Source organism: Lygodium microphyllum, chromosome 10, assembly GCF_053477565.2.
Source record: "Lygodium microphyllum isolate KBCC chromosome 10, Lygodium_microphyllum_v1.1.10, whole genome shotgun sequence".
NCBI lineage: Eukaryota > Viridiplantae > Streptophyta > Polypodiopsida > Schizaeales > Lygodiaceae > Lygodium > Lygodium microphyllum.
In genome coordinates, this window is record NC_141144.1 from 61112631 (window position 1) to 61184719 (window position 72089).

General features: G+C 39.3%; 1 protein-coding gene across 2 annotated transcripts; it reads left to right on the plus strand.

Annotated features, from left to right (window-relative positions):
• The first annotated feature begins 7627 nt into the window (after positions 1 to 7627).
• Positions 7628 to 42057, plus strand: LOC148030066 (PX domain-containing protein EREL1-like). Of its 2 annotated transcripts, XM_087686346.1 has the most exons (12): positions 7628 to 7935; positions 8031 to 8159; positions 21228 to 21326; positions 21424 to 21516; positions 22713 to 22830; positions 23208 to 23683; positions 23770 to 23934; positions 24031 to 24273; positions 38426 to 38632; positions 40965 to 41227; positions 41359 to 41543; positions 41644 to 42057. In XM_087686346.1, the coding sequence occupies exons 1-11, from the start codon at positions 7843 to 7845 to the stop codon at positions 41366 to 41368; spliced, it is 1896 nt and encodes a 631-aa protein (XP_087542472.1). In that variant the 5' UTR covers positions 7628 to 7842; the 3' UTR covers positions 41369 to 41543; positions 41644 to 42057. The 2 variants fall into 2 exon arrangements, with proteins under 2 accessions (XP_087542472.1, XP_087542471.1); XM_087686345.1 differs by having other exon boundaries at positions 40965 to 41543; positions 41644 to 42052.
• The last annotated feature ends 30032 nt before the right edge of the window (positions 42058 to 72089 follow it).

A 72089-nucleotide genomic window follows, 5' to 3' on the forward strand; every position in this document is an offset into this window, starting at 1 on the left:
AGAATGTCTCAAAAGAGTGACCATCATTTACGTCGATTATTTGTGAATTAATGACTTACTTGGGGAGCATGAAAGCATAGATTGATGAGCTTACTAAGGCAAAGGACACCACAATGTCAAGTTTGGATATCATGTAACGCCTAGAAGGATCGTCCAAAAGCACCCATGAACCACCTATAGGAGGATAGAATGCATCAAGCAGGTTGCAAGCTTTGAAACAATTATGTGATGAGTTCCAAAGAGACAAGGATAAAGCCATAGTAGCTAGATAGGGCCTACAAAAAAAGATTAGATGAAACTCAATAAGCCTATAGAAAGTTTTTGGTTGAATTAGAAGAGCAAGTAACAAACCTCCAATCACAATTCGAGGAAAATAACTCAAAGTTGTAGAGGAGATCTTGAGATCTAATAGAAAGATGAGGCACTCAAAGTGAAGGAGCAAGATATAGACAAGCTGTGCAAGCAAATTCTAGGCATGAACCAGAGACTTCTCTTGACTTGAACAAGGAGAAAGCTAAGACAATATTGTATGAAACATAGACATTGCAACATCAACAAGCACAAGGCCAATGGAAGGCTCCTTATGTATAGTTACAATAAATGCTCTATGAAAGCTTAACAAGAGATGTGGGCTAGATAGAGAGTGAAACACAAAAAATTATATGAAACATCTTTGATGAAGCTCTCTAATGACCTAGGTGTGATGCTATACAATGAAAGCCATCAGAAAGTGCAACTAGAGGCTTACAAGTTTGTCATGGCTAAGCAGCATGAGCTTTTCAAGGAAGCACCGTCAATGACCCGTACCCTACACATTGATGGACCTTGGGGAGCTCACGGCTCAATTAGAGTTGATCTAAAACACCTTGGCAAGCACTGAGAGAATAAAAAATATTTCCCTAATGAATGAAGAGATGACTAAGGAGCATTTACTTTGTCATCTCAAGAAGAAAGGTTATGAGGAGCATGAGCTAAAAGTTGCATGTTTCATATAGCCTGGCACACCAATGTTAACTACTTCTCTCATCTTAGAGCCATCCACTATCATGGCACCCCCTATGGATATATCTAAGCTACTGGATTTTGATATAGGGAAGTCTAAAGAACACTCTATAGAAGAAGAGGAAGATCCAAAACTAAAGGAGGCCTACTCAACCATGATGCATGAGAGCTCAATTGTGAAGAAGGTAATAGAACACCCCCTCCCCATGAGCTTCTCCCATAGGAAGAGGAAGAGAACCCAAAAGAAATAGTGTAGAGATACAAAGAAAAGTAAGAGTCTAGCTCTTCCATAATGTCTAGCTTTAAGGTCAATGAAGAGTAGATTCACAAGGTGACTTTCTTTGTGCACAATACAGTCACTCATATGAACAACTAAAAATATTAGCATGAAGTGGTTAGATCCCTTAGATGTCGAGGCCTATCAAAAATTCTCTAGAGTTTAAGGAATTAGTAAAAGATACCTAAATTTGACACCTATAGAACTACATCCAGATCTACCAGAATGGTGTTATCCCATTCTAGAAGGCAACAAGAGGACTTGCGAAACCTTCATTTACTTGCGAAAAAGAAGAGCAAGTAGATCCACTCTTTAGCTCCTACCCAAGGAGACATGGCTAGGAGTACTAGGAGTACTAGGAGAAAGAGCATAGTAGGCATAAGTTTCCAAAGATCCTTAACATTAGAGCAAACCATCCAACAAGACCTACTTGTTCCAACCCACTTACATAGTGTCTTCCTTTAGCCAATTTGTAAAAGAATTCACCAACTACCTTGAGCCTTCCTTGATCACCATCTTTGACTCATCATCAAGGTCCTACAACAACTAGTAACACCTTATGAAGATGGATTGCCACCACTCTTTTTTGATATTAATGTTGGAATTGATGGAGTGTTGATGGTTCGCCTACACCTCCAAGCCCTACTACCACCAACTTTTTATACCCAATTACTAAAGGACATGGTGGATAGCAAGTTCGCTATGTACATACATCATTTTTAGTCAAAGTCATCACTATAGTTGTGTGAGTCAAAGAACATTCTTGGCAAGGGATGTCTTCAATGGATGGTCAAGCCACTCCTTAAGTGATTTGTTTCTCCTCATTCATCACTTATACCTTGTTATGTATTGTATAAAAAAACGAGAGAGAAAAGAAAAATAAAAAATAAAAGAAAGAAAAAGAAAAGAAAACTACACCCTCGTTGCATTTGGGCCAACACCCTAGCCCCCTTCTCTACATCAAAACCTTAGGGCACATCAAGGGCATGAGACCTCGGGCTTTCTTACATGATGTGTCACAATGAGAATAGCATAGTACCACAATCTCTCACTAATTGGGTCCTCGAGTATGGGACACACTTTAAGCTTACTTGGTGTTGCATTTGTATGCACATAAACCACTACACAAGGTAGGCACACCCCCTGTAGGAAGGGCACAAGTGTCTTAGTAGGTACAATGGAGCTCCTCAAGACACATCAACATCGACGGCCTACAACCATCATGATCCCTCTAGCATTGGCCACCACCACTACTCCTTTCCTCTTTAAGACAACCTACCTAGTTATCAAGTTCCATTGAGCACTATCTTGAGCCCACTTCATGCTTCTTCTTTCACAACACACAATCCTTCCCTACCAAAATTCATAATCAGACATCTTGGAGCCTTTCGTCAATAGTAGCACTATATCTTTGACATAAGTGCCATGGGACTAGCACTCATTTAGGAGGGGGGATAATGCTAATTCCAAGCAAAAAAGAGATAAAAAAGGCCCATAAATTTCGAACGGTTTTGTAACAAGTTATGCTATTATTTTATTGAGAGCCTTATGGAAGTTACAACAACTAGTGATACCTTGAAGTTGTCAATTGAATTAGTCAATTTCTTGTTCAAAACTCAGCTCTAGAGGCATGAAGAAAAGCCATGACCAATCAAAAAGGTGAAAACCCTAACCCTAACCCTAAACTTCTTGTATAAAAGGGATGAGAACTAATGGAAAAGGCTATGCATGTGTTTGTAAACTTTGTGTACTTGCTTTCTTGCTTCCCATTGAGAGAGAAAGAGAGGGAGGGAGGGAGGGATGGAGAAAGAGAGTGAGGGACTAAGTAAATGAAGCTCTTCCATTTTCTCTTGAAGCTCTCTCTTGCCATATTCATGCTTTCTCTCATGCATGTGGAGGCCATAGAGGGTTGAGAATTGAAGGGCACTCATTTGGATCATGGCGTCTTGTCATGTGCTACTATCATGCTTGATGGAATGCCAAGCAAGCTCACTACAAGCAGATCATCGTGTTCATAGATTGTGCAAGTCGTTGGGTGAGAGTTAGTCTAAGTGCTTCATAGGTTAAGACTCTTGAAATAATAGGAGTGTGTCCATCGGTCTCAACATTGAACTTGTGTAGCGCAATAGTAATCATGAATATGAATAGCATAACCAATGCACTCTTATAGTGTGACATCATCAACAAGATGATCAACAAAAATGTAATGATTAGGAGGCTATACATAACGTTGTTTGCTATAATCTACTGGCATCCATACTAGAAACATTGCTAAGGCTGGCAAAATCTTAAAGAACTTGACCAATATTATTGATGCATGGGGCCTATGAGTAAATTTTTAAGGAAACACAATGATAACAAACCAAGCAAGTCAAAGTATGAATGATTGAGGTAATCACTTGTGAAGTTAATCCTTAGTATATTTAGAAAGATTGCATGGTTGGGTATGCCATCTTTTTCCACACTCGATTCCATCAAATTGTGAATATTTACATCCTCCCCATCGCTAAAAGTGAAGACCATTCTTTTGTAGACCTCAAACCTTATAATAGTTCAGTAACATAACTTGACACGTGAACACACTAGCACTTTCATTACTTTCCTAAAGCCCCTCTCATAAAAGCTTCTACTTATACCACATGGCACACAACTCGCCTACACGCACTCATGACCTCACCCACCCGCGATCGACTCCCGTCTATCAGACCTTGCCTGCGCGCACAAGAAAATGCCACCATGTGCCTATTGATTATAATATCTATAAATAATAAATAACATATTGTGTATTATGTAAATATAATGATGTTTAATAATATAGATATTATATAATCATGTATAGTTATATATATAATATATATTATGTGTCATATATGTAATAAACATATGTATAATATCTTTATAAGACATTAATTATCTCACACACACACACACACACACACACACACACACACACATTACATTAATAATATTATCTGTGTGTGTGTGTTCCCCCACCAAGCTTAACTCCCCATCCAAAAATACTAATCTCCTTAAGTTTTGATTTGCTCTCTCTCTTGTGCCACCAAAACTCAAGTCATGATCCCCTAACCCTCAAAATGCCAAACCAATCTCGAACCCTAGCTCTCCCAAAAATGTTAATCCCTCCCTCGGACCTTACTATCCCATCCAACTACCCTAGCTTTCTTCCCCCATTAATTCTAACCCCTTAGCCCTCAAATGCTAGACCCCTTGACTTGACATTTTGTATGAACTATAATCACATACCAAATACTTAATGCTCCCCCCTCTAAATAAATATAGAACATATAAAATGTAATGATGGTATTCAATCATTCTCATAGTATAAACATCTAAGTCAACAAACATATTGCAATATCCTAGAGAATTGTTGATAAATTTACCAATGTCTATGGTCTTGTTTCTAATAGATGATGGTGGCTGAGAGAGAGAGAGAGAGAGAGAGAGAGAGAGAGAGAGAGAGAGAGAGAGAGAGAGAGAGAGAGAGAGAGAGAGAGAGAGAGAGAGAGAGAGAGAGAGAGAGAGAGAGAGAGAGAGAGAGAGAGAGAGAGAGAGAGAGAGAGTGTGTGTGTGTGTGTGTGTGTGTGTGTGTGTGTGTGTGGAGGAAGAAAAAGAAGTAACTCTCTATATAATTTATGGGTTATCAAATTCATGTAATGTTGCAGGTTCAATGTGTGTAGATAATAAGCATTGCATGACAGGCTCAATGTGAATACAAATCACCATTAAATGTGTTTGTCTTTGAGAAACTTTGAAAAACAACCATAATGGTTCTCTAGAGATATAGTCAAGGCTTGATCTTGTTGATATTGATCTTCCGCTCCCTCTATATCAGTGAGTGTCACATCCTCATATATTACATTTTCATGCATTCAACGTTGCATTATGAACCATCTTGCCACATGAAATATGTGCCTTCAAACCTTGGTACGAAGCACTAACAAATAATAAAGATGAACTACCTACTTCTTTTAAAAATAGTACATAAGACAAATTTTGAGAACTTGTGAAGACTATTTGCTCTATTCAAGGCTAGCATAGTCCAATAAAATGAGAAAAAAGAACCATAATAGCTAACCATACATGCCTATTTAGGCGAAATCACCATCTAAAACCTTACAAAACAACATGGCATATACTAAGCAATGCATCCACTTATAGATAGGTGGGGAAAATGTATCAATTAGGAAATATATGCTATAATAAAATGCTTTGCAAGCACACAAACATACTACACTACAAAGGGCAAACCCACAACCAAAATGCACATGTTTTTTAACAATAGATAATGTATTATTCTCTTGACATTCTTTGGAATATAGTGTGTGCAACGTTAGTGAACGAGATCATCAACAAAGTAGATGTAGAATCTAACATGGAGTTAGTTGACATTCTTTGGAATATAGTGTGTGCAACATTAGTGAACGAGATCATCAACAAAATAGACATAGAATCTAACATGGAGTTAGTTGATGGAAAATGCTTGATCAACATAAAGATCAATGTCTCTCATACACATTAGGGATTTAACAATACACATACAACATTGTGTTGTCAAACCTTGAAGCCCTCACAAATGATGAAGCAATGAAAATAATGGAGAACTTGAAAGTAAGCATACAATGACAAATACCACAGCAAAAAAATAATGCAGCATCACAATAAGCAAATATACAACCAATGCTTTGCCCAATGACCTAGACCTATTCTTGGATCAACTTGAATACCATCAACACATGGATTTGCATTTAACATTGCACAATTATTCTAACATATTGACATTGTAAATTACACAATCACGAACCCTTTCTTTGTCCCATGTAGAATAGGAGGACACTTTGGTGTTGCAAGTTACCCACGAAGAGCATAAGAACGAGAAACATGAGAACCATATGTGTGCAGCCTACTCCATCAGATGTAGAAGAAACACGTCAAAGTACACACGCATCACAAACAACCACAAAAAGAAAGGTTTTGGCCCATAATGGAGCTCAATTGCCAATTATGTGAAAATATGTTTAGAGCTACACACCAATTGAGGAAAAAATAAATGTGATGTTGTGCTATCTTCTTTAAAAGATGATAATTAATACAAAAACAATATTTACTTGTATATTCTTTAACTAAGTGTGGTTTGGCTATCCAAGGGCTTTTTGATAGTTGCATTACCCTTTTTCTAAAATCTCTAAATAAAAATTTGAGTTTTTTTTTTTTGGTGACCATCTATGTTGTTGTGCTATCTTAATCAATGGATGGCTCAATGTGTTGATATGATGTTTAATTGGAGCATAAGTTGTAGAAGATGCGGTAGAGAGAGTTGCTCTTGAGTTGCTTTGTAGTGTTTCTCAAGTAAGCCAATATCATTTACCATTGTATTAAATGATGAGATATTTGAAGTAACTGTCAGCTTTTGATTGGTAACTATTTTTCTTTAAGAAGTAGAAATATTTTGTTATTGAAGTGGAAACCACCACTAGTTTGAGGTAGCATTTTGTTATTAAAGTAGTTAGAGGAATTGAAACCAGCACTAGCAACAATAGAAATGAATAAGAGAGCAAGCATACATTTGAGGTACCATTTTATTATTGTAGTTAGAGGAATTGAAACTACCACTAGCAAACATAGAAACGAACAAGAGAGCAAGCACACATTTGTAGACTACAATGCAAGTATAACATTTTGAAAGGCCATCCAGGTCCTTATAAAAACTATATTTGTGAAAAGCAAAGGGGCATGCGAACTAGATTGCTGTAATGGTGAGTAGAAGAAGATACATTTTGTTGTAGTAGGAAGATCGCTGTCGTTAAGAACTAAAGAGAACTTGATGTATGTTTCTATTAGTGGATTACTACAATAAGGGATAGCACCCTAGTTTTGTAAATATTTTAATAAATATAAAGCCTTGTCTCTTGAGAAAAAGAACACACAACAAAATATTAGTTGGACTTGTTGTCTTTAAGAAAGCAAGGAGGATTTGTATTCTAATTGTACACGAAGAATGTAGAAGAAGAAGATGAAGAGCAAAAGAAACAAGGCCCTGTTTTGTGCGCGAAGATGTAGAACGAGATGCATTAAAATGTTGAGTGAACATGTTAGAATGTATGTGTGAAAGCCCTCTTATGACTTTGGAGAGAGTAAATATTGATTTCTTTAGTGCAAAAGAAAAAATAATGGAAGCAACCCAGATTTTGTTTTTTTAAATGCTTAACCATGTTTAATCAGGAAGATGATTAGAGATTATAAAATTTCAATACTTAATCATGATTAATATTTTTCCTTTGTTTTTTAAAATCATGATTAACATTTTTCTTTTCCTTATCAATCATGATTAATTCGGAGGATGACTAGAGCGGAGAAACGCCAGGTTGGTATTGTACTCCTGCAGATGCTCCTCCATAATCAGTCGCCATGGATGCCTCCTTCCCAGCAGAAAGGGAGAGAGTGACCCCTGCCTCTATAGATACATAGATCCATTAGTCACCCAAATCTCATCAGGACCCATATTCTTCTGTACTGCTTTGTGTCTTTGGGCTTCCGTTGGCACCATGCTGGAAGAGAGCCATCGCGTATCATCCAGATACGATGGCTCCTCGCCCCTGCCTCTCGGAATGGAAGCTAGCCCTGCACCTGCCAGATGGGTAAGCTCTCCTTTCCTCGAATGAAAAGCAACAGAATTCATGAAATTCCTTAAACGTGCCATGGGTTTTTTAATTGCTCTGTTCTGTTATCGCAGACTGGAGCTGACACCATCTGGCCGCACGATCCACACGCCGGTTGGAGGTATTGTGTCATGATCCCCTCCTGGATCGTGCTTCCTGAAGATAAACTGGCCGCCAATGGCCATGACCCAAATTCAGTTGTGGTAAGTCAGATCAGTCCCCTTGAGGATCAGTTGTTTCAATCTCAATTCTGGAGGTTTTTGACTTTTAGGGGTTTCGATTCAGGAAGTATACTTGGCCAAGCTGATTTCTCATTGTGCGTGATTTATGCGGATTGGTAGTGTAATTTGTGTGAATGGATAGTGTTTGTGAGAAATAATGTGCGTGATACATGTGGTATTTGTGAGATTCGGTGCGCATATTTGTGCAAAAAGCACAAGGCAGGTCTATGGACATGGTGGTGTGTATGGCATCATTTTATATAAAGCCTGCTCTATTGGCAAGCTATTTTGCACATCAAGGCTTCACATGCGAGTCCACACTTTATAAAGTCAGCAATGTTTTGAGTTGACTTTGGTCTGATCCAGAGGGTGAGGATGGACAAGCCAGGAATTGAAAATGAGCTTTTTTGGATATGCTTTTTTTGAAGGTCATATAGATGACATGTAAAGTTTTCTGGATCCGATTCAGTATGTTTGGCATAGACGCTGGTTTCCCTCCTGACCATCGATGGTGATTATGTATGATGGTCAGATCAATAGGCAGAAGACATATAGATTAGTTTTTTCTGTTGAGGATTTGCAACATTGATGCAGTTGTGACCAGCTGCTTCAAACATTGGTTGAACTCATTCCAGAGAATTGGTGGTCCAATGTGCTTTTTCTTGCGTTGCAGATCCTTGTACGAACAAGAGGAGGTCTTAGCAATCTCCAATAGCCAAGCATATCTGTGAAATCTAAGGTCGTTTTACTTGTCATACAAAACAAAGAATAGGCCCTTTGGGCAGTCCACCTCTTAGGGCTGATTTCAATGTCATCAACTAATATTATATGGTGAAAACACCATAATTGTAATGCACATGGGCACTGTCCACATACAAGTGCCGCAACATGATGATGGCACGGCGGGCTATTAATGCTGATTGGGGGTGCAGTTGAGCACAAGAGCTCATGATATAAGTGGATGCAATGCACATGGAGGTGGTGATGCTGCAGCAAGAGCTTGCCCTTCTTCACAGCTAGATGAATCCCTCTTGATTGTCAGTCTCCAAGCTTTGAGGGGAGGTTGCCACATGAGGAAATCACACTGATAACATGTGAGTTAATACAAATGAGTTAGCTTTGATACCATGTGAAGAAATGATTGGGTTTGTAGGGAAAATATAGTGAATATACAATAATGACTAACACAATGACCTAAGACAAAAAAGCAATGAAGAAAGAAAGGATGAAGAATGAATGCTGCATGAAAACTCAAATGGAGGTGAGATACGATGATGCTCAATGAATGGAGGGCTGTTGAACAGCCAGTGTCTCTCATGGGAATGGACTGAAGGGAGAGTGTTGTCCTTTGGAATGTATCCTGAGTGCAGCAAACACAACGCTTGATGTTGGATACTGATGTAGAATGAGTCAAGGAAGCCAAGCTACAGAAAAAGCTGAATACACAGCAGTCTCTGGAGAGGACGAGGGATGCAGGTGCCAAACACAGCAAAGTGGAGATGGCAATAAGTGTGGACGATTGAACAATAGTAGGATTGAGGCTGGAAGCTGAAAACATAGCAGCCCAGGTGGCTGTAACAGCAAATGCAGCATAGTCACTGCCTTGATGATAGAGTTTGGAGGAAGGAGTGATGGGAAAAAGTAAAATGCAGTAGAATAATGGCTGGGGATGAGATGGGAAGGCTGACAAGGGGTGTAGGATATCAAAAGACAGTAGGGCAGCAGTTGAAAGAAGAGAGAGAATATGGTGAAGATGATACTGACAGCAAGAAGTGGTTGAAGAGATGAGTGTGGCAATGCCCCATGAATCCCTTTTAGAGTTTTCCGAGTCAGTTTCCTATAAAATCTTCTAGGATCTTATCTTTAGGGTTTGTATTTCACATTTTGGGACTGTAGGAGAATTGAGAGAGAGATTATGTGAGGCCCAATTTCTTAGACCCAAAGCTACAACCAATAGTATCGAACAAGCCCAAACTCTCCCCTTCATTTCTTTTTGTTTTGTTCTTTTGTTATTCAAAAGTTCCCACCCCAAAGAGACTAGGGCATCAGACCATGGGTGCCACAATGTGCTGCCCTAGCCTAACTTAGCCTAGGAGGCCTAAAGGGAGATTAGCCAAAAGATCTACATAGATTGGTCTAGAGAAGGATTAGCATAGGTTAGCCTAAAGGGCTAAAGTGGACTAGCCCAAGGGTCCTAAATCTAGCTTCGGATCCTAAGAAAATGGCCTAAAGGGGAATTTCAAAGTTTGAAGAAATTACATAAGCTATAAGGCTTTGACCGAGGGGGTGGTCTAGAATCCATAGAGTGGCAAGCCACTAATGAACTCAGATTCTAGGGAATGGAGAAATTGCACTACCACCCTTGGGAGTATCACCTCTCAATCGTCATAGGAGAGGCACTACAATTGCCGGATGGGGTTGAGGTTAGATTAGGAGAACTCTTGGATTTGGGTAAGTACCCTTCACCTCAGAAAGACAATTGTCATCAAGGTGACCAGATTTTTGGCAATATGTGAGGGATGTTGAGCAACCAAAATTAAGTGTAGCATTAGATAAAATTTACATGCATTAAGACTTAATTGTTGCTCCTTAATTCAGTTCGAGGACAAATGGCCAAAAATCCCCTACAAAAGGGCATGTTGTGAGCATCCCTCACTTTGTCACCCTCTAAACTCCTCTCAGCCACTCTCCTTCCTTGAGTGCTGCCCCCTCTTGAATGCGCTTGGTGGATGCTATCACAATGGAGCTATTGCTGCCGCATCCTGGAGCTGCTGTCATCTCAGATTGGCTACTGTCTAATAGCTGTGGTGACCTGCTGCCCACTTGTGAGTTACCTTTTGGAGCAGTCATCTACTTTCTAGGAGACCTTTCCAGCCAACTGGCATTTGCATTTTTGCTGCTACATGTCCATCCATCACAAACAATTTTGTTTTTGCTGCTGTTGCCCCTAGAGACCTTTGCGGAGAGTTTTCCAGCCAGCAGACATTTGTGTTTTTATTGCTGTAGGCCATTCTATCAATTCTGATTCTACTTCCATTTTCATTGGAGATTATCCTTGTCATCACCCAACAGGTCCCACAGCTACAAAGGACTGCCTTTTACTTTATCAATGTCCATCTTCATTTGGTGTCTCCTCTGATTTCCCCTTGCTTGGAGAGCTGAGTTTCACTCCTTGCATAGTGCAGGCTACTTCATAGGTGGTGGTGCATGATGAACTAGGATAGTGTAGTCATCTCAAGTTATCCCTTCAAACCAAGACTTTTCGTGTTTCCAAGTTCATTCAGTATTAGTGGGTGTCGTACAATTTGTTGTCTCCATTGCAAACCCTATTGTTTCTTTTGCATGGTATGAGAGTAGTTATAGGTTTCCCTTCGCTTTCTCTACATGGTATCAGAGTAGAGGTGTCGCAAGAGCTAAAGATCCTCAATCTTTGTGAAGAACACATGTTGCAAGGAGTGACAAGCCCATTTTCAACTCTCGATGTATGAGCGATATGCTTGCCAGAATCAAGCTCTCAATCTCACTATGACCTCCAGAAAAAAATTTCAAGCATGGTCAATGCTTTCTCTACAAGTGCCACATCCTCACCAATGAATGAAAAAGGGTGGCCCCCTTGTTGTGCACCTCCTTTGTATCAAAGAGGCAGTGGCATGCCATGAAGTTTGCCATATACCATTTGTACATAGTCTTGAGATGCATATTTATTCCCATGGTCTTCCATGATCAACTCACACGTCATTGAATAGATTCTTAGCACCTTTCAAGAGAGTCAAAGTAATTTGATCACTATATGTTTGGACTAAGAGGCACGTAGTTGTGCAAAAGCAAGAGGGAGTCTTCTCAGTTGCTAGGAATCTCACAATCACCTTTTGTGAACTTCCAATCACCTTACAAATCATGTCCATCTCACTTATAGAATTGGTGCATCGGGTATGGATGATTATGACTTCCTCGTCTTGATCAAGGAACTTTGTTGAGTGTCCTTCAAGTTCGAGCTTTCTTGCCTTGAAGATGTGCAACTTGAATTGCTTGCTTCAAGCAATCCTTTTGACATGTTCCATTATAAATCCCTTACAAGACCACTACTAGTTGGCACGACTTTTAATGCATGAATTGGTGCAATCACAATGATTGAAGCTCATTAATTATTATTGCAATTAAGGTATAAACATGTAATCACATCATGAGATTCACACAAGTGCAACAATTTGTTTACGACAATTGCCTGTTTTGTAAGCATGGCAATCTTAGGCGAGAGGATCCAATGAGATGGTCTTTCTTCTTCACCATTGATCTAACATTATTGATCAAGTTATAGAAAGAAGAACAAATTAAATTATGTGAAAAACTTGTTGAAAAACATTCTATTGCAAGCCTCTATATTTGGCATACCATTCTAAAGAGATATATATATATATATATATATATAGATTTCTCTCTCTTAGATGGTATGGCAATTCTAGAGGCTTGCACTATGTGTAGAGCGTAAGAATATTATATCTTTGAGATGGTATGCCAACTTTGTTAGATATGATCAATGCCCCCCCTCATAAGGTGCGACCAACAATCCATGGTGCTCAAAGTTATAAGGCCACCATTATGAGGAGAAGCCTTGTGTGAGCTTGCGTATTGGTTGCGTTCGGGCTTGTATGTTAGACAAGGTCTATGTGACCAAATGGCAAAAAGATGACTTGTGTGGGTCTAGCTTTTGGGTTAGATAGAGCAGTTAAGCTGGTAGCAACTTGAGATACACTCATAGTGACAAGAAATAGCTGAAATGGGCCCTTCGAATGCCGAAATGTTGTTGCTACCCAAAATCTGGCCCAAAATGTGTCTTGATTGGGACGGACGTTTCTTTTCTTGTTCTTGATAGGAAATGGGAGATGGAACATGTTTTTGACTTGTGTTTCCTGTCACGGATAGATGAGCTTGGGATGCCACATTAGCAGTCTTCTTTCCTGCTTGCACAATTCGTTTCTTGCTCCTCGCCTGTCTTGCATGAGTTGTTTCCTACTCCCGACGCTTGCATCTCGCTCAAGGCTCTTGCCTGCTCTGCTCCCCCGCTTGCTCCTCTTGCGCTTGCTTGTCTTGCCTACGCCTGTTTCCCCCTTCTCCTCTCCTTTTCTCTCTTAGTTCATTTCTTCTCCTCTTCTCTCTTCTCTCTTAGTTCATTTCCACTTAATATTGGATAGCCGACTCCTAATTGGCCCCAATAATTGGTGCTCCTTGTGTTATTTGTTTATCTTGTATTGCTCTAAGGTTGAAGCACAATGAGATACAAGATGATCTCTTTCAAACTTCAATGAAATTGCTGTCATAAATTGACCAGTGTTGCTTGGGCATAATTTCCCCCTTGTTTGTACAACAATCTGGGCTCAAATTGGGTCTTGAATCTCTTGCATGCAGGCCACAATAATTTGAGAATGGGCTACCCTTTGGTTCAGCTGTAAATCTCTTTGCCTTGAGTCGCAACACAAGTGTTGGGTCTTCAGTAATTGGGCATGGATCTCAAGGTGGCTGTGTAAACCCTAATGTTTGCTGCAAATTAGGGTTTTAGCAGCAATTTGTGCAATTGCTCTTCATTCCAATAGGTGAAGGATTGTTAGAGAATGAGAGAGGAAGATGTAGAGAGAGAAAATTCTAATTTCTGTCTCGAGAATATGCTTGAATCTGCTGCTGCCCAGATTTTGACAGCATAGATGCTGTAGCCTGCAGGTCTAGGAGCCTCTCATGGTCTAGGAGCCTTTGATGCTATCTCCAGCACCGATGAGCAGTCACCAGGTCCTCATCAGCCTCTAGGATCAGTTGCCTGTTGTGGCAACCCTCCTAGCTGGCTGCAAATGCTCCCTGAATGCCACTCCCCCAGCATCCACAACAGTCTACTAACTGACTGGAATGACCCTCAACCAGCCCCTACAGCTCTCTTCCGGCCTTGCACAGGAAAGTTTGACAAGTGGCAGTGTGTTTTGCCACTTTGCAGCTTGCCAAATGTAATTTCCAACTTTAATTGATTAAGTTTCAGAATTTAATTTCTGAAAATTAATTAATTATTCTTTTGACCCTGCCCAAGGATTGGCTAGTGCCCATCCAAAATTAATGTGCTAACCCCCATGGGTCATTTAACGTCACAACATTAATTGACCTTGGACTTAGCATTAATTAACTAATTAATGCCTAGTCCCTCTAATGTCACCATTGGACATTAAATGGCCCGATTAATGGCCTAAACCCAAATTGACACCAGGAACCCACAAGGACTTGTTTGACATAACTTAGTATAACTTTTTCCAATGTCACCCACTGATGACCTAGGTTACTAAGGTCTCACCGTCTCTTAACTGACTTGCATTTCGCATGTGTATCTCACATGTGCACAACTTAATAATGCCCCAAAGATGTCATCTTTGATGAATTGTCCTCCTCATAGGTAACAACACATCCTTACCTTGTAGATTAGCTCCTCCTTTGCATGATAAGTTGTTCTTTTCAAACCAAGCATCCTCTCTAGATTGGTGAGAGAAAGACCATTTCCAATAGCTCCATTGTATCTTCTATTCCCAAGTGGTTTGAGACCACTATTTTAGAGTCTAAGATCTCATAGCTGTTATGAACTTTAGGAGGCCCCATGAAATTCTTGAGGTGTGTGTTCTAATAGTATAAAGCCATCCTTTATCTTAACCCAACGGTCCGATTCTTTCTCCCACAATATAAGAGGCATGTTGTGGAGGATGAGTAGGATTCGACAAGTTAGTGTCATGGTTGGTTCTTGGTGAAGAGATATTCCAATAGAGAAGTGTTTGGAATGAAGTTGATCTTGAAAGTGAAGTCCCAATTGGATTGTACTATGGAGAGTTACAAGGCTAGATTGGTAGGCCAAGGGATGTACCCAATAGGAGAGTGTACAAAGAGAGTTTTGTGTCCACAAGAAAGATGACCTTACTCTTGCATCCCATTACGGTTGTTGAATTTAATTGATTGACATGAAGAGCACATTCTTTGCATGAGAAATTTGGGAGGTGACATATATAATGCATCTAAATGGCTTTGTGGTTTCATGTTTGGGCGACAATGCAAGATGTGTACCGAATTATTTTGATGGTTGACACAAGAAACTAGTTCTTGGTACCAAAAGATAGATTTTTTCTATTTCAAGGGTCCCAACAGAGGCTTGAAGCCAATCCCTATTTCTTCACAATAGTTATAATTTGGTTATTACATCAACAAGACCTATGGATTCTAACTAGTCAGCTAGTTTGCTGATAATGGTTCATAGATATCTGATTCCACTAGGTATCGACAACTTATTGGACTAGATTGGTGACTTGGGTACCCTAATTTTACCAGTTTATTCTTAGTCATTGTATTGAGCGAGTCATCATCTGGTTGGCTGCCATTATTAGCTTGCCTATGTTAGTCATGTCATTCTGTCATCTCTTGGTTGTGAGCTTTTGTTAGAGTTTGACGGAGACATAGGAGCTCTAGCAGTTTAGGTGCATTTTGTGTAGTTGTTGGCTTCCTGTGTGCATTCCTAGGCTAGTTCTTGGTTTCCGCAGTCTGCCTACACTTGCCAAACATTATCATTGTCATTTGGGATTTTTCCAGGGCCTTCCTTATTTTTTTGGCATTTTTCTTTAGTAGATCAGCGTTTATTGTTGGTTAGCCAACATTTATGGCCATTGGCTCCTATAGGTGCATGTCGGCCAATTTTTTGGTCTTTTGGCTATTTATAGCCACACTCCCCACTTGGCAGACACACACATAGTCTTTCGTTTGTAGGTGCACACTTCGACACTCTGACACTCCGTGCTTGGTGTTGCCATCGCTGGTGCCCTCATAGGCGCTTTGGGCTGTGTGCAGAGATTGATCAATCCATCTTCATTATATTAGCATTCTTCTTCAGTCAATGCAGTATTCTTCTTTCATCTTTGCTTTCTCTCTTTCTCTCTCTCTCTCTCTCTCTCTCTCTCTCTCTCTGTGCTTCTCTCTGTGTTCCTGTTTCTCTTCCGTTGTGCACTCTCATATGGTATCATCGCCTAAGTGAGGACAATTTGGAGATTTCTTGTAGAAGAGTAGGTTTTCATCACGGAGGAGCAGCCCAGATTTATTAAATGCAGATTTTCAGCTTGCATTTGCTACATGTACTACCTGTATAGGTGGTCTAGTGCCAAGTCGACCCTTTTGGAGACCAGATGACATCATCCAGGACCAGGCAACCTTGTCCAGACATTAAAGGGCTCCAGTTTTTTGTGTTTTGCAGCAACACAAATTTTGCATTTTGCAGGTTGCAGCTTTTTGGCTCAGGCAACATCTTTCTGGCATAAGCGACAGCTTTTGGTGTAGGCAACCCCCTTCTAGTGGTAGGTGACAGCTTTTCCTTGACAGACGACACATCTAGAGTCCGTGTAGCTGATTGCCTTTTGTCTCTCGTGTTGTCTCCATCAAGACACACTTTTTGGATGATTGCAGGATTGAAGATGTCTTGCCAGTTCACGAGCTTTGATGTCTCAGAGGAGGAGCTTCTTTCTAGACATGCTTTTGAGTGGAGACCGGATTATCGCGATAATAGTTGGCAAGAGGAGTCTCTCATTCACACTTATCCCCCTTCTATTCATTTATCATAGAAGGCTCTGTCCTTGATACCCTCCGTGCAGGTGCTTATCTTACCTTCATTATCCAAAGAAGACAAACTTGATGGTTCGAACTATTCATTGTAGTCATGTAAGGTGGAGTGTATACTCGACACCTTTGATCTTTAGGCTTTTGTTTCTAATTCTATCCCTTGTCCTAAGGAGGATCCAATAGATAGGATCTCTATGGACTGTGCAATCTTGTGGGATTGGCTCAACTTTGGAGTCCATTCCTTTCTCTTTATGAGTTTGTAGGATTCTGTCCGTATGCATGTTTGCAAGTTGAAGATTGCGACGGAAGTGTGGAAGAAGCTTGTGTCTTTATGTCAACACAAGACATTTGCCCACAAGATTTCCCTTGAGAAGAAGTTGCTGATGCTCAGTCTTGATGACTCCTCTTGTGTGAGGGAGCACACCAGATAGACGGAGGACATGAGGGGTGAGCTTGCCTCTCTTGGTTGGATGATATTCTTTGAAGACATGGCTATGATTCTTTTGACTCAGCTGCCATCTCCTCGGTTTGATGTCTTCTACACTAGCCTTATCACATCGAGGACCTACGAGACACTCTTATGGGAGGAGCTTTCACCGCTTGTATTGGAGTATGACGAGCGACTTGAATAGGTTGGGGCTAGTGGTTCTGGCTTCATCAAGGCATCTATTGCAGGTAAAGGTGGAAGGAATAAAGAAGACGTAGACCAAGGACAAGAAGCAGGAGGACAAGAAAGATGAGGAGGGGGAGAAGTCGAAGTGCCCACAGTGTGGGAAGGGTGCTCATCCCGAGGAGAAGTGTTGGCAAAAGTACCCCCATTTGAAGCTAAAGGAGAAGGATTCAAAGGATATGAAGGTTGTCCCCTCGACACGACAGAGTTTGTCTTTATGTATGTATTTGCCGAGGAGGAGATAGCCTTGCTTCTTCCTCTTAGGAGAAGCCTTGGTTCATTGATAGTGGGGCCTCTTCTCACATGACCTACAGATAGGATTGGCTTCAGGACCTAAGTACCAGAGAGGGCACAGTCACCATTGTTGACAACTCTACGTTTCTCGTTTGAGGAGTGGGGAGTATTCCTTTATTGCTAGACAACAGACAGTCTTCTTCAGCCAAAGCTCTCCAAGTATCAGATTTAGGTTTTAACCTCGTCTTTCCATGGTCTTACACAGCTTGGTACTCAAGTAGTCTTTACATAGGATGCAGTGATAGTGGAGGATTAGTCTATAGGTGCTGTTCTTTGGATGGGATCCTAGGAGAGTAGGCTTTACATGCTCATAGCCTTAGCTATGAGGTCTTCCCACAAGCTTGGGCTGCTTTGGCATGCTTGTTATGGTCATCTCAACTTTGATGCTATTCAACGGGCTTCTTGGAAAAAGATGGTGGAGGGACTTCTTAATTTCCCTCCTATTCACACTTTGTGCCCTAGTTGTTTGAGGGCCAAGCAACATAGGCAACCACATCCACAGGTTGCCATTAGGAGGGTCTCTATCCCTCTCGAGATGGTTCATATCGACCCTTTCGGACCTATTGGCACGACCTCCTTGGCCAAGTATTTGATGCTGATTATAGATGACTTCAGTCATTATGTGTGGCCTTATTTTTTGGAGTGCAAGAGCGAGGCGTACTTTCATTTTTGTGAGTGGAAGCTGTTTGTGGAGACATAGACTACTTCCAAAGTTTGTGGCGTACAAGTAGATCATGGTGACGAGTTTCTCTTTTCTCAGTTTTGCAAGGATCATGGCATTCAGGTGGAGTATACCCATACGATCACACCTTCAAAGAATGGTATGGTGGAATGTGCGAATTGAACCATGGCCCGATCGATGTTGGAGCATTAGGGTCTTCCTCATATCCTTTGGGGTGAGGTGGTGGCTACTGCTGTTCACATCTACAACCACTCCCGTCTTATGCGTTACATGATATGACTCCCTACGAGGCTTTCTTTCATTGGGGTCTTCCTCATATCTTTTGGGGGTGGGCTACAATACTACTACGAAGGGCTATCGACTCTACGACATGATGACAGGGAAGCTTGAGGTGAGGAGGGATGTGACCTTTGACAAGGCTGCGGCCTACGAGGATCCTATTGATGGTTCTCTTACAGGTGATTCTTCGTCATCGATTGACCCTCCACCACCCTCAGTTCCTCTTTTTCCTTCTAGGTTGTCTCTTAGTATCCCTTCTTCATCTTTGGCTCCTCCTCCTCTTTCTCCACCCTCTATCCTAGCTTCCCTACCACCTTTGATGGATGCAACTACTTTTTCTTTGCCAAGTACTTCCTCCCCTTCAGCCTCTCCTCCGGAGTCTTTTAGGGATACTTAGCCGTTGGAGGGGGAACCTTCTTCAGATGTGAAGGATTTACTTTCCCTTGGTGAGGGGGAGTCCCTTCCCTAGACAACTGCATTGCAGGTATCGAAGGCTACTCAGTCTCCCTAGCAATAGGATAAACCCATTCGGATTCCTCATTGGTACCGATAGCTCATGTAGGATTCGGGTGTTTCTCACTTCCTTGCTTCTCCTATAGGTCCACGTAGATCAACTTGCTTAGAGGCCCAACGGAATAGTTCACTTTGTGTGAACTATGCTCTTATGTCACAGATTCTTTATGACAGTGAACATTCTATAGTTGAGGAGGCTCTTGCACAAGATAGTTGGTGTCAAGCCATGTAGGAGGAGCTCGATTCTATCAAGCATAATTAGAATTGGGAGTTGGTTTTGCATCCCCCAAAGCGGGAGGTGATAGGTGTGAAGTGGGTCTACAAGACTAAGTACCTTGTCGATGGTTCCTTGGACAAGCACAAAGCTAGGCTTATTACCAAGTGTTTTGCTGAGAGGGTAGGTTTGGACTACTTTGAGACTTTTGTGCCTATGGCTCAGATGTCTACTATTCAAGCTATCTTGGCTCTTGTAGTCTACCGCCGTTGGCGTGTTAATTAGGTGGACATAAAGTCTGTCTTCTTGAATGGTGTCCCTGTGGAGGAGATTTATGTTTCACAGCCTCCTAGTTTTCTTGTGTAGGGGAAGGAGGATCATGTCTATAGATTGCGGAAGGCCCTCTATGGCTTCCTACAGAGGTAGAGTATCGTGCATTATGTTCTATAGCTATGTAGGTGGTTTGGCTTTGCTGCATGTTGGCAGAGATTGGCTTTCCTTAGCCTGAACCTATAGAGGTGTGTGTGGACAATGAGAGTGCTCTAGCTTTGGCAAAGAAACCTGTGTTTCATGCTCGCACAAAGCACATTGAGGTTCAACATCACTATGTTCAAGAGCGGATGGTGGATTTCGAGTTAGCGGTGGCCTACTGCCCCATGGCGGACAACACAATAGTTGTCTTCACGAAGCCTTTCCCCAAGGTTTCTAATCTTTATCACAGAGGTTGTTGGGCCTTCAAACACTCCCAGGATCTGAGAGGCATTGTTAGCTTGCCTATGTTAGTCATGTCAATCTGTCATCTCTTGGTTGTGAACTCCCATCAGAGTCTATTAGAGACATAGGAGCTCTAGTAGTTTAGGTGCATTTTCTTTAGTTGTCGGCTTCCTGTGTGCATTCCTAGGGTAGCTTTTACTTCCACAGTCTGCCTACACTTGTCGGACATTGTCATTGTCATTTGGGATGTTTCCAAGGCCTCCCCTATTTTTTGGCATTTTTCTTTAGTGGACCAGCGTTTATTGCTGGTCGGCCAGCATTCATGGCCCCTATAGATGCAGGTTGGCTAGTTTTTTGGTCTTCTAGTTATTTATAGCCACACCCTCCACTTGGCATACACACACACTCTTCAGTCTTTAGTCTTCCGTTTGCAGATTCACTCTTAACACTCTGTGCTTGGTGCTGCCATTGTCATCAGCCTAATGTGCCCTCACTGATGCTTTGGGTTGCGTGCAGGGACTGAGCAGTCCATCCCCATTGTATCAGCATTCTTCTTCAGTCAGTGCAGTATTCTTCTTTCATCTGCTCTCTCTCTCTCTCTCTCTCTCTCTCTCTCTCTCTCTCTCTGTGTGTCTCTGTGTTCGTGTTTCTCCTGTTGTGCACTCTCACAGCCATAAGAGTGCCATGGTATTCTGATTTGCTCTTAGGGTGCTCATTTATATAGTTGCAGTAAGCATGCTGTTGTCAACAATTGTCGCACCTTAAGTTCAGGAAGAAAACTTGCAAACTCAGAGAAGGTAAAAGAAGACCCCATTGTGCGTATCTTTCCTCAATATGTAGAGTTTGCTTGCAGATGTGTTCAGTCTTCACTATCTTTGACAAAGTAGTAATCTGCTTCTTTACTTTAGATCTGAACTCTTGAGATTTCTTGTACACGTTTTCATGAGGAAATGCCATTTTCACTCTTTTGTTTTCTTCTTAAAGAACTTTACCCTTGGTGATGTTCATGTTAATGTAATACTCGAGGTACTTAGTGGTCAATGATTGCTGGTTTTGTCAGTTTAGTTCTATAGGGTGCAAGTTGGAATACGATCACCAGAGGGAATAAGCACACTTCATGGGATATTGAGGCGTTTTAGTGATTTCTTGAAACTTCATTCAGCAGTAAGTGTTCTTTTATGACACCAGCTTTTAATAATGACATGATGGGCAAATCTGTAAGAGTAGTTTTTACAAAAAGTCAACTCCACATGTTATGCAGCTGAAGCGAATGTTTCCCAACAAAAAGCTACCTCTGCCACCTCCAAAAAAGTCATTCATGCAGATGATTTCAAGCAAAAGTTATCTTCAGCAGGTAAGCATATGTATGGGTGTGTTTGCATCTTCTGCCTTCCAATTGCAGTCTGAGCTTTCTGCAGTACATAAACTTGCATGCTAGGCCTGGCAAACAAGGCTCTATTGATGTTGCTAGTAAGTCACTGATAGCACTCCTAACACTACTGAAATTGATCATAGTATTGACCTGGGATTTATCGTGACAATGTTTTTTAACAGCTAAGTTAGATATGAAGTGTACACCTTGTAAGCAGGAAGGTGGTTCATGAGTTACCACCTTTAGAAAGACATGGGTTTTGCATAGGGTTCTTGTCTGTCAATTTATATGCATTCATTCATTCATCCATCACCAAATCCTTTTGTACCAAACCAGATGATCAAATATTAATTCTTGTACATCGTTGAAGAACTTGCATGATCTAGTTTAGATCAATACATCAATTGGATCTGCAAAATTCTGGCATGTAACTTGCTTGGATTAAGCTAGAATTATGCTAGCAGTACGATATTTTCTTAAGATAGCATAAGCATGAGCAAGAGCTATAAGTTTGAATGGACGAAGTTTGTATTCATTCAACCTGCCTATGCTACTGTTTTCTATTGACCTATGATTTTGCCTTTCCTGTCTCAAGGATTCTCATGCAACAGCCTAGGCAGAGTGATGAGAAAATGCATGGGAACTATAAGGTTTCATCTGCTTACGTTACTTGTTTTTAAATCTACACATGGATTTGTCATTTGCAAAAGCTCAGTTTGCTGGAAATGCCAGATGAAGTAGAAGTACAGATAAAAATAGATCAAAGCAATCCCGAAAGTTTTGAACTTGTGCCAGAAATTCGGGCTTATGAAAATCCCTTAAACATGCTTGAAGGTGCTAACAGGAGTTATCAATCCTACTTAAGATATTAAGCCCAAATAATCTTAAACCACAATTGGAAGTTACATCACAGACACACAACACTCTGTGTGTGTGTGTTTCCCCTTTCCCCCTTCTCATGTATGCTATTCTTTTCTGTTTTCACCTACTTTAAATTACATTTTTAGTTGTATCTTCGAGAATCTACTCAGTACATCCTCCCCATCTTTCTTGCTCTCTTCATACACTGACGATGTATCATCACTTTTACCTGTTCTGTATTGTGTTGTTAGATCCAGTTTCTTTGTCTAAGAGACTATCTTTTCAGTAATTTTTGGCATGATACTTTTTCTCTGCAGAGAAGGTTTGCTTTGTCAGATTGGATTATGAAGTTGCTCATAGATGTTGATATCTCACGAAGTGCTCCAATCTCATCTTTCCTTGAATTGGAGGAGGCTTCAAATTTAGCTTGTCCAGGTACATGAATGTGAATCATAAGCAGTCTCTAGAGTTGGATGCACATTTTTCCTTTGTAAATTCTTCAGTCCATAAACTCCGTCATGCACACGATTGTATATGAACAAGTCAAAGCTTTTAAGAGGTGTTAGTGCATCCCACTTGTCCATGCACATTGTTCTTTAGTCAGCAGTTAAAGGCTCGTAAGTGTTACAAGGGTATCCTATATAGTGTATATACAAAGACACATGTCACCTTTGACAATTCATCATGCACATGATTTGTCACTAAAAACTTCTATTGACGAGTTCACTTACTTGATACATTTTGGCTTGTTTTCTCATGGCATGTTGTCTCTGTCTGACTGTCTGTTAATTTATTTTGGGATGCTGAGAAAGGCACCAGCAAGCGAGAGACAGAAACCTGTCTCAAAACTTTTGGTAATCAAGAACAATGCTTGACACAAGAAGACGAAGATTTCCAAGTACATGAGGATAGATCAGATACAGCTTCAAATCTAGAAGGTGACATTGTGGAGACTTCTCTGAACTCACCAGGCAGAAAGGCAGGACTTAGACATAGACACGGTAATTCAATTGATAGTGATGCAAGTGATTTGAGCTTTGCAAGTGGCAGTGAGCTCTCTGTGTCAACTCCTGGTGATTACAGGGAGTTGAATTCAGATGGTATGCCCAGCTTTGATGCAGATATTTTGAAATCCATACAAGCTCTTTTGCCCCTAAATCAGAGGGGGTATGTCAGAAGAACTTTGGCCACTTTACAGAGAAGAATGAGTTCTGCAAAAGATGATATGGAAGATCTAGTTGCACGATTGAATCAAGAGACAGCTGTGAAGGAGTTTCTTACAGCGAAGGTATGTTTTAAAATGTCTTTATGAAGATGCAAGTGATGGGTTAAGATTGTTGATGTGCTTACCTTAAGTATCTCTATTTCTGAAAGGTTAGAGACCTGGAAGTACAAGTCCATAGGACGCAGCAAAAGAGTATGGAGAGTCTGCAAGAAGCATTGTCTGTAGAACGTGAAGGGTACAAGAATCTGCAATGGGAGCTGGAGGAATCTAAGATTGCCACATTCACAGCCCAGGAAGAGGCTCGCTTGACCAAGGTAGGATGCATTGTCTCTGTTTCAATGTCTTTTCCCTCTCCCGATTGCTTTTTTAAGTTGAACTTTTCCAGAAGGCCACCTGAATCCCTTTTGCAGGAGGAGATGATTCGAGCTAAAAAGCAGCTACAAGCTGTTGAAACAGAAAACAGAAGATTAATGCAAGAATTATCAGATATGAAAGAAAAATGTGAAAGTTTGCAGATAGATAGGGACAACATCAAAGCAAAAGCAACGACTGAAACGAAACTTCTTGCCAAAGAGATAAAGGCATTGAGAAAATCACAGCCAGAACTCAAAGAGAAGTTGGAGGTGGCATTAGATACTAATACTGATTTAATGGTAAGCAGTATATCTTAAAGAGGGTATTTGAACATGAACATATCTGTGTTATGGATGCTTGCCTTTCATTAATGCCAAAAAAATCTATAAAGATTTGAAGTATAGAAGTATGTGTGGGAACTCAGGTACTGCACATAAACAGAAATGCTCTTTATTAAACTACAGAAACGCACACGGCTGCCTTTGTTTCATACCCATGGAACAGTAAAGAGCAGGGTTATCAAATGAGGACTGAGATGACAGTGGAAATGGGGGTGTTATTTACAAGTATAATTTAATATTATGCTCAGTTAGAAACAGTTTGTCAGGGTTAAAAAATACAAAACACTTTGCTCCTTTTTTTTGTTTGGAAAAAAGGTGTGGCTAATTATATTACTCAAAATAATTTTACAAAGAAGTACATGTGCCCAGCAGTCTAGCTGAAGCTTTCTGAAAATCAGAAAATCATGTATACAAGTCTCTCAAGGTGGTTGGGGGGGGGGGATGGGGGATAGAAGCCAAGGAGGGGGGGATGTATCACCACAAAGGATCTCCCGTCTGCGTCATGAAAAACAAGTCATGGCCACCTCAAGTGTGAATGAATTAATGCCAAAGCTCTTGTTGGTGCTGAGAGTCACCCTGTAGCTAATCCCAGTGACTGTGGAGTGGTTGGATGATGGATGATGAGAGCGTGAAGAAATGCTCTAAACGCAAAAAACACAAAACCAATTGTATGACAAAGCAAAGATTGATGAACATAGAACATAGCTAGGGTTAGGGCTAGGGTAACTCAGAGACAGTGAACACAATGAATAATAAAGTGAATGAATAATGAATACACAGTGCTCATGTAGCAATCACATTATGCAGTAAATACTGAACCTTGAACTCTCATATCTCTAGGATCAAGGCAAAGGTTATGAGCTATAGAGTGTGTTGTACTCCGAATGGATCCTGAATCACAACAAAGGCAACCTCCATGTGTTGAACACCAGTAAATGTAGCCAAGGAAGACTGGATCTGATGTAGATGGCAGCACAAGAGAGAGAAAGACTAAAAACGCAGGTACCTGAGGAGAGAGAAAAAATGGGTGATAGTTGTTAGGTGCAAATGCAGCTTGTGGAGGAGAGAGAAGATCAAGGCAGTAACCAGAAATTGTAAACGTAGCCTGTGGAGGAGAGAGAAGATTAGGGTGACAGTCCCAGACTGTTAGTAATAGAACCAGATGCTGACATCAGCATTAAATGTAGCACTTAGACAGTAGGCAACAACTCGAGGATACTAGATGACAGTTTCAAACAAGTGCCAAAGGCTAGAATTAGGTGCCGGATGGTAGTAGATGGTTGGGAGAAGCTTTGCTGATTGTGATGTCCTCCGCGAACGGGGTGTGGGTAGCAAAGATAGGGCTCTTGAAACTTGTAAAAACAAGATTGAGGGAGAGTGGTGGGTTGCATGTCTATTTATAAAAAGTTTGGGGCACCCGAATTGGGGTTTTGCATATGGGACACAGTAACTCTCTAGGATCGTGTTTCTTTTTAAAGTAAGAGGTTTTATTGAGAGGCTCTCACCATTGAAAATCATTTGGTAGAGCGTGATTCTAAACGTGACACCCTTTGAGGTTCCCAATGATCTCCCAACCCTTTGATCGTAATGCTATAGGCTCTAGTACATGACAGCTGGGCAAGGCCTTTAGATCCATCACAGCACAAGAGCTTACCTCGATGATGAAGATCGTATAATGCATCTTTGTCTCATATAGTAATTGGTAGCCTTGGCTAACTAAGTGCCAATAGAAGGGTCCCCATAGGATGCACTTGAGGCTAGGTGCAACTCGATTGAGTAGTGGCAAACTCACTCTTCACATCAGATGTGCTACCTCACATGACCAAAGGCAATGTTTTGGAGTCTCCAAGTATTGCTTTGGACAACTCTTTCAGACTCGTTGCATCTAGGCCCGCCAACTCTCCTTGGATACCAATAATTTCAAGGGTGTCACTAAAAGGTCCGACGGAAATCATTTGTGATGTTGTGCATTGCTGAGTGCATGCTACACAAGGGGGCCCATTTTATTCCATCTTGCATCAACAAGTGTTTGCCAATCTGGTTTGTGTGAGCAAAGAAACTTAATGGCTCTTGGATGACTATCGAGGCTAACAAGGGCTGCTCTTTCGGATCCCAATCTAACTTGGCCAAAGGCGCGGCTCTCATAGATCTAGATGTGCCACTTTGAAATGTTTGACTAGGCATTTTGAGATGCTTTAATCTTGCTAGTAACATCTGATTAAGTTAATAATCAAATGTGCAAGGTTGTTAAGCGCATGTGTTGCACATTGGTAGTTATCTCATGATTACAGGCCAAGGACCTCGAGGATGTACTAGGTGTCAAATGCAAAAGTTGTGATAAGTTATGCTAGTTGGGCTTTGGTGGTCAATTGGTGTTAGTTTGGATCCTAGGATAGTTGTTTAGCTACTAAGTATCAGTGGTGACACTAGGCCATTCTAAGGGTCAACAAAGGTCGTGGGCATCACTCCAGGTTGCAAATGGCCTATCCAATTTATTTATGGATGGGCACATTTAATTTTGGGTAGGGTTAGAAGGTTGAAATTAAATTTCAGAATTATTTAATTTAATGGTTTGTAATGCTGAAAATTGGGTTTAGAAGGTTGCCACGAAAACGTTTTTTGGGCTTGGTTTTAGCCATTCAATCAGTTTTCAGCCTTTGGGAGAGAGAGAGGAGGCTGCTGATCAGAATTTGCTGCTGTGTAGACATTCAAGAGGCTGCCAATTGCTGCAGGAGACCTTGGTGATGTAGGTGACAGCAGTTGGGCACTTCCCATGGTAGCAGGCAATAGCAATTTGGGCTGATTAGAGCAGGCAGCAGTCAGATTTGGACATTTCCCGCATGGAAATCAGGAAGTTCTCTCTTCTTTTGCATTCTCTTACCTTCTCTAGTCAATTCTCAGGAGATCTTAGCATTTCTTAGCCATTTGGAGCAGATCGTAGTTAGATTTGGTGGACAATAGAGGGAATTCTGCTGTAGCCCCTAAATTTTTGCAAAAATTAGGATTTAGCAGTCACCTTTGGACTCGTTATTGGTGACATATTGGTTGGAGGTGGCATCTAAACTGCAAGCATGGCAGTCATGTTGGTTGAGGTCCGTGAATCTTGATGATGACATGGTGGTGACATGATGGGCACTCATTGGGAGTTTGGCATTCATTTTTGTAGTGATGTGGCACTTGAGTCCATGATCAGGGACAAGGGTGTTAAGTGTGAATGGCAAGGCAGCTGGTAGTTTGCCAGTGGGGATGGGTGAACTGGAGTGGCAGATTTTTGTTGGTCAACGGTAGGGAGAGGAGAGAACAAGGGAAGAGGCTACAGCAAGGAGGGAGCGAGGACAGCAAAAGAAGAGGTTGTAGCCTGCCAGACATCAAGTGAAACAGCTGACTAAGCAGTGGCAGCTGCTATAGATAAGAAAGGTGCACAAGCTGCAGGGTGCAGCCTTGGGCGATGATTGGTAGTGAATGGGTGAAGATGGCAGCACGGAGTGCTGTCACCAAGAAGACTTGAGCCAGCACAGCGGCAATTGCTCATAGGGCAGCTGGCCCTACCTTGGTGGTTGTGTCACACATTCTTGACTAGCATTGGAGCCCTTTCTTGTTGTTAAGTTGCAGGAATGCCTATGACATTTGACAATCACAAAAGCCCTCTCCCGAGGTCAAATTCGAGCATATTCCAAATACCTTGGCGGCTAATCCTACTTCCAACTCTTTTGATTGGGGGGTGTTAGGTCTTCTTTCCTCTTCTTCATTAGGCTACTCTTCCTCTATCTAGTTCTTGACAAGATGAGTTGACATCTACTCCTTCGCTCTTGCCATTGACATCCATGGCACATTTAAGTTTCGATATTGTCTTCTTTGTCTTTGACATTGGCATTCCTTCCCTCTTGTATCTATTCTTACAGTAGATCATTCCTTGTGAAGGGGTGCTTGGACATTTGGCAAGCAAACAATTCTTGTATGAGAGCAGTGTCCAAGTAACACCTTGCCGCATGAGCATGCCCCTTTATGCACTACCCCTTTGCATTGGGGTTTGGAACAGATCAAACTCTTTGGTTATAGGCATTCCCTTATACTTCATTGATTGGAGCATTCTTGAGTACTCCTTGCTCACCCAAGATCCCGGGCAACTACCACACTTCATGCTGTAGTTACCCTGGTCTACTACTTTACCCCTTCATGCTTCTATACTAGAGTCTAGCACCCTTGCCACGTGATTGTTCTTTATGGGGGATTCTACTATTTCACGTTTGGCTTTAAGAATTAGACCTATCATTAGATTCTATTTTGAGCATTGAGATTGAAAAAGTTCACTTTTGCACCTTACGTGTAGTGTTAAGGATAATTGACATAAAAAGAGGAGACTCGCTTCAATTGCTTCAATGGAAATTGAAACTAGCCTTCCTTCTGTGGGGGGGTGATGCTAATCTGATTATAACTTAATTATAGTAAGCAATAATTAATGAAATGCTGAAACACAAACATTTACCAATCAATCTTGGATATTGGACACCCTGTTGGCCCCAAAATTGGTGCCCCTTTTAGTATTTCTTTATCTCTAACTGCAATTGAATTTGAATATAGTGGGATTCCTTCAATCTCCTTTGCAATCCAAAAGCCCCTTACTGTCAATAATGACTAGTAAGTCTTCAAATTGATTTGCCCCTTGATTTGCTCAAGCAATTGGCCTTCACTGACTCTTTGGGAAATGAAATTTGCCTCAAATTTGAATGTTGGCTGGTCCCTCACTTGAATCTTGCTGAGGACTAATTCTCAACCTTGAAAATTCAAGTCTTGATACTTCAATCTCCTGGCACACTTCTCGAGGTTGTTGTGGAACCCTAATTTCTGTTGTAAAGTAGGGTTTACATTAAGAGAAAAATGCAATTTCTTGGCCTTGAAGGAGTAGAATACTGAGATATTCGGAGCAACGATGGGAAATGGTTGGAGAATGTTGAGGAGAGAGAACTTTCAGAAATTCTTCGCGAGAAGTGGCCTGATTTCAGCCAAAAACAGCTGCTGCTCTGTCCTGACAGCATGAAAATTGTTGCCAGCAATTAGAGAAGCCTAGAATGGTTGTTGCTTGCTGTCTCAGGCTGTTACCCGAAGAGGACCCCCTAGCTGCTATCGTCTGCTCCATAACTGCTCATGATTGGCTAGAAATGGCCAAAACCTGATGGCAACCTGCTTCTACAGCCTCTCCATGACAGAGATCAGCCAAAAATGCTCTCTTTTTTTTTTCGTAATGCAAAAAAAAAAAAAAAAACTCACTCACTCACTCACTCACTCTCTCTCTCTCTCTCTCTCTCTCTCACAAAGCCTCCCAATAGCATCCTCCAGCTTGCATTGGCAAGTGTGCCAAGTGGCAGCCTTCGAAACTGAAAATTTCAGCATTATTTGCATTATTAAATTAAAATTCTGAAAATTAATTTAATACTTATTTTAGTGCCTAGAAAATTAGTTTGACCAACCAACAATTAAATTGGCTAGGCCAATCAAGTGTTCCTGGGTCTTCTTTAGCTCCTAGATTGGCATTAAGTACCATTAAGTGTCAAATCCCTAGTGTTACCAAATCAACAATTATGACTAATAAAATGTCTTGGGTCAATTTCTGGCACTAGATAGCACCTAGTATTTGTGCAATATTTGTCTTTGCTATCCATTGATTTCCTTGGGTCCTTGGCTCATAGATATGAAATAATCTCAATTGCACTTTACATGTGCAACACATACTTAAACGTTTGATTAAAAATGAATCCATATGTTAAGTGAAAACAAAATTTCATGTCCTCATGATAGAAACACTACTCAATGAACTAAATATATATGGAGGATAGGTAGACCCTTTCTCTTGGGCTACTCAAAAGAAGATATCCATCGCCTTTGTGCTTCTAGTAGGCCCTTGGGCAATAGTCCACCATGCTAACCTTGGTCCGATGCCTTGGTCTCTTTGTGTTGGGACCTTTTGACTAAAGGAGGGTGAGAAGAGAGAGTTTGGGCCTAAGGGGGGATGCTGAGCCACTGAAATCAAAGGTTTGCATTAACACAAAATTATCGTGCTCACCTTTGTGATCCTAGTAGGGCCTTGTGAAGTCCATTGTGACACCCTTGGTTCGATGCCTCTCTCTTTGGGGTGGGGCCTTTTGAGTAAAAGAAAGCATGGAGAGAGAGTTTTGGCTTGAGTGGGAGGTGTTGAGTCACGAAAATCAAAGACATGCATTAAACACAAAATTATTGTGCTTTCCTCCTATTTTAACTCCATAAGAATAACCTTAAAAGAATCATTCACTAAAAAGGCATTCTCTTATTCTCTTATTTTTGCTTTTAGTGTCCAGTGCCCACTCCATCATCATCATTCTTCCTCTCCACTTCTACCCTTAATCATGCAGACTACTTTGTTGCTTGGCTTGAAAGCTGCTACTGTGAGAGTGCGTAGCAGAAAGGAAACACGAACACAGGGACAAAGGAATAGAGAGAGACTGCAAGAAAATAAGAAAGAAATCTGTAGTGAACAAGGAACAAATGTTGAATATAGGATTGATTAGTCTCTGCACGCAGCCCACAACGTCAATGAGGGCATCAAATCAGGCTAACAATGACGGCAACACTAGAGATAAGTTGACAAAGTCGGAGTGTGCACCTGCAAAACCTGTAAGGAAAGAATGGGAGATGATTTGCCAAGTGAGTGGGAGGTAGCTATAAATAGCCAAACACTCCTAAATTTGGCCGACTTGATATTTGGGGCCTAAAATATGGCCGATCAGCATTTAATGTTGATAAAAATGCCAGATGGGCACATAAAAATCTTGGAAAATATGGACTATGTTTGGCAGATGAGGCAGACTGTTGTATGCAGAAATTGCTCGGAAAATGCACAAAAATCTGGAGGGAGAGGCAGCATTAGTTACCCCTGACTGTTTGCCTGACCCTATCCAAGGGGTTGTAAGCCGCGCCGAGCACATGGACTGAACCCACCATGAGAGATCTCTCCGTGGGTGCTACTTGGAGCAGGAGGACACTTGGGTGCCAGGGGGGGCTCTGGCCATAAATCCCTTACCTCCGGACCCTGCACAAGAGGCCAATTTATGTTTTTTTAGGGAAACGGAATGGGACTATGTCTTACGGGCAGAGAGGTTGAGCTTCACATCCCTCTCATTTCCCATTCTCCTTGACCAAGTGCAGTCGACCCGAGGAGAAAATGCACTGAAAGGCAATAAAAGCACTGCTCTAGAATGAGCTACCACCTCCGTTAAAACAAGAGACAAACAGGTCAAAGCTCCTAAAGTCCTCGTTTGATTGAGACTGAGGCTCACATGTAGGAGATGACAAGGCATGCCAATCATGATTGCTAACACCCCCTCCCAAATCTTGGATATGGCAGAAGGCCAGGGGAGAAACAGATCCTAGGGTGGCAAGAGGAATGCCAATGTCGATGAAGTCTGTTGATGAAGATTGCCAATGAAGAAGCTCCTCATGATCTTGGGAAACCCCCTTTGAAACACTAGGGGCTAGGAAATCTACAGCCACATCACCATTATTGCCCCCCTCTAAAAGGGCTGAGGGGTATGAGGGAACCACTAGAGGAGAGGGTGGGGGATGGGAAGGAACTTGTGGAATAAATGGTACACAAGTGGGAATGGGGGTAGCAATAGACAATTGCCTTAGAGGACCCTGTAGAAGAGAAGGGAAATGGAGCCTATAAAGCCCGCTCTCCTACCAACTTGTCATGAGATGACAACCTCGATAGAAGAATCCTTGGTACAAATGGCTTGATCCGTGAAGTCAATCTGGATACCACCTTGTAAGGCCATAAACTGAGAGGAATGGAAAGCCCAAGTTTGGAATATAAAGGGCATGTGAAAGGGAGCACGATGTGCGGTCGAGAAACAAAGGCAAAGTGCCAACACCACTAATAGGCACTGATATAATGTCACCAACAATGACAGAACCCTTAGAAGGGTATAGATGCTGCAACAAATTACCTCATGGAGCCATATGACTAGAAGCGCCACTATCAACTAGTCAACCTTGCAGAAGATGAGGCAAGCACTGAAGAAGGCTTCTCCAACTCAACAATATGAAGCAACACTAACTCATGGGTAACCGCTAGAGTAGAGGTAGAAGTATCGGATGTTTTAGCACTATCCTTCGCTCCTAGACGAAGGTGAGGGTACTTCTTCAAACATTTCTCCTCTGGATGTGTCCCCTTTCCACAGTATGGGCATTTAGGCTTCTCCGAGACAGAGTCGGAGCTTGAAAAACCCTCTTATAGTTTAGCCTTTCACTTCTCTTTATTCTTCTTCTCCTCTCCCAAACTTGCAACAAAAGCTTTGGTGGAGGTGAATCCACTGGTAACCATTTTGGCGCACTCGTCATGCTTCAAAAAAAGTGGTGCAAGTTCCTCCCAGAGAAGCTTTTTATGGGTCCTCAATGTAAGAAGACTAGTGTAAAAGACATCAAACTGAGGAGATGGCAGTTGAGTCAAAAGAATGGTGGCCACATCTTTTGAAGAGATCATCCTGTTGGGGGATGCAAACTCATCCCTCATGTCGTCCAACTTGTTGATATGATCTTGGATGGAAGGAAAATCATCAATAGCGAGCATCCGTAATTGCTTCTCGAGAGTAATTTGGTGGGCAAACGTCTTTTGATGGTACAAAGAAGCAAGCTTTGTCCATACTTCCATTGCTTTCCACAACCTATGTACATGCACTAGGATAGAATCGTGTAAGCTCATAAGGAGAAAAGATTGGGCTCTAGAGTTGAGCCAATCCCATAAGACGGTACGATCCATCAATGATCCAACGGTGGGATCCTCCACTGGACGGGGGATAGGGTGGGTAACAAACTCCCAAAAATCAAAGGTATCAAGGATACTCTCCACCTTACATAACCAAAGCAAGTAGTTTGGACCATCAAGCCGGTCTGCTTTGGGTAATGGAGTACAGGCATCTATATAGAGGGTGCCGTGGATGGCATATGGAGGCCAATAGAATGGACCTTTTGTGAAACATGGAGAGAACATGGAGGGGTTTTCAAACGAATGGGCGAGGTGACCTCCTTTCTTCACAATCTCTGCAAAAGTCTTCGTGGTAATCTCACCACTGTTTAGAGGAGTGATGAGAAGGCTCCTTATTTATATCATCAAAGCCACGAAACTGGTTGTAAGACATCTTTGATATCCTACAAGACACCCACAAGAAATTTGTGTTTTGGTTATAGACAGCCCCGAAAGAGGAGGAAATGGCTACAAGATTACAAGGAAGTTGATGTAGAGGGTTCGCTTGGAGGGATAATACTGTCGCCTGCACAAAAAATGGTGCATTTGCTAAGGAGAGCTGTTGCGTAATCAAGAAACATATACGTATGTTGCAGAAGACGATCTCATGGTTGAGGAAGCTTGTTGCCTCTAGGAGGAGAGGGAGTTGATAACAAAACGGGGACATGCTGGCACAAGAAAAGCTGATGCCTCCAGGCAGAAAGCTGCGTTTTCAGCAAAATGCTGATGTTGCAAGGCTGCCTGGTAGTCTGGGGTGGTCTCCTTTGCGAGAAAGCAACTTTGTGTCTCTCTTAGGTGATGATACCATGTGACTACCCAATGGAAAGGAAACACGAACACAGAGACAAGGGAATAGAGAGAGACTGCAAGAAAAGAAGAAAGAAATCTGTACTAAACAAGGAACAAATGCTGAATACAAGAGGACTGATTAGTCCTTGCACGCAGCCCATAGTGTCAATGAGGGCACTAGATTAGGTTGCTGATGATGACAACATTGGAGACGGAGGAAGATGATGGAGTCGGAGTGTGCACCTGCAAAATCTGCAAGGAAAGAATGAGAGATGATTTGCCAAGTGAGTGGGAGGTGGCTATAAATAACCAAACACTCCTAAATCTGGCCGGTTTGATATTTGGGGCCTAAAATATGGCCAACTAGCATTTAATGCTGGTAAAAATGCCAGATGGGCATAGAAAAATATCGGCAAATGTGGATAATGTCCGGTAGGTGAGGCAGACCAATGTATGCAGAAACAGCCTAGGGAATGCACACACAATCCCGATTGGAGGAGAAAATGCACTGAAAGGCAATAAAATGACTACTCTAGAATGAGCTACCACCTCTATAAAAAAAAGTGATAGACAAGTTAGAGTTTCTAAAGTCCTTGTTTGACTTAGATTGAGGTTCACAGGTAGGAGATGACAAGGCATGATAATCATGATTGCTAATAGTAGCTACCACACTGCCCTCTGCTTCTACCTTTGCCGCCGTTGTTGCTAGTGGCTCTAGTTGCTGGTTGGTGGTGATGCGTGCCCATGCTAGATGCGTTTGCTATCATCTAGCACCCTTTCATCATGTACAGGTGGTGTTGATAGCCATTACTTTATCTAGCATCTTCTTATGCTTATTGTTGGCTTCCGTCTGTCGTGCAATATTGATGACTTGCTTGCTCAGTACCCTGAAATGATGTTTCGGGGCCCCCAAAATGGAATGGCCATTTCAGCCTAAAACATGGATGGGGAGACGGTGCTTTGGGATCTTGCGGGGGAGAGGTAGACCATGTAAACCGCACTACCTCCTGCAGCAGCAGTAGCAGTTGCTGCCCCTCCTCCCCCCCTCCCCCCCCTTCTTCTTTTCTTCTTCTTCTTCTTCCCTCCTCCTAAGTTTTTCTCTTTCCTTCTTTTTGCTGCTGCTGCTCCTCCTCCTCCTCCTCCCTCCCCGCGCCCCCCTCCCCCCTTCTTCTTCTTCCCTCCTCCTAAGTTTTTCTCTTTCCTTCTTTCCTTCTAAGTTCTTCTTATTCTTCCATCCTTCTTCTTATTGATTCTTCTTCCATCCTCCTACTCCGCCTACTCCTTCTATAATCTTTTTCTAAGTTCTTAACTTCTTTTCCATTACCTAAGCCCTTTATCTTAAGTCTTAAGCCTTAAATCTCTTTCAACTTCCATCCTTTTCTTGCTTCCTAGTTGAAGGTTTAGAGCCAAGAGTTCCTAAGTTTTAATCATGGCATTTCGGATTGTACACTAAAATAAATACTCTATTATGCATGTATGTAAATATATCACTGCCTACAATAACATATATCCAAATTTCATACAAAAATTTGAAACTTCATGTCATATAATGGAAATCATGATTCATTATATGTATCATGAGTGAAGACTCAATGGTTAAAAGAGTTAAGAATTAGTTTTTAAAACTTTAAACAACAAGATGAATTATAATTTATGACTGATGAATCATTTGAAGTTTGACATTAAGAATGGTGGAATCAAGATGCATAATAAGTAAAATCAAGATACATGTAACTATGTCATGCGAATAATGTGTCCAAAGTTCAATGAGTGCTAGTAACTATTGAGTATCAACATTAATGATCAATTATGATATAATCATGTGTATGTGTAATGCCACTGATAACTGGTAATTGCAATGCTTTTGATCATATGGTATGAAGATTGAAAGTTCTATATGAAATTTGGATATATGTTGTTGTAGGCATTGATATATTTACATACTTGCGTAATAACCTATTTATTTTAGTATAGAATTTGAAATGTTGTTTCCCTGTTTCCAAAATTATCATGATATTATCATGTGCATGTGTAATGCCATTGGTAACTAGTAATTGCAATGCGTTCGATCATATGGTATGAAGATTGAAAGTTTTGTATGAAATTTGGATACATAGTGTTGTAGGCATTGATATATTTACATACTTGCGTAATAACCTACTTATTTTAGTGTAGAATCTGAAATGCCATTTCCACATTTCCAAAATTTGGTAGAAACTCCAAAACTCCAGTTTCCCCCGTTTTCGAAACTCCTGTGTACTATGGTTGCCTGCATTCACGGCCCTCCTAGGGGACTGTATTTTGGCTGCGAGCTGCTGCATACTTCGACAAAGATGGTTTCTAGGCAGTACATTGCTGCATTTGGTTGTTCTAGCCCAAGAGATTGTCATGTTCCAACATCCAACCTGCTGCCTTGCTATCTTTGGTCCTTTGCATAAGATATTGACATTGACATTAGTGGTTTGATGCATAAGATCCTTCTCCATGGGACGACACTCTGCCACACTCTCTCAGTCCACTCCCATAAGAGAGAGCGGTTGTTGAACAGTCTCCATCCTTGATCACCCTTCACATGCATTTCATCCCTCTCATCATTCATTCACTTAGCATCTCATCCCTTTCATCATTCATTCACTTAGCATTTATTCATTCATCAATTTCTCTTGTTCATTTGTGTTTTTATTTGAGTTATGTGTGTTAATCAAGTTTTTATACTTTCAATGTTTCCTTTGCAAACCCTAGCAAATCTTCATTGTGGGTACTTTCACACACTACCTGATAAGTGGGCAAAGCTCTCAGAGCTTTTGATATGTGTAGCCTGCTCATATGAGGGAAAGCCCTATTGTTTGGTTGACCCTTGGGCAAACAAGCTCTTAGTTTGGAGAGGGGTGGTATTTGATGAGAGGGATCTCTTCCGAGCTCTAGTACCTGAGTTAGATCTAGCCTTAGTTTGAGTCAGATGAGGACATTGGGAGCTATCTTAGTTTGTCGTTGATTCTCATATGTTAGTCTTCTTCATTTTAAGCTCATAAGGTGGAGATTAGAGTTAGTTCTTGATTTTTTCCATCAGCTTGTTCACTCTGCACACTAATTTGAGTGGGTCCATGTGCCACTTATGCCACATGGCAGTAGTGATGTCTCATTTGCAGCCAATAGTCGGTCATATTTGCTGGTTGGATATCCTTTTGGGCAGCTCGTATTTTTCTGTTGATTGCCTATTTAAGGCTGCCCTAGTCCAAGGCTCCTACACATCATCATTCCAACCATCATCATTTTCACTCATCTTTTTCAGATCTTTTGCCATTAGTCCGGCAACCTTAGATTCTTTTGTATTGTGCAGGGGCTGATTGTATGTAGCCCTGTATCATTGTTTTCATATCAATATTCCTTTTGTTATTTTGTGTGTCATGTGTGATCTTTCTCTTCTCTTTGGTTCCACTTCCATTGCGCACTTTCACACCTTAATCCTCAAGTGGTAGAAGAGCTTCAAAGAGAGGTGTTGTAGTAAATTTACAGGGTCTCCAATTGAGAGATGCAATGATGAATAGATATGGAGGATATGACCAACCATGGGGCTACCTTTAGCTGCCGTATATGAGTTTATAGCAACGAAATCTGATGTACAATGAGAGGAAATGGGCTCTTTTTATAGAAGGTAAGTAGGCTTAGTGCAAAGAGGTAAAAGTAGAGTAGCACAAGGCAAGCGTCTGATATACATGTGATGAAGTGGGACAAGTGGTGGGGCACTTGGAGGCTTGAATGACAAGTGTCCTTGCATTGGTCTCTTCTTTATGGCTTTCTTTTCTTGATTGAGAATTGTCAAGAATTAGAAACAACCAAACTTAGTAAGAGCTTGCATTGGTCTCTTCTTTATGGCTTTCTTTTTTTGATTGAGAATTGTCAAGAATTAGAAACAACCAAACTTAGTAAGAGCTATCAGAACATAGGCTTACGATTTTTAGAACACCATCTCTATTTTTTAGAATTAGCACATTTAGGCCGCTCCTAAATTGCGCACACACCCCCTCTCTGCATGGTCCAAAAAAGAAAAGAAAAAAATTCAGTGTGTATTACAAAGACCATTGCAGAATCCTTGCATGAATTTTCTATGCAAAGATATGTGCATTCTAAACTTTTAGTTTACACATGCACATTTTATAAGCTTTTCATGATCATGTTGCCTTGATGATTGTAGCTGTCTACTTTGGTGGATCTAGCCCACACTCCAAGGTATTAATCCTTTTTTGTGTACAAGTCTAACTCGATATGCTGGAATGTGGTCACATATTTCCAAATTTGTCATATAGGTGGGGTGGTGTACTATCTTTCTTCTAACCCTCTGCATAATCTTTAACCACTCATCTAATGTACTTTTCTTGATATCTATTAATTACAAAGGAAACAAGCTCAATAAGTAATTGATTATGCAAATTATTAACAAGGATACAAGTTCTTTTTCTCTTGTTTTGAGAGAGAGAGAGAGAGAGAGAGAGAGAGAATTTGAGTATCTGTAAGTTGCTTGTTTACAATATGTTTGATTTCCAGGCACAGGTAAAGCAGGAGCAAAAGCACAAAGAGAATATACTTAAAATATTGGAAGAAGTAGCTGAACTTCGTGAAAGACTGCAGCAATGCACTGTTGACTCTCTGGCCAAGGAAGATGCACGATCCGGTGAGAATAATGGAGCCGTTATAGATGCTGCTGATCTGTTAATGACATCGGACAATCGCATCGGTCTTCTTATAGCTGAAGTAAGTATGAGCTGCTGGGTCAACAGGTTTATAGGAATGGTCACTCTGAACCTTCTTTGTTGGTTCAATGAAGCTGCTATTTTGTTCTGTGAAAAATTTGAACTGTCACAAGTAAAGCTTGTATCCACTTTAGCACTTTTGACTTGGGTAATAATATGGAACCAGGGTGAGAACCAGACTGTGTATAGGTGTAACTGTGAATTTAGATACTTTCAGCCATAAATGATGAACATATTACATGTAAGTGGCTCTAGTTTAACGTTTCTGTCAGGCTTTGGTAAAGGAGCTTCTCTGAGAGGCTTGGAGTCAGTAGGCTGGCTTGAGGAGGGAGGAGACTGTCACAGGAGCTAGTGAAGAGTAAAGTGACGTGGAGAAACAAAAAAGAGAAAAGAAGTGCAAAGAAGACAATGGTAACTTGCTAGAATGGCCCGTCTCTCCAACAATTTGGCCTATACCACATGAATCAAAAACCTTCAAGCCACACTTCAGCTGTGCATCGTAGTTTAGCTCCAATTCTAGATACCTTTGGACAACTAGAAAGTGTTTGGACATATGGTCATGTGGTACTAGGCAATATATGATTTGCAGGCTATATTCCAATATGAGTGTGAAGTGTAGGAAAACACTTTTCACTGGCCCATGTATAATGTTCTTTTTAAAGATGGGCTGAGACTCCAAAAGTTCTGGTCAACAGATGACAGCTTGTAAGTAGACCTCATTAATATAGATGACCACCAATCAACCATCTAGATTTTGATGATGGACTTGAGCCTGCAAATGCAGCCCGACAAATGCTAGAGACATATGTTAGTATAGGACTCCATCATTTTAGTGAGCTGTAAGCAAGTTTGGCCTTCTAGGACTCAGGAGTGTACCTCTGCCAATTAGCAAACTCTTGTTAACACAATGATAAATGTTTTCAACAAAGGAAATCATGTTTGTGGCCTTTGTTTGTCCATATAAATTAGGCAGCTTGGTGCCCAAAGCATAGAAGAAAGCCTTCCAAAGTTACGCAGCATATTTTGCATCTTGATCAGATACAATCTTGCAGGGAAGGCCATGCTTGCTGACTTCTTTAATAAAAAGTCTGGCAATATGTGTGGCATCATGACTGGTTCTGCAAGGATCAAGCACACATTGTCTGCCAAACTGATCCACCATGCAAGCATAACATTGCTTTAAGAATGCCTGTTCTCCAGGACATGAGTGACCTGTTTGGTACTGAAGGAGGTGATGCTCCTTGTGGATCCAAATCTTGTGAGTTACCTTCTAAAGTACTTATCAGAGGGTAGCTTAGAGAGCTTCAACACACTATATTTCTCCTTCGATGTTATGGTGAGAAGAGTTTTGCAATGTACAAGAGCATGCCCTTAGCTTAGTGCATGTCAACAAATCCTGTAGGGCAATAACATATGGGGCCAGCCTTCTTGGACTGACTTCAGCAATACTTTTTACAAACTATATGTAAAGTGCTGAGTTGCTGTGTTGTCTTGGTACAGCCACTAAAGTATTATCAGTTTTAAACGAAGATGAAAAGGGCAAGTGATACTTAGGGATATTAGTCTAGATAAATGGTTCTAGGTGGCTGTATGAACAAATGTTTGACGTTTCAGGCTGTAGTTGTGAAATAGCAGATTATTTCACTATCAAACATAAACTGAAGATCCCTGGCAGAGCAATTTGTGATTCTACCACCTGACACTGCTAGATCAAGCATGTGGTGCTGACGCGCATCCACTGTGTCTGAAGGATTTGCCAGCTATTTATCAGTTGTGCAATAGTCAATGTGTTTGCAGTTGCAAATGCATCATTATCTGAATTTATATTTCACTCCTGGCCTCTGGTCAATGCACGTTGTGAATTTTCTTCAACTCCACATCTTTGTTTTCTGCTTGGTTTGAGAAGCCCATTGATTGACTTATATCCTTCTTTTGTTTATCACTCATGGCTCAATTTATGTTTGTTTTCCAAAGCTGGTCCTGCCAAAAATTTTGAACCACCTGCACGATTCTGGATATATAATGCACCATTCCTCATGAAAGCTTACAAACAAGCATCTGGATTGGAATCTGAATTGGAAGGGTACACTTGACTTCACATCCTAGGTTCAAATGTGTGGGCACTTCCAGTTCCTTTCATTTTGGCTGGGAACACATGCGTATGTTCTCAAGTCCTGTCTGTCTCAACTACGCCCAGAGGTGGTTTTCACCTCTTTTGAGCCACAATAAAGCTTACAGCTTCATATTGACATATTGCCTGTATTTGTCTTTCAACATGAATTTCATTGTCAGCCTGTATCGTTCATCATAAGTAACATAAGTTTGCCATGCAGGCACAGCTACTTTCAGCTGAAGAGAACGTTACTGGGTTGACTCATCAAACATCAAGAACAGAGTTTTCAAATGGCATTAATGATGGTAACTCTTCCCAGGGAAGTGTTGAATTGATAAGAAAAATGTTAACTGAAATTTTTATTGATAATGCCCATTTACATAAACTTGTGAACTCATTGACATTGAAGACACTACAAACTGACCCAAAGCTGGAGAAGGGCAAACAGAAGGAAGCTTCCACCAAAAAAAGCATGTTAAATAGGTGGTTATAAAGAAAAACCATGAAAAGCCTTCCTTTAGGATGTGGTGCATGTGCATAGCTCTGTAGATGCTGTTTGAAAGAGAGATCTCGGAGGGGGTTTGGATGGTTGATAACCTGCAACACCTTGGCAGTATGCACTAGAGGTGATACTTGGTGCCTAGGTGTTGAAATGAAGGATGATACACCTCAGACGATTGTGCATGTCAAAGATGCAGTGGACAGTCAAAACGATTGAGCAAGCAATCATTTATTAACATGCAAATTGCTCGAGCATGTAACAACTGTGAGTCAACTGACTTGGAAGCAAATTGTACAGGTAATACATTGGCTTCAGTGTTGCTTTCCTTCATCAAAAGACTGATATTTTGATTACTGTTCATTTGCTATTAGTAATGTACTTCTTTTCTGCAATACAGAGTTACGCGTTGCATCATTGTCGGTGTTATCAAGACTCAATCCCCGGCTGTATGCACATGAAGCAATAACTGATGTAAATTTCAATATTCAAGTGGATATTAAGGTCCGAGACTTAGGCAATAAAATGAAATCCATGGTATGATAGCAATATATCATATTTCTGGGATAAATTTCCATGCCCAGTCTGTTGTAAAAGCTAAGAGGCTCAAATTGAGCTTTCAACAACACAGATGAGCCAGTCTTATGATTCATCTTCATGAGTTTGAATGGTAATCAAATCTCTTTGAAGAATATAGTATTACCGGTAACCAGTTGCCTCAATGTGAAACAATGAAGGGAACCATAATATACACGACAGCAAGATGGCTAATTTGGTTCACTGTTGATTGAAAAGAAAGCTAGACCATCAGTATGCGTGGACTTCAGTCAAAGAATGAGTACTGAAAATTATCCAATTCTTGAATGCTCAGAGAGCAACGTAATAATAATACTTGGGTGTATGGTTTAGTTGGTAGAGCATTGGGCTTTTTAACTCCCTGACCCTCTACCTTTTTAAAGAATTTGATATATAATGCGGAAAGGGATAGAAACTGGATTATCCAAAATGCCATCTACTAGCAGTCCATAGCCATTGTCTGAAAGCCACGTATCAAGTCTGAAACCTGAAAAGATTCCAACAATACGTACCATTAGTTGAGATAAAATCTCAAGCACCTTGACCAAGGAGAATGAATATTAGTATCTTCTCACAAAAGTCCATCCAAAGCATAACCTTCTTGAGGTCACTCCAATTAACCTTGTAAAGGCTTTTTCCATGTCCATTTGTAGAAAAATAATTTTCTAATTGGAGGTATTGGTCCATTAGATTACTATAATAGCAACACATTGTCCATAAGCTCCCTTAATAAAGCCATAGTGATTTTTGTTAATACATCTTGGAAGGATGGGAGATAGTCTAGATGACAATGCTTTGGTGAACAGCTTGTAAATTGTGCCCATAAGAGATATAGGCCTCCACAATGAGTTAATTATGTGCATCGACTCTACTTCAAGAGGAGAGAGATTACACTTCTTTTTCATGACAATGTAGCTTATTAGCTTTGTAGCACTGATTCACTAGATCGGGTTTATTAGCTTCCTAGCATTGATTCCCTAGATCAGGTTTATCAAATCCTTGATTTTAGGCAAAAAAATGGATGAAAAATTTGATATGCATACCATTGGAGTTTGGAGCATCCTTTGTGCCAACGCTTTTCAATGCATTGTGGAGTTCTTCTTTAGAGAGTTATTTTGTCAACATGGCATTTTCTTCATGGGAAATCACCTTGTCCACATACTCTAGAAGTTTACCAATAGCATCTTGATCACAACTACCATCTTGGTTATAGATTTTTTTGAAGAAACTTTTGCACTCACTAAGGATAACCTTTTGATGTGTTATCCCATTCTCATCTTGATTCCTTAATGAGAGTGTCTTACTTGAGAAGTTTACCAGCAACATCATGATCACAAACACTATCTTGGCCATAGAGTTTTTGAAGAAACTTTTGCACTCACTAAGGATAACCTTTTGATGAGTTATCCCATTCTCATCTTGATTCCTTAAGACGACAAGACTCTCTTCGAGACTTAAAAAATACCGACAACAAATCCAGGACAAATATAGTTGGGATCTAAAACCAATTTCTTGTTGAATAAGATACTTTCTTATTCCCTATAATAGCTAGTTTGTGTTATTTCCATTGTGTGCTGAAGAGCTAGAATCTCACCTCCTTCAAGCTTTTTGCTTTTTGTAGTTGTAGAGTCTTAAGAGATATCTTTGGCCTAATTAAGTTGTGCTCTTTCTTTCCCACACAACCATATTCCTTGCAATCTAATGCTTTGTTCAACAAGATTAGCAAAGTTGTCCCAAGCCCCTTTTGGGTCATTGCACATTCTTGATTTCTGTGCCTCAATGGATTCCTCCACAAGATAATTGAATTCAATCTGATTCAAGTGACTTGATTAGTGACCAAGAGTTTGTTGCATTTCTAGTCTTTGGAGCTTGACAGAACACATACTGAGCATGGTATGAATGTGATCACAAAAAAGACAATTGAAGTTTGTATTCACAAAAACCATTAGAGAAGCTAGGTGACATCATCAGAACAATATCACCTATCTAATCTTGCTCAAATATAGCCAACATGACTAAGAGAATTGATGGTAAGGACAAGATTGGGGTCTTGCAGATATTTGTAAATATCCATGGACCCCATTTGAAGAGAAGTTCATTCCCAAGCTAGTACTTTTGTTCCTTGAGCCAAAGAGGAGTTTGTGAAGCATCAGATTCTTTAGATATTATGTTAAAGTCTCCACCAAAATGCATTTTTTGACATTGAGCTCATTGAGCATAGACCATTGGTCTGATCTTATGCAAGCATAATTATACCCATAGATATTGACCCTATCAATTTCAAAGATGCCCTAGTTCACTACTACTTGTAGAACCTTGCCATCTTGGGAATTGAACTTTAGAGTGGGATTCCTACTACTCTTGACAATAGTCATGCAACCCAATCTTGCGCCTTGCCTCCTCTTGACGAAGGGCCCTTTATGTTGAATGAGGCAAGTTTACTTTGCTCCACCACCATGATGGTTAGGTTGGGATTTCTCTCCATAATTTCATATCCTTGGTTACCATTCTCGGCTTGGCCATGATATTTGAACAATGCATGTAGTTGAGCATTTGCTTGATCAAACGTTTTGTCTGTATAGATTTGAGTAGAAAACCATCCACTCTGCTTAGCTCCATACGCCCTTTTTCATGGAGGCCTCGGTATTGTTGCTTTAGTTGACTAAGATTGGCGAATGAATTTGCCTTGCCATGACTAGACTTTGGAATTGTAGCTTGATTCCGAATTCTTTTTACCAAGGGAGGTTTTGTTGAAGTACTCTCTAGAATGAGATTATTTTTCTTGCCTTTTGTTTTCAACCCTCTGGCTAGTTACCAGACATCGTCTTCTGTAGCATTCCTAACACTAGCAAGATCTTTGCTGCGTTGTTGTTCATTGCGTACCACTTTCACCTAAGAGGGTTTTGACTGCGGGGATGATGATCACTTAGTTTTTGCATTGACATTATCCTTGATAACTGGAGAATCCTTGTAAAAATGACCCTAATGCTCACAGTTAAAACATGTACCAACAAATTTGGTCCACCAAATCTTAAGATGAAGATCACCAACATGAGGAATATCCATGTCCAAGTATGGCTTTTCTTCCTTAGTATCCCTGAGCAAGCATAACCTATTCATGAAGGGAGGTGGGATATACACAAGCTTTTCCAAATTCCTTAGGATACATAAAAGGAAATCTTTGAGATAGGCTGGCAAGTTCGGCATTTCCACCCAAATAGGAATCATGCTTGATGCAATCTTTCATTGATTCTACCAGTTGTTAAGGCATAATATAAATAGTATTTAGCCGCCATAAACATACGCCTTGCTCTAGCACTTTCAATGTTGCAGAAGACCACTTCAAAAAAACATTCCCTCCATAATATATTTTCTTGACAACATTCTTTGATTTGAGGATGGTGTTAATCCATGTAGACTCAAGAGTGAGATTTGCTTAAGTGAGAAAATACCTGAGGACCCTTGATCACTCTTGACCTTGAATTGATTGTCATATAAATAATGGTGTCACTTTTTGATTTCATGGAGTATAGCCAACATCTCTTGGTTATACACATTTATAGCGAATTCTTTCTATGTAAGCTTATGACTCTCAAAAACAATGACACCATGCTCTTGTAACAACGCATGCACCTATATCTCTACCACTAGCATCACACTATATAGTAAACTCTTTAGAGAAGTCTGAGCATAGTAGAATAGGAGCAAAAGGAGTAGTTCCTTCAATCGATTGAAGCTTTTATCTACCATGATATCCCAAAAGAAAGTTTCCCTCTTCAATCTATCAATCAAAGGAGCTATTATGATCGCATAATGCTTAATGGAATTGTGGTAGAATGAGGATAGACCAAGACCCCTCTAAGAGAGGTAGTGTTTGCAAGTGTTGGCCAATATCTTTGACACATTGTACCTTTTTAGGATAAGCTTGGATACCTTTCTCATTGACAATATATTCCAAGTATTCCACCTCTATTTGAATAAAAGAGCACTTTGTCTCCTTAGCAAAGAGTCTATGGTGTCTCAATGCATCAAATATCTTTCTCATTTTCAAAAAATGGTTTTTCAATGACCTACCATAAACAAGTATATCGTCAAAGAACACCAAGACAACTTTGAAGAGGAATGGTTGCAATGTATTGTTAATCAAACTCTAGAAAGTGAATGGGGCATTAGTTAAACTAAATGGCATAACCAAGAAATGTAGAGTCCACGATTAGTCCTAAACGTGTTTTCACCTCATCACCCTCTCTCATGTAAATTTGGTGATAGCTTGATCTCAAGTTTATCTTCGTAAAGTACTTAGCTCCCTTCAGCTCATCCAACAAATCATCCACTCTAGGAATAGGGTACTTGTTCTTCATTGTGATCTTGTTAAGATCCCTATAATATGTGCACATCTTGAAAGATCCATTCTTTTTTTTACTAGTAAGATCAATGAAGCATATAGTGAATAACTAGGTTCAATTAATTCCATCTCTAATAGCCCTTAATTTGCTTGGCAACCTCTTCACACTCACGTTTTGACAACTTTTTTGTAGGGCAGCTTATGAACTGGTTTGGAGTAAGGATCCAAATCAATAGGGTGATGAACTGTTCTCTTAGGAGGTAGTACTATAAGCACTTGAAACAAATCCCTGTACTCCTGAAGAAGAGCTTCTTATTCTCAATTATCCAATTAATCTTTGGATTGATAATAGTAATAAGTTGAAAATCAGTTTTGCTATGGATTCCCTATAAATGGATAGGATGTCCATCAATGAAAAACTCCATATATGACATAGTAATCTCACCCAATGTCATAATTCAATCATACCCTAGTATCCATCTATGGGTCCCATTTCTGAAGCAATCAAGTTCACTTTTGCCCCATAATTTTCAACCAACTATACATTTGGGTGTTGATTTCTTCTTCGCCATTGGCTACTTGCACCTTAATGGACTATTGTAAATCTATGGGAAGACATTTTAGCTAGTTAGTAGCCAACTTATTTACAAAACTATGAGTACTGCCGTTTTCCATCAAAATTAAAACATGGTTACCATGGATCATACCCTGCATATGAAGTGTATTGGGGCTCTTAGAACTTGTCAAGGCATCCATAGGGATAGAGCAAAGTGTAGTGGTAGTAGTGTGTAAATCAGTCCCATCCAGATCAAATGGTACATTCTTAAGGGCCAAAAGGAAGGCCACCTAATGGGTCATAGAATGGATCTTGTTCAAAGTCCTCATCATGATTTTTAATTTCAGCATGTCCAACCACATTTTGATCCTCAACTTCTTCTTTATGAAGATCTTCAAGGATAATCATGCTATAATTCTTGGCCTTATTATTCTTGAAAGTGCACTTTGAAGCATGGTCTGCTATATACTTTTCTCCATATTTAAAGCATATATTAAAGCATATACTATTTTCTTTTCTTTCTCTAAAGAGATCCATGGATATGAACTTTGATCCACCATTTGCTCAATTATTTCAAGGCCTATTGTCACCTTTCTTGTGCTCAAATTTAGGGTTGATTTTGATGTCTTAGAATTTCTTGTCTACCTTGAAGCATTAAAGGGTGGTTGTATAGGGACTTTAGGGTTGCCAAAAGACATGCTAGATTTACTAGTATTTCCCCCAGAGTTGCATGGTCTATTTACAACTTTATGTTGTCCAAAAGTGGGCTCAATAGGAACATCCTTCCTATACTTGTGAGTATACCTTTCAACTAATTCAATTGCAGTGTGGCTGGTTTTTGGGCTATAACATCTGTTGAGAGGCTAGGCTCCAAATTATAAATGTATTTGTGCAACTTTAATTATTGCTCACACTTTTCACATACATGGTAAGATTCAGAAACTAATTTATACTCTCTAGTTGTCATACTCCTTTGGTCTAACTGATAACATAGCTTGGTTAAATTTTCATTTTCAATAGGAGACACAAACACTTGACCCATTTTTACATTGGAATCTTTTCAACTATCAACCTCCATCATGTATGAGAAAAGCCCTCTATGTGAAGAGTAGCAAACATTATCTTTTGATCATCTGATGTAGGGAAGACATCAAAATATGACTCCAATTTAGATATCCACTCATCTAAACTTAAAAGGGAAAATGAGTGCCTACTGTACTTGGTCAAAACTATCTTATCATGGAGTTCTCTTTCAATAAAACATTACTTCCCATTAGAAGTTTGGGGATGCATGCCTATGTAACTTCCAGTGGGGATTGAATTATTTGAAACACTCCTTTGATAAGATGTTTGAAATCTACTTGGAGCTCTTACCCCTTAAGGATTGGATGCATGAATGCTCAAGATTGGCTCTTCATTCCTAAACGATGATTCTCCTATTTCATAAGTGGTAATAGATATTCCTTTTCTTCCAACAATCATGCTATCACAAGCTATGAGATTTGGGTAGTGAGTTTGTCTAATGAATCCTTTGTGGAAGCCTTGAACTTGTCCAAATAAACATTGGTAGAATAAGCCATTTTCTCAATTGCTTCCTTGGTTTGGGCATTAGATTGTACCACATGTTCAATCATTAGATCCAATTTTGAAGTAAGCTTAAGACGCCTAACTGAATGCCTAGTCTCATGGTTGTATAAAGTGGCATTTAAAGAGTTATACACCCCACACTCTTGAGAATACTCTTCCTCATGTTGTTACTTAGTCTTTGCATCTCTAGATTTCTTTATTTGTTGCTATACATCCTCGTTTTCCTTGTTCTTTCCTTTGTTGTTGTCCAAATAGACTACATGTTAGTAAAATGGCTATAACTTTTAATCTCAGTATGAAAAAGAGCTACTTTCTAATTAAATTGAAGCTAAGGATGAGCTCTTTGAGATAAGCTATGAAGAAATCCATTAGAATCAAGACAAAACACTTTGGGAATATTCTTTTATGGCTATATAGAGTTGTTTAGCAACTTGTAAATGCCCTATTTTAGAGTTCTAGCCACTCATATGTCCAAAGTAAGATGTCAAAATATTGTAATAACCTCTATATGACTTGTGGGGCTAAAATTAACCTGTAATGACTTGTAATAAACTTGTATATACCATGTAAAACCTTACAGCAGCTATAAATGAATGGGAATCACTCTCGAAATAGCTTATAGTACCCTATTTCACATGTGAAATCTTGTCACATGTTCTTGACGGTCAAGATACCCTATAAACCCTATAGACTAATCAATAATAACATTTTTTTGATAGTTCAACTTGAATCTTCAATGCTTCTCTCATAGTACATGTGTGAGGGATAAAGCAGTGTATGACGGCCTCCATACATGAACTCTGAGTCACCAAGAAGTGGGAAAAGCTCCCCCGAGTCGGTTTTCACACCCCTTCAAGATCTTTGATAGTGAGGGAGGGTCACCTCTCTTTCATTCCACTATCTCCCCTAGCATCCACCTTTTTCCTTGATGGGAATATTCCACATGGCAAGAGCATACTAATCTAAGAAACTAGGGATGATATGTATTTCTGGTAATGAAGCTTTCAACCTTAAATGAAGTGCAAGGATCAATTGGAAAAGAAGAATTGAAATGGAAGATTAGATGAGGGTCTTATCATTGTAATTGACTAACTCATTGATTGCATTAGCTTACCCTTCACAATATACTTTTAGGCCAATAAAGATCCAAGCACAAATCAGGGTTATTCAATCAAAGCATAGGAAAATTGAATTATGATTGCAATCTAATTGGATTTAATGTTGAGAATTGATCAAAAGATTATATCAATGTAAAAGAGGTATCTTTCTCTGATTTATGGTGCATTAGAAGCCTATGAATGCCATAATCTCCCATCAATAAGTGGATAAAGCTTCAAAAATTTGATTAAGAGAGATTTTAGAGATCAAATGAGTGGATTGCCTCTTTCAAACATTGATGAACCAATATGAATCAAATTTTAGATTAAGATGGAATGAATGTCCCAAATGGCTCCATAATGTCCCATAGCTTCAATGCCCATTTGATCAATCAATGCTAATGTTAGTAGAGTGTAAAAGCCTTGAAATAAAAGAGTATTTAGTCCATTTGAAAGCTCACTAATAAGAAATTGGAGCTTGAAGCCCTATAATGCCCTTTGATGCTTGATTTCTCTTCAACATGTGCAATCTTGGCCCATTCTTGGAGTAGAATCACTGTAGAGAACTATTGAAGGCCAAAGAATGATAAATCTTGAGGAAAATGAGAGCTTCAAGCTATTGGCTTTGGCTACCTTGCTATGATTTAGGGTTTTCAAAGAAAAGAAGCTGAAAAGTTTGAAGAAAATAGATCAAATCCTTGAGCAATAGGCATTAGATGATTGAAAGCCTTAAAAAACACCATTACTAAATGATGATCTTTGTTGGAGATGGAGCTAGAAGTGCATGGAGATCAACACAAAATATGTCACAATTTTGGGCAAAAATTGAGGCTCCTTCTATTGTTGATGATGGCCGCAAGTGTTATCTATGTGTTGAGCAAGCTTAAAAAAATGCTTGCCCCAAGGTTTTAGGGAGAGATTATGGTTCTAGTGAGCAAGACAAAAGATAGAAGGCTATCCACCATGGAAGCTTGGAAGAAAGCTTGTAGGGAAGAAGAGAGAAAGCCTTTTCCTCTTAAGCCATGATCAACTCCAATAACATCTTTTACCAAAATACCTTCCCAAATGGCATGTATCTTGATGATAGCTTGCTAACTTGTCCACCTTGCCTCAAAATTGTCCTCCATATCTTAAAATAGGCTCCAATTAATCTGTTTTCTTCACTTGAAGGACCTTTGGTCTCTACACCAATACCTTCCAATAGCTTTACCACATGTACTTACGTGACCTTGGATTGATTGTCTGAATGGGAAAATCTTGGTTAGATTGTGACTAAATGGGATCAAAGACCAAAACTTTGATACCACTTGTCATGAAAGTGACTAGGGAGGAGATAGAGGAGTAGATGAGAGAGAAATACTAGAATGAGAGAAAAGAAGTGAGAAAAGCCATGAAAGCTTGGAGAAGTTGGAGAGATTGTTTTGCGTATTACTGAAAAATGAAAAATTGCAAGTCTCTTACATCTTAATATCTATGTCAATGTGACATGGCATTATTTCTCAAACATACTAACCAACAAGCATGTTATTCATCTCTTTATAGCATCACATAGAGAAAATAACATGTACAACAACAACAAGATATTCACATAGCATCATGTACAATATCTCCCATGGATTTATCTTCCATTCAGCACACCACATCTTCGTAGAAACAAACTAAGAATAAAATGAACACAAAGAAATGATCATAATTGAATGGAAATCATCACATAGAATTCATTAATCTCTTGCACAATAATACATAGTCTTCATCTTTATATCTCACAATCTCACTCTCAAATACAATATTTCTAGTATAGAAATGGCTCTCTCTCTCAAACATACTTGAAGTGAGAAGTTCGAGTGGAAGCACGAGCAAGTGAAAGCAAGAGAGATGCGAGCTATCGAGGATGGAGCAAGAGAGACACACACAAGATATGGGAACTCTAATAGTCACAATGTGCAACTAGCGTTCTCTTATTCAATAGTCATTGAAAGAATAGAGAATAAAGTGACAATGATGGGCACCCACCACTTGCAGTGTATATGTGTATGATCACACTGTGTGTAGTAAATACAAGGTGGTGCATGCACATACACATTTACTCCCAATAACCACCCACTTAGAGGCAAATGTTCCTTTAGTGAGAAGAGAATAAGAAAAAAGTGGCAAAGTATATATGTACATAAAGTACAACAGGATGAGGAATGGGCATTATCTCATCCTACGTCCATCATCTTCCTAAGGAAGGCAAAAAATTTCACTAAAAGACTTTTAATGAGCAAATCTATAGGATTCTCATCAGCCGAGATCTTAATAAGCTCAGTAGACTTATCCTCTACCACCTCCTTGATGAAGGGATAATGCACCTTAATGTGCTTTGTCTTCGCATGAAAGATTAGATACCTGGGTAGCTGAATAGCACTCATAAAATCCGAATGCAATATAGGAGTAATAGTAATACCACGGTTTGATGGCCTAACCAGAGGGCCTCGTTGTAAGCCTCAATGGTTACACTATACTTTGCCTCGATAGTGGACAAGACAGTGTATTTTTGCACCCTAGACATTTAAGAAACAACACCCTCCAACAAAAGTGAAGGCATATCCAGAGGAGGACTTCTTGCTATCTACATGTCTTACATAGTCCAAATCAGTGTAACCCATAGCTATAGTATCCTAGCCACTTAGCAAATGCTCATATCTATAGTGTCTTTTAGGTATCTCATGATATTCTTTATGGTATCCCAATGTCTTCGGCTAGGTATAGCCATATAACATACCACAACTCCCATTACAAATGCTATGGGGCAAGTGGCTATCATGACATACATCAAATTTCCCATTGTAGATGCATAAGGGATCTTGGCCATCTTGGCCTTCTGCTCATCATTTGATTGGGAACAATCGGCTAGATTGAACTTCACATGGGAAGGTAAAGGATAGCCAATAGTCTTACTATCCTACATATGAGATTCCTCAAGCACCTTTTGCATATACACACAAGCATATTTCTAAGCAAGCAATATCATTGTGATGAACATGCCAAGAACATGTGAGGCTTGCCCTATGTCCTTCTCTCAAAGCTCTTATTGAGTTAAGTTTTCAAAGTATCCAACTCATCTTGAGCTCTCCCAATAATCAATATATCATGGACATAAAGTACCAAGATAATAAGATTGCCATCACGAGTCTTCTTTGTGTACATACACGGATTCATATCACTAAAAATGTATCCCTGTGAATGCATGAAAGCATTGAACTTATGGTACCATTCCCTAGGTGCCCACTTAAGACCATAAAGGCTCTTTCTCAACTTGCATACTAGGTGTTTCCTTCCCTTTTCCATAAATCCCTTAGGCTATTGCATATAGATATCCTCATGCAAGTCCAATTTTTTAAATCAAATGTACGATAGTAGTAATGGCCTCATCCTAAAAATGTTGTAGTAAGCTTGCCTGACTAAGCATACTGCAGAATCTTTTCTCAATGGCCTTGTTCATGCTTAATACCCCTCTCATCACAAACATGCTCAAAAATGCCAAAATATTTTAATGAATTGTGATTCTCAAACTCATCATTCCCTCTCTTTTTTTGTTGCAAGAGTTTATAGTAATGCACATTTCAAAATGGGCATAAAAGCTCCATTCTAGTTAGGGATAGAGGTAGAGTGACATGGAGGGGGCAAAAATCTAGTGAGTTGATAGGAGGTAGGAAGATAGCAAGAGGAAGAGAGAGGAATACTAGTGGAGGGTGTATCTAGAGATAGATAGAGGAAGGTAGATGGAGCTAATATATATATATATATATATATATATATATATATATATATATATATATATATATATATATATAGAGAGAGAGAGAGAGAGAGAGAGAGAGTGTGTGTGTGTGTGTGTGCACTGCGTTTAGGGTGAAATGCACATAGATAGCCAATTGGTTAATAACTACAAATATTTTGAGATTGTGGTTTGGTCCACATGTTTTACACAATTTTTTTTCTATAGTGTCCTTATTTGGGCATAATTTGGATAGTTATAGGGAACTCAAATAACAAAAGAGGACTAGTACTAGTGCCCCCTGTTTAGAAATAGGCAAATGATGTATGCTACACGAAAAGGTGCTCTGTATCCCATAAGCATTGCCAGGAGAGTGGAACAGATGGAAAGCTATATAAGCTTGTACTTGGTCCTTATTTCAATGAAAAAAATATCATGATACATTTCTCTTTCAGTTAGTGTCTTTGTCAAGTGTCATTTTCCATTACATAAGATTGTGTTTATGAGTGTAGGCTTCCATCTTGGAACCTAATTCACTTGTGTAACAATTCAAGTCTTGTCTATGTCATCATGAGCTTAATCTTCATCTTCCATCCGCCATAGCCATGCTTTAGATCCGTGTCTTTTAACATAAATCAACAACAAGCAAGAAGAAGATCAAGCATCAACATCCGACATTGAGCTCCAAGATAGTATTTTTTAATTTTCATGTAGTGCTATTAAACACTAATAATCTTATGTCTCTTGACACATTGAGGTACAAATCTTTTGCTGGCTAATTCGCTGCTAATAAAAAATGGCAGAGCTTGAACAAATAGGAAAGTTCAATGGAGAAGGATTTCATGCCTGGAAGGAAAAGACCATGTACCACCTCATGAGAGGAAAGACCTCTGGGATCTCTTTGAAGATAATGAAGGTGATGCATATGGTGGAAAAGAAGATTCAGAAAGTGAGATCCTTACAGTAGCTCCACCAAAAACCAAAGAATGGAAGAAGATGAATAACAAGGAGCTAGGCATCATTGCGTGGGGACTAAGTGATGATGTGCTACATTATATCTCTAGCATCAGAGATGCTAGAACTCCTTGGGAGGAACTTGATAGGATCTTTGGTACCCAAGGAAAGAATTCAAAGATAAAATTACTCGTGCAATTTTATAAATTGGATATAAAAGATAGTGCTTCCATGACCATACACATTAACAAGTTCAAGAGCTTGAAAACCCAGCTTGCAACTCTTAAGAAGAATATTGATGAAGATGAAGCAATAGCCGTACTACTTGCACGTGTAAATAAGGATCCATATGAGAATCTTGTGTCCACCCTAAGTAATGTTCCAAGTCTCTCACTTATGAGAATCTTGTGTCCACCCTAAGTAATGTTCCAAGTCTCTCACTTAAAGATATTGAGCACTCACTACTTGATGGAGAAAGCAAAGTTAAAAGCAAGGATGCAAAGGAACACACCATCAAAGATAGTATCTTGTATACCAAGGGCAATTATGGAGAAAAAGGCCATGGTCGAGGACTCAACACCAACAACAACAAGGATTGGATTATATGTCATTACTGTGGCAAGACTGGCCATACAGCCAGTGAATGTTTCCATAAGAAAAGAGCACAACAGATGCATAATGATCACCACCAAAACCAGTTCATGAATAAAGAAGAAGAAGAAGATACTTCCGCTACCATCAACAACTTTGACAGATTGTTCTAAAGAATTTTGATTGTATCTTTTATATGTTTTTTCCCTTAGTAGATTTTCTTTATAAAAATCCTTGCCAAAGATGTAAAGTTTCAAGCTTTAACTTGATTAGGCTGCCTATGTGCTAGTATCCCGGGCCATGTCACCATATAGGGGGGGGGGGGGAAGCCAACAAGTGTAGGGACTCATCATTTTAGGGGGGGTGTTAAGAAATAGAAAAATGATGTATGTTGTAGGTAAATGTGCTCTGTATCCCATAAGCACTGTGAGGAGAGGGGAATAGCTAGAAAACTATATAAGCTTCTACTTGGTCCTTATTTCAATGAAAAAAATGTCACGATACCTATCTCTTTCAGTTAGTGTCTTTGTCAAGTGTCATTGTCCATTACACAAGATTGTGTTTATGAGTCCAAGCTTCCATCTTGGAACCTAATTCACTTGTGTAACAAAGAGTCTAATCATTGTCTATGTCATCATGAATCTAGTCTTCATCTTCCAACATCCATAGCTGCCATGCTCTAGATCCGTGTTTTTCACACCCCCTTGATCAATCAACTCCAAATGTTTTTAAGGAAACCTTTGGTATAGCCTTTCATATGGACGAGGTGATGTTGGAACATAAATTTGAGTAATTAATATGTTCTCCTTGTAGAAATGAGACTTGCAAAGACATTTTAGTTGAGCGACCTCCCCATTGACCGATATCTAACACAATTTTGTGGCCTATTTTCACTCAATTAAAATGTCTTTACAAGTCTTATTTATACGAGTAGAGAAGATTGCTTGCTCAAATTTATGTTCTAGCCTTGCCTTATTCCTATGAGTAGAGAAGATTGCTTGCTCAAATTTATCTTCTAGCCTTGCCTTATCCATGTGAAAGGCTATACCAAAAATTTACTTGAGACCATTCTATCATTGATTTAGTTGGCCCATATCCTAATAAATGATAGAATTATACTCCAATCATGCCATCCCTATTTTTCTCTTTATTATGAAGGTATTACTTTATATATGAATGATAGATGTCCTCTAGAGTGTACATGACATTCCTCTCAATACAAAAATTAGTATATGACAAATGGGAACTTGACATTTCTCCTTGCTACAAAAAGCACTTGAGTAACAAGTATTACTTATGGCTTTATGTTCTTTTCCAAGAAGCCATGCCTCATGAGGCCACAATAAACTTTAGTTTTGTGTGTGCATGCACGCATGTGTGTGTGTGTGTGTGTGTGTGTGTGTGTGTGTGTGTGTGTGTGTGTGTGTGTGTGTGTGTGTGTGTGTGTGTGTGTGTGTGTGTGTGTGTGTGTGTGTGTGTGTGTGTGTGTGTGTGTGTGTGTGTGTGTGTGTGTGTGTGTGTGTGTGTGTGTGTGTGTGTGTGTGTGTGTGTGTGTGTGTGTGTGTGTGTGTGTGTGTGTGTGTGTGTGTGTGTGGTTAGTTAGTCCTTTTATTAGCTTTTCAGTTACATTTAGTTTTTTTGAGTTAACAGGAAGGAATAATTTTATTTATTATGTATAAAAACCAATCATGAATTTTGACTTCACCCAAAAGGAATTTTAGTTCTTTATTCCATTCATGCCCCAATAGAATCACAGAAAAGACACGGTTAATATTTCCCTGTGATGGGCCAGGTAGGGGAGGTAAGACTTTAAGTATCCTTCGAGGTCCTACAAGGCAGTATACTATCACCCCTACTATGCTTACTATTTGATAGTCTCAATTATATGTGGTTCGATTATTTCGGGAGCTCTTTCTCATACTAAGATTCGTGGCAATCATTTGAGGTGAATTGACCTTTTTTTCAGGTATGTAATAGTGGCTCCCCTTTTAGTTAGAGACCCTATTTCTACCACTTAACATGTACTATCTATGTTTTTGCTTGGCCATGATAACAACATCCCACTTTTAGAAGGCTTTGAAAGGCTTTTGATGAAGGGATCCAAAACAATAATTGCCACAATGATAACATTTTCCAAAGCACCAACTTTCGACAAAATCTTAACAAATTATGCCATGTTTGAATGTTTTTATCCAATCGCTACATACAATGACTTTGTGTTGCAGTAGAGTGATGCTCCACGTATGGCCCCTCAGAGCATGTCTCCATAGGCCGAGGGTCATAGTCCAGGTACTCGACCAAATGATGTATTGACATTCCAAAACACCTAATTTGATTAGTCCTTGGCCTTCTGCCCGAGTCTTCGCATCAACTCTTTTGATTCACGGAGGAGCATTAGCAGTTAGATTAGAGAGAGAGAGAGAGAGAGAGAGAGAGAGAGAGAGAGAGAGAGAGAGAGAGAGAGAGAGAGAGAGGACCTAAGAGTGTGTCCACCTTGGAGTGTTTTTGTAACATTAGCATAACATCTTCTGTAGAATCACCATGGATGTTTTTCAACATTGGCACAATATCTAGAAGGGAAGCAACTTGGGGTTACTTTGAGCATTGATATAATGCCTTAAAGGGAAGACATGTGTAGATCTTACCTTGGGCCCATGTAGATATAATCTTGAATATGGATCTTGAGTGCTTGACATATATCCTACACACCTAGGCTTGAGAAGACTTGTTACCTAGTCTTGCTTATTTTGGATGCCATGCTCCAAAGCTTTCTAGAGTTGTGAAGTTTCTTAACACTTGAGCTTGCAAGTTGTTAGCTTGAGTTACATTTTGGCATCCACAAACCCTTGAAAGATAACCTAAGAATTGATAAAATTGAGCTAGGAAGTCACCATTGAAGCACTCATTGTGTTCTTGAACAACTCAAATCCTACAACACACATGGGGTTGTTTTGAGGATTTCAAATTCCATCCTTGTGCATTGTAGGGTCAGAGAGAGAGAGAGAGAGAGAGAGAGAGAGAGAGAGAGAGAGAGAGAGAGAGAGAGAGAGAGAGAGAGAGAACTTTATCATATATCTAGGCTTGGATGATATAGAAGTAGACTTGGATGATATAATGGAATAGAACTTCATCACAATTAAAAGTACGACTAGAGAAAAAAATAGTTTGATGAGTTAAAACTTGTGAGAGAAGGCATAGACTAGTCGAAATAAGCGGTATGGGGAAGAAATAATAATAATAATAATATAACTTTTCGATTAACCTCTGAGCAATATAAAAGAATAAAATCATATGTATTATGCAATCTTGATTGTTAATACAAAAGGTTATTTAAGTGACCTCTCTAAATAATAATGTAATTAGAATCACGTCTTGTACAAAGTCATTATACTAATAAGAAGCTTTATATTGAATTAGATTTGTATCCTCTGTGTGGTTTCTTTAGTTTATTCTATAGTGTTAAATGATTTTATACATCGAATATGTTTTCTATAAAAAATCTTGAGTATTTCATAAAGGGATTTTTCTTTTCTTTACCCACCACCATGTCTTGTGGTTCTAAAGTGGAATGTTCTTACTTGGTAGTGAAACTTCTCCATATCTTGTGTATTCCATATTGACAATAGTCCATACTTGTAAATAGAGTGTGTTTCATATCTTAACAAAATGTGTTGCATAAAAAAAGGAAACTAGTTACAACCATAGAAAATATTCTTGTAAGATGTGTGGTAGAAAATCATACTTACCAAAAGTAGATAGTGATTCTTATTTCTACTAAGATTTTAGCATTTTTTTCAACAAATTTTTTGTAGCATTCTTGAAATCTAAACAATAGCTTGCAATGTTCCTAGTGTACCTCAATAGTTGTATGAAGTTATCAAGCAAAAGAGAGTGGGAGACCTACAACATGCAAAGATAAGGTTATGAGTAACTTCTTAAACTAATGCAAGTACAAACACAAATAGAAAGTATCTTAGCATTCCAATTACCTTAACAAGTTTCTTGCTTCTTCCAATCTAATTGCCATGCTGATTTTCTTTTTTAATAGAGCATATAAATGCACAAAAGGCACAAGAGAAATGGTAAGGAAGAAAGAGGATAAAGGCATGTAGCAATGAAAGACATCTAAAACCCTTACAATCAATAATCCAATTACCTTCATAACTTCTTGCAAAATACATTAAAAGAATAATACTTTTATATCCCTTAACAATGAAAAGAATAGAGAGGAATGTGCAACGAAAGGGGCAATGGGAAGAGATAAGGAGGCTCATGAATTTTTCTTCTTCATCATCTTCATTCTTCTTCTTCCTTCATTCTCTAATGATATACCACAAACATCCTCTAAAGTGATAGATACCCTTCGACTTTTCAGACTTTTCACACACAATTTCTACTTTATTTATGCATACATAGGATATTAATTATCCTATGCTTTATTTCTCACCACTCCCCCTCAAGCTCAAAATGTGCTTGCAAATACAATACCCCAAGTGCACTCCTAAAATACTCAAGCTTATCCTTACCTAATGCTTTGGTAAAGATGTTCGCGACTTGGTTGTTGGTTTAGACATGTACCACGTCTATCTCTCCATCCATAACCTTCTCTAATGAAGTGGTAGTGCACTTCAATACGCTTTGTCCTTGTGTAGTAGACTAGGTTCTTTGCCAACATGATGCTGCTAATGTTATCATAATATATGATAACTCCACCATCTATCTCTATCCCCATATCACATAGTAACAATCTTAGCCATGTTTGCTCACATGCTGTCAATGCAATACCTCTATACTCTACTTTTGTGCTAGATAGAGCAACTGTAGGTTGCTTCTTCCGGCTCCAACTTACCATGGCTAAACCAAATGAGAATGCATGGCCACTAGTGGATCTCCTATCCATGATACTTTAGCCCAGTCTACATTTGTGTAGCCAAATAATTTAGGCTTGATCCCTTTCTCATAGAACAAGTCAAAGCTAATTGTCTTCTTCACATATCTCAAGACTCTCCTCACCGCATCCAAATGTGACTTGTCTAGTTTCTGAATAAACTAACTAATGACTCCCATTGACTAACTTAAGTCAGGTCTAGTAATCGTTAGGTAGATTAGATTACCAACCATCTTCACGAACATAGTAGCATCTTCCATATATTGGCCATCATCCATCATCTTAATGTTTTGATCCAAAGGCATATCCACTGGCTATCCCTCTAGCATCTCCAATGCGTATTGTCTCTTCACTAGCCAAACTTCATGTGGATTATCAATCACATAAACGCCTCAATAAGCCAAGGTACTTAAGGTTAAACTCCTTGTGTAACCCATGCTTTCCTTTAGCGCTCTCTCTCTCTCTCTCTCTCTCTCTCTCTCTCTCTCTCATTTGTAATGATGAGATCCTCGGGATAGATGACCACAACAACTATTTCATCTTCTATATGTCTGACATAAAGTGAATAATCAACCATGCTTTGCTAAAATCCCATGCTACATAATAACTTATCCTCTCACACCAAGCTCTTGATGCTTGCTTCAATCCAAGCAATGTCTTCCTTATTTGCACACATAATGTGGATATTTTGGTGAACATGCCCTTCTGGTTGATCGATGTATACTTCTTTCTCCAATGTACCATTCAAGAAGGCATTCTTTACATCCATTTGGTATAATTTCTAGCCATAGATAAAAGACAATGTAATAATCAGTCTCACTGTAGTCATCTTAGCCATTGGACTAAATGTCTCTTTATAATCCAAACCATACGTTTGAGTATAACCTTTTGTAACTAACCTTGCATTGTATCTCTCCAATGAACCATTAGATTTGCACTTGACTTTATATACCCACTTGTAGTCAATTGGATTCTTTCCATAAGGAAACTCAATTAGATCCCATGTCTTGTTCTTTGTCGATGCATCTATCTCTTCATCCATAGCATTCTTCCAATCTTTATTTCCAACTGCCTCTTGAAAAAAAGTGGGCTCAACATACTGAACATATGATACGATGTATGCATAATCCATATTCATGAAGCCATTATATGCCAATGTATTCAGTGGATACCTCACTCTATCTTATCTCCTTAACTACGGTACACTAGATGGTGTCTCAACTGTTCTTGCATGTGGTGGAACATACTTTCGTGCACTCTTTATCCCTACAGTTCTTACATGTGGTATGCCAAACTCGTCATCCATAGGCTTCTTCCCTTGTGCAATCTCTTCTCTTTTATGCACTCCTCAATCTCCCACACCATGGACTATAACTTCCATTACTTTCTTCATGGTCTTTAGGTCTCCAAACATGTCCACAACATGCTGATTTCTTAGACCATTATTTGCTACAATTTTCTTTACATACCCATCATCATCACTATTCTCATGGATATCCATGTCAATTTCAGCTTTCAAACAATACCAAGACTCATCCTCATTGAATCTCACATCCCTAATGCGAACCTCTTAAGTGATAGGATTGTAACATTTGTAGCCCTTCTTCTCATATGGATACCTATGAAAAATGCATTCAATAGCATTTGGTTTCATCTTCTTCCTCAAATCATGGGATATGTACATAGTATACACAACCAAACACCCTAAGGTATGCAATTGTAGGTGTCTTGCCATACATCTTCTCATATGGAGACATATGATGTGTCACAATTGTAGATGTCATGTTTATGATATGGACTGCAATATGTATTGCCTCAGCCCAATAGGTCAAGGGCATGTGCATATGATTCATCATTGACCTTGCACAATAATCACGTTCTTCCTTTCTGCCACACCATTTTGATGTGGTGTATACATAAAAGTGATTTCTCTTTTGATCCCATGGTCTCTCAAATAGTAAGAGAACTCATTTAATATATATTCTCCACCATTATTTGATCTCAAACATTTAATGTAGCCCCCAAATTGTTTGTTTGCTGCATAGCCTTAAACTCAATGTAAAAAAAAAAGCTTCACTTTTGTATTGCAAAAAAATACACCCATGTCATCCTGCCAAAGTTATCAATCAAAGTGATATAAAACATGTATTTTCCACTCTAAAATGGACCCCAAATGTTGGAATGTATCATTTCTAAAGGATAGTTGCTCACTCTCCTCCTCTTTGGAAACGAGAGTCTAGACTGCTTACAAAATTGATAAGCCTCACACACATGATAATAATTTACATACCCAAACTACGAAAGTCCATGAACCACATGTCTAGCATGTATGAGTTTAAACCTTTGGAAATTCAAATGTCCAATCCTTCTATATCATAGTTTTACATCTTTATCTTGTCCATGCCCTATCTTGACATACTTAGATCTTTGAACTGATGGAAGTTCTTGCATCCAAAGAAAATAACCTACCTTTCTTTTGACCATGAGCAACATTTTTCATTGTGAGTTATATGGTTTGTAGCACTTGAATCAAAACTAGTCATCCTCTCTAAATTGGTGTGTCATACTGCCAAGTACATGCTCCATGGTGAAGAGACGATCTCTAGGTGATGAACCACCTCTAGAACCATAGCCATCAATGTTATATCAACATGCATAGTGCCCAAATTGGGTCCTTCCTCAACCCCTAACCATAGCATTTTGCTTGTGGAAGCACTCTCTCTCAAAGTGGCCAAATTTCCCACAATAATGACATGCACTATCTATTTGTGGACCAGAGCATCCTCTACCTCTAGGCATAAAACCATCACATCCAAAGGTACTACGGACTTGTGCAAAGGTGTCTCCACCACCATAAGATGATCCTCAAGCTCTAGATGCGCTACTACGGCCTTGTTGATGATAAAAACACACTATCCTCATTTGATATAGAGACTCCCCTCACAAAAATGGAGGTATCAAGGGACTTGTATCTTGGTCCAAGTCCATTTAGAGTGATAGATACCAAATTATCATCATCAATTGGTGCATTTATTGAAGCAAGATCTTTTGTAACTTATTTTATGACATATAGTCACGAATGCTTCTATTTTTTGGCCATGCACCATGCAACCTCTACGTTAGTTGTATTTTCCTGGTCTTTGTGCATGTGTCATACATCTTTTTAATTATTCCCAATCAATATATCATGGACATAAAGTACCAAGATAATAAGATTGCCATCACGAGTCTTCTTTGTGTACATACACGGATTCATATCACTAAAAATGTATCCCTGTGAATGCATGAAAGCATTGAACTTATGGTACCATTCCCTAGGTGCCCACTTAAGACCATAAAGGCTCTTTCTCAACTTGCATACTAGGTGTTTCCTTCCCTTTTCCATAAATCCCTTAGGCTATTGCATATAGATATCCTCATGCAAGTCCAATTTTTTAAATCAAATGTACGATAGTAGTAATGGCCTCATCCTAAAAATGTTGTAGTAAGCTTGCCTGACTAAGCATACTGCAGAATCTTTTCTCAATGGCCTTGTTCATGCTTAATACCCCTCTCATCACAAACATGCTCAAAAATGCCAAAATATTTTAATGAATTGTGATTCTCAAACTCATCATTCCCTCTCTTTTTTTGTTGCAAGAGTTTATAGTAATGCACATTTCAAAATGGGCATAAAAGCTCCATTCTAGTTAGGGATAGAGGTAGAGTGACATGGAGGGGGCAAAAATCTAGTGAGTTGATAGGAGGTAGGAAGATAGCAAGAGGAAGAGAGAGGATTACTAGTGGAGGGTGTATCTAGAGATAGATAGAGGAAGGTAGATGGAGCTAATATATATATATATATATATATATATATATATATATAGAGAGAGAGAGAGAGAGAGAGAGAGAGAGAGAGAGAGTGTGTGTGTGTGTGTGTGCACTGCGTTTAGGGTGAAATGCACATAGATAGCCAATTGGTTAATAACTACAAATATTTTGAGATTGTGGTTTGGTCCACATGTTTTACACAATTTTTTTTCTATAGTGTCCTTATTTGGGCATAATTTGGATAGTTATAGGGAACTCAAATAACAAAAGAGGACTAGTACTAGTGCCCCCTGTTTAGAAATAGGCAAATGATGTATGCTACACGAAAAGGTGCTCTGTATCCCATAAGCATTGCCAGGAGAGTGGAACAGATGGAAAGCTATATAAGCTTGTACTTGGTCCTTATTTCAATGAAAAAAATATCATGATACATTTCTCTTTCAGTTAGTGTCTTTGTCAAGTGTCATTTTCCATTACATAAGATTGTGTTTATGAGTGTAGGCTTCCATCTTGGAACCTAATTCACTTGTGTAACAATTCAAGTCTTGTCTATGTCATCATGAGCTTAATCTTCATCTTCCATCCGCCATAGCCATGCTTTAGATCCGTGTCTTTTAACATAAATCAACAACAAGCAAGAAGAAGATCAAGCATCAACATCCGACATTGAGCTCCAAGATAGTATTTTTTAATTTTCATGTAGTGCTATTAAACACTAATAATCTTATGTCTCTTGACACATTGAGGTACAAATCTTTTGCTGGCTAATTCGCTGCTAATAAAAAATGGCAGAGCTTGAACAAATAGCAAAGTTCAATGGAGAAGGATTTCATGCCTGGAAGGAAAAGACCATGTACCACCTCATGAGAGGAAAGACCTCTGGGATCTCTTTGAAGATAATGAAGGTGATGCATATGGTGGAAAAGAAGATTCAGAAAGTGAGATCCTTACAGTAGCTCCACCAAAAACCAAAGAATGGAAGAAGATGAATAACAAGGAGCTAGGCATCATTGCGTGGGGACTAAGTGATGATGTGCTACATTATATCTCTAGCATCAGAGATGCTAGAACTCCTTGGGAGGAACTTGATAGGATCTTTGGTACCCAAGGAAAGAATTCAAAGATAAAATTACTTGTGCAATTTTATAAATTGGATATAAAAGATAGTGCTTCCATGACCATACACATTAACAAGTTCAAGAGCTTGAAAACCCAGCTTGCAACTCTTAAGAAGAATATTGATGAAGATGAAGCAATAGCCGTACTACTTGCACGTGTAAATAAGGATCCATATGAGAATCTTGTGTCCACCCTAAGTAATGTTCCAAGTCTCTCACTTATGAGAATCTTGTGTCCACCCTAAGTAATGTTCCAAGTCTCTCACTTAAAGATATTGAGCACTCACTACTTGATGGAGAAAGCAAAGTTAAAAGCAAGGATGCAAAGGAACACACCATCAAAGATAGTATCTTGTATACCAAGGGCAATTATGGAGAAAAAGGCCATGGTCGAGGACTCAACACCAACAACAACAAGGATTGGATTATATGTCATTACTGTGGCAAGACTGGCCATACAGCCAGTGAATGTTTCCATAAGAAAAGAGCACAACAGATGCATAATGATCACCACCAAAACCAGTTCATGAATAAAGAAGAAGAAGAAGATACTTCCGCTACCATCAACAACTTTGACAGATTGTTCTAAAGAATTTTGATTGTATCTTTTATATGTTTTTTCCCTTAGTAGATTTTCTTTATAAAAATCCTTGCCAAAGATGTAAAGTTTCAAGCTTTAACTTGATTAGGCTGCCTATGTGCTAGTATCCCGGGCCATGTCACCATATAGGGGGGGGGGGGGAAGCCAACAAGTGTAGGGACTCATCATTTTAGGGGGGGTGTTAAGAAATAGAAAAATGATGTATGTTGTAGGTAAATGTGCTCTGTATCCCATAAGCACTGTGAGGAGAGGGGAATAGCTAGAAAACTATATAAGCTTCTACTTGGTCCTTATTTCAATGAAAAAAATGTCACGATACCTATCTCTTTCAGTTAGTGTCTTTGTCAAGTGTCATTGTCCATTACACAAGATTGTGTTTATGAGTCCAAGCTTCCATCTTGGAACCTAATTCACTTGTGTAACAAAGAGTCTAATCATTGTCTATGTCATCATGAATCTAGTCTTCATCTTCCAACATCCATAGCTGCCATGCTCTAGATCCGTGTTTTTCACACCCCCTTGATCAATCAACTCCAAATGTTTTTAAGGAAACCTTTGGTATAGCCTTTCATATGGACGAGGTGATGTTGGAACATAAATTTGAGTAATTAATATGTTCTCCTTGTAGAAATGAGACTTGCAAAGACATTTTAGTTGAGCGACCTCCCCATTGACCGATATCTAACACAATTTTGTGGCCTATTTTCACTCAATTAAAATGTCTTTACAAGTCTTATTTATACGAGTAGAGAAGATTGCTTGCTCAAATTTATGTTCTAGCCTTGCCTTATTCCTATGAGTAGAGAAGATTGCTTGCTCAAATTTATCTTCTAGCCTTGCCTTATCCATGTGAAAGGCTATACCAAAAATTTACTTGAGACCATTCTATCATTGATTTAGTTGGCCCATATCCTAATAAATGATAGAATTATACTCCAATCATGCCATCCCTATTTTTCTCTTTATTATGAAGGTATTACTTTATATATGAATGATAGATGTCCTCTAGAGTGTACATGACATTCCTCTCAATACAAAAATTAGTATATGACAAATGGGAACTTGACATTTCTCCTTGCTACAAAAAGCACTTGAGTAACAAGTATTACTTATGGCTTTATGTTCTTTTCCAAGAAGCCATGCCTCATGAGGCCACAATAAACTTTAGTTTTGTGTGTGCATGCACGCATGTGTGTGTGTGTGTGTGTGTGTGTGTGTGTGTGTGTGTGTGTGTGTGTGTGTGTGTGTGTGTGTGTGTGTGTGTGTGTGTGTGTGTGTGTGTGTGTGTGTGTGTGTGTGTGTGTGTGTGTGTGTGTGTGTGTGTGTGTGTGTGTGTGTGTGTGTGTGTGTGTGTGTGTGTGTGTGTGGTTAGTTAGTCCTTTTATTAGCTTTTCAGTTACATTTAGTTTTTTTGAGTTAACAGGAAGGAATAATTTTATTTATTATGTATAAAAACCAATCATGAATTTTGACTTCACCCAAAAGGAATTTTAGTTCTTTATTCCATTCATGCCCCAATAGAATCACAGAAAAGACACGGTTAATATTTCCCTGTGATGGGCCAGGTAGGGGAGGTAAGACTTTAAGTATCCTTCGAGGTCCTACAAGGCAGTATACTATCACCCCTACTATGCTTACTATTTGATAGTCTCAATTATATGTGGTTCGATTATTTCGGGAGCTCTTTCTCATACTAAGATTCGTGGCAATCATTTGAGGTGAATTGACCTTTTTTTCAGGTATGTAATAGTGGCTCCCCTTTTAGTTAGAGACCCTATTTCTACCACTTAACATGTACTATCTATGTTTTTGCTTGGCCATGATAACAACATCCCACTTTTAGAAGGCTTTGAAAGGCTTTTGATGAAGGGATCCAAAACAATAATTGCCACAATGATAACATTTTCCAAAGCACCAACTTTCGACAAAATCTTAACAAATTATGCCATGTTTGAATGTTTTTATCCAATCGCTACATACAATGACTTTGTGTTGCAGTAGAGTGATGCTCCACGTATGGCCCCTCAGAGCATGTCTCCATAGGCCGAGGGTCATAGTCCAGGTACTCGACCAAATGATGTATTGACATTCCAAAACACCTAATTTGATTAGTCCTTGGCCTTCTGCCCGAGTCTTCGCATCAACTCTTGATTCACGGAGGAGCATTAGCAGTTAGATTAGAGAGAGAGAGAGAGAGAGAGAGAGAGAGAGAGAGAGAGAGAGAGAGAGAGAGAGAGAGAGAGAGAGAGAGAGAGAGAGAGAGAGAGAGAGAGAGAGAGAGAGAGAGAGAGAGAGAGAGAGAGAGAGAGAGAGAGAGAGAGAGGACCTAAGAGTGTGTCCACCTTGGAGTGTTTTTGTAACATTAGCATAACATCTTCTGTAGAATCACCATGGATGTTTTTCAACATTGGCACAATATCTAGAAGGGAAGCAACTTGGGGTTACTTTGAGCATTGATATAATGCCTTAAAGGGAAGACATGTGTAGATCTTACCTTGGGCCCATGTAGATATAATCTTGAATATGGATCTTGAGTGCTTGACATATATCCTACACACCTAGGCTTGAGAAGACTTGTTACCTAGTCTTGCTTATTTTGGATGCCATGCTCCAAAGCTTTCTAGAGTTGTGAAGTTTCTTAACACTTGAGCTTGCAAGTTGTTAGCTTGAGTTACATTTTGGCATCCACAAACCCTTGAAAGATAACCTAAGAATTGATAAAATTGAGCTAGGAAGTCACCATTGAAGCACTCATTGTGTTCTTGAACAACTCAAATCCTACAACACACATGGGGTTGTTTTGAGGATTTCAAATTCCATCCTTGTGCATTGTAGGGTCAGAGAGAGAGAGAGAGAGAGAGAGAGAGAGAGAGAGAGAGAGAGAGAGAGAGAGAGAGAGAGAGAGAGAGAGAGAGAGAGAGAGAGAGAGAGAGAGAGAGAGAGAGAGAGAGAGAGAACTTTATCATATATCTAGGCTTGGATGATATAGAAGTAGACTTGGATGATATAATGGAATAGAACTTCATCACAATTAAAAGTACGACTAGAGAAAAAAATAGTTTGATGAGTTAAAACTTGTGAGAGAAGGCATAGACTAGTCGAAATAAGCGGTATGGGGAAGAAATAATAATAATAATAATATAACTTTTCGATTAACCTCTGAGCAATATAAAAGAATAAAATCATATGTATTATGCAATCTTGATTGTTAATACAAAAGGTTATTTAAGTGACCTCTCTAAATAATAATGTAATTAGAATCACGTCTTGTACAAAGTCATTATACTAATAAGAAGCTTTATATTGAATTAGATTTGTATCCTCTGTGTGGTTTCTTTAGTTTATTCTATAGTGTTAAATGATTTTATACATCGAATATGTTTTCTATAAAAAATCTTGAGTATTTCATAAAGGGATTTTTCTTTTCTTTACCCACCACCATGTCTTGTGGTTCTAAAGTGGAATGTTCTTACTTGGTAGTGAAACTTCTCCATATCTTGTGTATTCCATATTGACAATAGTCCATACTTGTAAATAGAGTGTGTTTCATATCTTAACAAAATGTGTTGCATAAAAAAAGGAAACTAGTTACAACCATAGAAAATATTCTTGTAAGATGTGTGGTAGAAAATCATACTTACCAAAAGTAGATAGTGATTCTTATTTCTACTAAGATTTTAGCATTTTTTTCAACAAATTTTTTGTAGCATTCTTGAAATCTAAACAATAGCTTGCAATGTTCCTAGTGTACCTCAATAGTTGTATGAAGTTATCAAGCAAAAGAGAGTGGGAGACCTACAACATGCAAAGATAAGGTTATGAGTAACTTCTTAAACTAATGCAAGTACAAACACAAATAGAAAGTATCTTAGCATTCCAATTACCTTAACAAGTTTCTTGCTTCTTCCAATCTAATTGCCATGCTGATTTTCTTTTTTAATAGAGCATATAAATGCACAAAAGGCACAAGAGAAATGGTAAGGAAGAAAGAGGATAAAGGCATGTAGCAATGAAAGACATCTAAAACCCTTACAATCAATAATCCAATTACCTTCATAACTTCTTGCAAAATACATTAAAAGAATAATACTTTTATATCCCTTAACAATGAAAAGAATAGAGAGGAATGTGCAACGAAAGGGGCAATGGGAAGAGATAAGGAGGCTCATGAATTTTTCTTCTTCATCATCTTCATTCTTCTTCTTCCTTCATTCTCTAATGATATACCACAAACATCCTCTAAAGTGATAGATACCCTTCGACTTTTCAGACTTTTCACACACAATTTCTACTTTATTTATGCATACATAGGATATTAATTATCCTATGCTTTATTTCTCACCACTCCCCCTCAAGCTCAAAATGTGCTTGCAAATACAATACCCCAAGTGCACTCCTAAAATACTCAAGCTTATCCTTACCTAATGCTTTGGTAAAGATGTTCGCGACTTGGTTGTTGGTTTAGACATGTACCACGTCTATCTCTCCATCCATAACCTTCTCTAATGAAGTGGTAGTGCACTTCAATACGCTTTGTCCTTGTGTAGTAGACTAGGTTCTTTGCCAACATGATGCTGCTAATGTTATCATAATATATGATAACTCCACCATCTATCTCTATCCCCATATCACATAGTAACAATCTTAGCCATGTTTGCTCACATGCTGTCAATGCAATACCTCTATACTCTACTTTTGTGCTAGATAGAGCAACTGTAGGTTGCTTCTTCCGGCTCCAACTTACCATGGCTAAACCAAATGAGAATGCATGGCCACTAGTGGATCTCCTATCCATGATACTTTAGCCCAGTCTACATTTGTGTAGCCAAATAATTTAGGCTTGATCCCTTTCTCATAGAACAAGTCAAAGCTAATTGTCTTCTTCACATATCTCAAGACTCTCCTCACCGCATCCAAATGTGACTTGTCTAGTTTCTGAATAAACTATTCTATCATTGATTTAGTGGACCTTGGCAATTGAGACTCCTCTTAGAGTAGGCTATGCATCCCACACCCCTCAAGTGATAGGTTATCCAAGCCTTTAACACTAAGAGTTACTATAGCATCCATCTACTATTGTTAATCTATTCAATTGGCTTCAAAGTTTGGATCTAGATCCATTAAAATTAGCTAGGAAATTTATTTAATATTTTTTTTTGCCTTTCCTAGATTCAATTCTAGCCATGTCACTTCTAATTAGTTGAGTCTTATGGACAAAATTGTGAAATTAACCTCATAGACCACTAAGGCATCTTCCAATTATTTTTTGCTAAGCTTAGTTGGGGTTTATCTTGGGTCACATTTAGAGAAAAACGTGTGCTAATTTAGGGTATCTTGATGGGCAGTCTCATAATTTAGCCTTCTTGGTGTGGAGGCATTCCCAAAGTGGGATTTGTTAATGAGGTTTCTTATTATAAAAACTAACAAGATTCTTGGAACATATTGCTGGAAGAAATAAGCTCTCTTCTTCTACACTCATCATACTTTCTCTATCCTTATCAAGCTCCTTTTCTCCACCTCCAATGGAAGTTTTGAGTCGGCTCATGATTGCAAAATGGGTTCTACTCTTTTTGATATTGAGGAGGAGTGAAGAATTCCTTTTCATTTGTTACATAACAATACACCATAGTTCAAGAACAAGGGCTCTTTTGAAGGCAACTCAATCTTCACCTTCTTCACTACTCTTACTGCTAGCAATATTCCCTTCAAGTGCTCCCTACTAGAGACATTGTTATGTCATGAGATGTTTCATGATCTTAGCTAGTTGTAATGATCATTCTACTATTTACAATGTACAATTTGCATCTAAAGGTGGGTGGATTTTGACTTGGCTCAACCAACAACAAAAGTAAGATCCCCATTGGTGTGAGTAGCATGTACATTCTCATTATTAATTTCAAGACCACAAGAGTTGGTATTGATGGGCTCACTTATGGACGCAGATATCTATCTAGTTGTTGCAAGATTATTCTCTTTCAATTCCACAAATGTAATCCTTGAAACGTGGTTAGAAATAGAATCATGACATCATGAATCTTATTGTGATGAGTTCAACATAATCATCTTTTGTTGCTTAACTTTTACCAAAGCAAGGGAAGTTGGATTAGAATCAACAAGTCTATTTATAGTTTTGCTAAATTCAATTGAATTTTCCTACCAGAGAAATAACACCTCGTCAAATTAGTTATTGAGAGAAATTTATTCTAACATTTACTCGTAGACTATTAGCGCTAGGTGTGCAAGCATTAAAATGTGTAAGGAAAACATGGCTTTGTATTCATAACATAGGAGTTGAATTCACAATAGCTAATGTTTGAGGCACCTTAGATTGTGGTTTAAACTTTTTTAATGTACTCCTTTGACACATGACATTAATCAATTGTTGTGCTACCTTTAGGAGATTCTCAACTTCTAAGAATGCCTCTAGGTATAAATGTAGACAAGATATATGGCTCCACCTTATACAAGCCTCTGAGCCCAAGTATAGACATAATCTTTGGCTCCATGTGTAATGTCTATCACTTGTATAAAAACTAGATCTTGTTCAAAGAAATCTAAAATCACTCAAGTTCCTCTACCAGATTCTTTAGGTTGCATGTTGTCATGTTGCATTTGATCTAGTCATTTTAGGGGGAAGAGACAAGGATAGATGACTTTTGTGACATGATAATTTTTTATTTTAATATGTACTAAAAGAATGACATCTTCTTACTATGAGGTGCCTAATGTGTCAAAAATAAGTAGTAAAAGAGTTCAAAATTTGACAACTAGCTTGCATTGATTCATGTAATGAACCAAAATTCTAGCTAGCTACACTCTTGCCAAATGTGAGCCACTCCATCATAAGCCCAAGGCTTAGGCTACATCTAGAGAAGTTATCAAGATCTCCAAGAGAGACAAAGCATTAAAAAAATATCCAAGCTGATGATGATAGAGCCATGAATCCCTTTATATAGCACGAAT

Coding starts and splice junctions, on each gene's coding strand:
- LOC148030066 (XM_087686346.1), top strand. CDS start 7,843: ATGCTGGAAGAGAGCCATCGCGTATCATCCAGATACGATGGCTCCTCG. Junction 7,936..8,030: donor GCCCTGCACCTGCCAGATGG/GTAAGCTCTCCT, acceptor CTGTTATCGCAG/ACTGGAGCTGACACCATCTG. Junction 21,327..21,423: donor TCTTGAAACTTCATTCAGCA/GTAAGTGTTCTT, acceptor CATGTTATGCAG/CTGAAGCGAATGTTTCCCAA.